At 36.4% G+C, this 72,089-nt stretch overlaps 2 protein-coding genes, 2 long non-coding RNA genes and 1 pseudogene across 5 annotated transcripts; 2 read left to right on the top strand and 3 right to left on the bottom strand.

Moving 5' to 3' along the window:
- Window positions 1-27,865: 27,865 nt before the first annotated feature.
- On the bottom strand, window positions 27,866-30,309 carry LOC128920286 (uncharacterized). Its single transcript, XR_008470398.1, has 3 exons — window positions 28,403-30,309; window positions 28,131-28,265; window positions 27,866-28,066 (listed from the first exon to the last, which is right to left on the bottom strand). It is a non-coding gene; the product is annotated as an uncharacterized LOC128920286 (long non-coding RNA).
- Window positions 30,310-40,761: 10,452 nt separating this feature from the next.
- Window positions 40,762-45,642, bottom strand: LOC105216906 (angiopoietin-related protein 1-like; annotated as a pseudogene).
- LOC105216905 (angiopoietin-related protein 7-like) lies at window positions 41,393-42,298 on the top strand. 2 transcript variants are annotated; one of them, XM_011191657.3, is made up of 3 exons: window positions 41,393-41,525; window positions 41,623-41,993; window positions 42,068-42,298. In XM_011191657.3, exons 1-3 carry the CDS (start codon window positions 41,461-41,463, stop codon window positions 42,115-42,117), a joined length of 486 nt encoding a protein of 161 aa, XP_011189959.1. In that variant the 5' UTR covers window positions 41,393-41,460; the 3' UTR covers window positions 42,118-42,298. The 2 variants fall into 2 exon arrangements, with proteins under 2 accessions (XP_011189959.1, XP_011189957.1); XM_011191655.3 differs by having other exon boundaries at window positions 41,623-42,298.
- A 23,247-nt stretch (window positions 45,643-68,889) lies between the features above and the next one.
- LOC105216904 (angiopoietin-related protein 1) lies at window positions 68,890-70,432 on the bottom strand. The gene is made up of 3 exons (XM_011191654.3): window positions 70,160-70,432; window positions 69,444-70,022; window positions 68,890-69,390 (listed from the first exon to the last, which is right to left on the bottom strand). Exons 1-3 carry the CDS (start codon window positions 70,369-70,371, stop codon window positions 69,261-69,263), a joined length of 921 nt encoding a protein of 306 aa, XP_011189956.1. The 5' UTR covers window positions 70,372-70,432; the 3' UTR covers window positions 68,890-69,260.
- Window positions 70,433-70,547: 115 nt separating this feature from the next.
- On the top strand, window positions 70,548-71,710 carry LOC128920399 (uncharacterized). Its single transcript, XR_008470446.1, has 3 exons — window positions 70,548-70,931; window positions 70,993-71,519; window positions 71,573-71,710. It is a non-coding gene; the product is annotated as an uncharacterized LOC128920399 (long non-coding RNA).
- Window positions 71,711-72,089: the final 379 nt, after the last annotated feature.

Raw genomic sequence — 72,089 nt, 5'->3', positions numbered from 1 at the left:
ATCAAGATATCTAATTTTTTACTTAAGTTATGGCTTGCATGGACAGGCATCCAGATTTCAACTTTACTCGCCATTCTGATCCTGTTGATATATATAACCCTATATCAAACTTTTTTAGTTTTAGGTGTCACAAACAACACAAAACTATTCTATTCTGTTCAACATGTTGCGATGGTATAAAAATACTGTAGTTTTGTTCTATTGATAGTTGCTTTAAAATTGACACAGATATGTAATGAATGGTTTTGAATGAATTTTTCCAAGCTCTGACGATTTTTGTCAATAGAAAACTTCTACAAATACTACACAATTATAAAGTCCAACCAGTTAGATTATCAAACCTTTCTTCGTTTTCAAAAAGAGCTTATTGTTGACAAACACTTCCCTTTGTAAGACTTGTTTGCAAATCGGAAGAATTCGACCGAAAGAACATATTTCACTCCATAAATCTGATATTAAAATTTCATCGCTTTGCTTAATATATTTCGGAAATATGCACTTTGAGATTATTGTCCTCGAAACACTTGTCTTAACTGCCATTACGAAGTCTGGCTAAGAAACCAAGTCACTTGCTCGAAGAAGCATCTCAACAGACGAATGGCATCAGTGAAGTTTTAAACCAAATATGTCGCAGATGGATCACTGAAGCTATCAATCTTTTTACTCTGAAGGAAGGTGCCATTGCCACAACTGGTATATGATTAGTTAGAGGTTTCTTAGTACTGTAAGTGCACTGTGTGCTTCTTACCTTCTTAGTAAATTGCTTTTGTCAACAAGATAATACTACATCTTTTTGGGGCAAAGAAATCTCCATTCATGGCAGCACTTATGGGCACATTGTCTGCCAATTCAATTATAATTAGATTACTTATTCACAAGATGACGCTCACCGTGAGAAATAATTTTAGCCTAAACAGCAACAGAAATTCGTTTACCTCCCGGCGACAATATTTTACATTTTCAATAACGTTTTTTTGCTTTTTTTTTTTTTGTAATTAGAAACGCGAAAATAATGCGAAATAAAATGGAAACTGGAAAACGAAAGAAATTGCTTAATTTGAATTTTATGAATTGCAATTAGATTGGCGATACAAATGGGAAACACATTGAGCATACATTTGGCTGTGTATTCTAATTCCTTAAAATTTATTTAAAAAAATAGAATAGAAATATGCGTTTGTGCTCTATACTTTGAATTTTAAGATTGCTTAAGAGATTTTCTCAATTGCTAAATATTTATTTAAAACTTTCTGAATATTTTTCTTTTATTAAACATTTGCAATATAAGTTGGTTTTAACGGAAAACTGCGCCTGCATAATCAGCTAACTAAGAATTCGATTGTTTATTTGAAGTGATTCTCACTCAAAGGGCATCCTACTCAAATGCGATTTACTTTTGTAACATTTGCACGCACAACGCATAAATAAACACGCCCAAAACAGTGAAATGAACCCACAAATGTATCTGCAAATACCGACCCGAAATATATTAAAAATCGCTATCAAACAAAGCATGCTACAGATAAAAATATAAAATATTAAGATACAATGGCAAATGGCGAATTGCAGATACTCACACTCCGGCGGCTGGTGTGGAGGTGAAAAATGAAAAAGAAAATCCATTTTCGAATATTCTTCGAGGCGAAAAAGTGTAAATTATACAGATGAAGCGAGGCCAATTGTCCAGAAGACCCGGCGTGAATGTATGCCTATAATTCTACAGAGTGTGTACGGCATTGCGTATGGCTACTTTATAGCGTTATAGGTATGAACCCAGCAAGAAATACGACAAGTCCAGTCCGCGATTACAACTAAAGGAGCATGTGGTGAACTGAATTGCTATTTTGCTCTCTTTTTTGACGAACTGCACCGTTTTTTCGAGCATGTTTTTTGAAGAGAAATAAATGTACATTTTGAGAGAGTATAAAAAAGGTACTAATCTAATTCAGAAACTAGTTACCGTTTTCTATTCTAATGGGCATACAATGATGTTAGAATAATAACACTATACAGCAAAATCGAATTTTCTGGAGGTTATTGGACCAAACCTGTTTTTTTCCGAGAGATTGAATTTAAAGTAACATAGTAAATTAACCGTTTTGACTGGTTAACCTTCTAAGTCGAATTATTTGTCTTCGTATTTCGAAATAGAAATTGTAATCGTCCTATAAGCTTGGCCGAACAATTTTATACACCATCGACATTAGATGAAAGGTAGATTAAATCCATATTTTTTTGAAATTTCAATAACCACATTCGGTAATTAATAATAATGCTTTTCAATAAGTCTATTTTCGAAATTCGAAGGTAAATATTTCGATTTTGGAGGCTATCTTTGAAAAAGATATTATGATTTAATCTTCCGGAAACAAATAATATCCCGAGTGTAGTGTGTTCTAAAATGTTCAACTAACCAATCTCTAACTACAAATATATTCTATTGGAACTAATTAATAACTAATTGGAGACCTATTTATTCCCAATTCCACCCTACAAGGAGTAGTTCGAGTGTATTCACTTCAGAGATTATTCGCCAAATTTTCTGCAGCGACAGCGAGTGTCCGTTGTAGTGTTGTGCGTGCGCGTGTCGGAATATGTGTCGAGGGCACATGGGTGCGCTACTGGTCATAGGTGGGGTGTCGCGTTGTAGGCCTTTGGGAAACAATGCGATGTAGAGTGTCCGCAATTCATATGCAAACAATGGTAAACAAATTCAGGGCATGTGCTACATTGCGTAAGGGCAAAGTTGGAAAGTATGTATATGTATGTAAGCTGGCCACCTTGAAGGAGTTGGGGCAATGTAGCGCCCGATACGGTACGAAAATTGTTATTGCTTTTGGATCGTTTTCGATGCACTTGCGGGCATTTGTTTACGAGCATATTTGTTCTACTCACACGAACATTTGCTTTTTTGTTTGTTTTGTGATATTGTTTACCGAATTTATCGATAGACGCCACTGTGGATATGGCAAAGTGTAAGGAAAATAGCAGTAATGACTGCTGGTTGGGCGTAACTCCGCTTGACGAAGTAATCAAATGAATAACTCTGAGTTTCGGGGCGGCTTCTGGTGGGCTTTCTTGCATACGAAGTGATTGCTAAGTAGATAGATAAGTGGAGTGCATAAAGTGGTTTTATCTCGTGGGAATGATGCAAATAATGAGTATGAGTGTTATACCCATAGTTGCATGTAAATTGATATTTCAAAATATAGATGACAAGCGGATTATCCTTTTATATTTGAGTAGTAATACTTTTTTAGTTAAGTAAAATTGTTGGTGTGCGCCTTAAATGAAACATTTAGTTAAAAATTCCTTAAAAAAATTTATTTATTTTGTATTTAGATTCATAAATTTTTTAGCTACCCAGCTGCGTCTCCACTCAAATCCACTCATTCAAAAAATATTTTTATTTTTTTACACATTTGTTTGCTGGTATTTGGTGCTTGTTTGCTCACACTTGGTTTACTCGACGTTTTTATGTTCTCGCATAAAAATTATTGCTAACAAATAATTCCAATCACGTCCGTTTGATTACATTAATGTCGCTGATAATGGCCGAAATAAATGGCGCACTCCAAGTCATTGAGTGTGAGTCGAGTGTTGCGCATACACAAATTCAAATTCTCTGAAAGAGTACTTAAAAGCTCCTCGTAGAAAGTGGAATTTGTAAATTGAAAATGCGCACCACTCTGAGTAAATAAAAATACATAAATGGTAAGTAAGGCATTTAATTTCATGCTCGTAGGTGTGAAATATTCAAATTGAAAGGACTTTCGAGTATGTAACTTAATTGGATGATACGACTAAGAATTATATGTAAAATTGTGCGTTCTCAAGAGTGTATGCAGAGAACAAGGTTATTGCAGAATATTATTAAATAACCAGTTTCTTGCTTCAATTAAGAGTAACTCTAGAGCTTACACAATATATCACTCAAGAAAAAACTGTTAAGTATTACTAACTGATAAAAAATAAAATCCGTTTTAATATAGCCTTTGTGAAGCTTAAGATTTCCAAAAATTATTTTATGGTCCATAATTTGGAAGCTTATCATTTTTTTTACCTTTCGTGACGAACAGTGCGACAGACTCTGAGTTCCATATATAACTTTGAACTGTTATAATATGGTACTGGGAGAGAGTACAGTGGACAATGGCCGTCTCGTTATCCCACTAGGAATTAAGTAATCATTTGAGAAATACATTTTGATTCCACGAATAAAAATCAGTCTAAGATCATCAGGGATCATCTTCATGCCTCTGTTAACTTGATTTTTGGACTCTCGAACAAACGCATCTCGAGTATTCGCCGAAAGATTTTCATTAACCTTTAATGAGGAATTTCAGAGAAGGTCGGAGAATAATATGCAAGAACAAGTGGGCAGAGCCAACCTTATAGTAAACAGATTCTTTGATACAACTTCTCTCGTTAAAAATTCGGTTAGCCTTACTGTTTTGATAACCTGGTATTACTGGAAAATAAAGGATTCCATCTTGGATCAACTATATAATAAAATCAGGACGTCACTTACGAAAAAATTACTTTTTTATAGTTTTAGTTCTTGCCTCCACTGTGAATTAAGCCTACGAATTGTCAATCAATACATAAAAAGTAACATATAGAAAATCAGAAAAGACACATTTTTCATACAAAAATATATTGTATTTTCAGTGGTCAATCAACTATGATTGTTGAATAGCTAATAAATGGAAAATTATACTCATACTCTCACTTACCACCCTAGTTCTTCTTGAATGAAATAAGCTAACCTACATATTCATATATGCGAGATATCCATACTTTGAAAGTCTCAACAAGCTTACGAAGAAATACGAGAAAATTAATTATCCCATATAAATCTTGCTTTGGAGATGACATAAAATCGCTCAAATGCGTTGATTTGCGCTAAAATGCAATAACTGCGGCTTCTGCTTGATGTAGGAACCCTAGCAGGGAAGGCGGTAAGGTGTTCATGAAAACTTGTTATACAAATTACACAACGAAGATTTGGTAAAAACGCACCTGCGATACTCTGCAGATTTTGTGAGGAAAAATTACGTGAATATACCCAGTAGTGAAATGAACTGGATATAAGCTTATGACTTTTAGCTGTCTTCGAATCGATTCGTCACTCAAAAGTGACTTCAAAGTCATTACAAAATTATCTAATTCAATTTAATGCAATAAAATATGCTAATGCAACATTAAAGTGGTGTAATCGCATGATATGCTGTAGCTCTTTAATTATACCAGTTTATCGCATTTATACAAGTTTATACTATATACTGCTGTCTAAGGTTTAGTGTAATAGAAAACTTAAATAATTGTTTTTAATTAACAATTTTCTATTGAAAAACACGAGTCATATTTTATAACTATACCAGTCTTTATTTATACCAGTTTTTTTTTCCATTGGCGTATAAAGATACATTGTAATTCTTATGTATGATTTGTCAAATTTCGATAATAAATATATGATTATCCTAACTATTTAATTTATACCAGTTGCTCTATTTGCAAGGTTCGACGTCAAATAACTAGTATAACCAGCAATCCATTACTAGTTCTTTAACATATGAATTTTTACATTTCGACTGGTCATACATCAGACTTATACCAATTCAAAATAGATTAAACACCAAAAACCCTTTCAGTGCTATTTAACTACTTAGAAACAATTTTAAATTCGATTTTATTCTGGTTCTTCGTGATTTGATTCGCCAGTACTAACTATGCTCTCGTGGCGAGCCAACTTTTCCTGAAAATTGTTATAACTCGCAAGTCTTTCTGACTAATTATTTTTAATTAATAATTTTCAAATGAACACTAGTATTTTTCTGACTAGATGGAGGTCTCATTGTATGTTCAAAAAAAACAGTATGAATTTGTATGTGCGTGCGCTAGAGCATGTGAGACACTGTGTTGAGTGAGTGCAGGATTGACGAGCACGCTATAATGAATGACTTCTTACCACACACATAGAGCGCAATGAAGCAGCTAAGCAGGTGTGTAGTGTAGACAGACAACACCATAATACAGTTACGCCAACTAACTGTGATTCTGTTGATGCCTATACACATACTCATACATCTATATGTATGTAAATATATGTCAATCTTAGTGGGCAAGGAAAAAGCAGGTGTATGAAAGCGGTGTCAAAATTACAAATGAGCTAACTATTTGCTTTATCAACAAACTGTGTAATTTACACATGCTCGACATATTTGCTGCACACGTCAATAAGACAAACAATAGACAAATAAACGTGCGGTGATGTATCACTTACTAAGACAACTATTGGTGCAAAACCAGCTACACAACGTTGATTTAGTCTTTGAATGGCATTGACTTTTATATGTCATTGACAAATGACCAACGGCAAAACCTGCAGCAGGATCAAGATTTATGCTGAGCCATTATTTAGATTTTGTGATTTTTCGCGGTTGCAAATTTGAAGTAAAAAATAAAAATGTTGTACAACAAATTTTGTATAATAACATGGATGGATTGCCGCGTTAAATGAAAAATGTGCAAAACATAACCATAAATGTTAAGTGTAAACAATATGTTAGAAAGCCATAAAAAATGGCTCTAATATACATGTTGATTTTTTACTTTTTATCTGCGATTATTCACATTGAGCCATTGGCACATGGCTGAGAAACGGTTTTATGTTAATAGCAATAAAACTTATAAGCCTCATTTTCAATGCCATAGAAAAATTGTGAATTTACGTGCCGTCAATAAAAATGTTTGCACTGATTGAATATCTGATTTTATAGCTTTGTGTGGAGTTGCAGCTGTGAAGCAGCCTTTGCTCGGCAATTAAATGTAGCGATAAAACGGGGGACCAATTGCACAGATTGGAATACGTGGATTACTAAGAGAATTATTTTTTAGTACAAATTGCTTTTCGGCAAAATATTTCTCGTTTAAATTGAAGTATTTTGACTGGGGTTTGAAAACCATTTTGGAAAATATCCCTCTCAAAGTATCTCTTAATAACTGAGGCATTGAACAAGTTATTAGCCGTGTTCGATTCGTAATTTTTTTGCTCGCTTTCGGAGTGTGCTGCTCTCTGTTCAAACAGTTTATATGTGAGAGCAACAACAAAGTCTCCACGAGAGAGAGAAGCGCAACACAATTGAGCATATGACAGAGGACATACAAGATTGCACGGCAAGCGCTGTTAGTCTGTTTATCAGCTAGTATATAGTATATCGTTCGATTAACTACTCACTAACGTAACTCAAAGGCCTCACAATACGTTTTACTCTTTAGACATCCAGGTAAGCGTTAATAATACCCCATTTTCACTATCACTACATAAAAAAAAAATAATAAAATCATCTTTTATTCATATTTTAAAGGTAATTTTCTATCCTCAGTTCATAATGTTTATTTTCTTTCGCAATGTATGAAAGTCCTTCGTCTTCACCAAGTTTCAAAATTTTCTACACTTTCTCTTTACTATTTACTTCCTTACGTAGTATTTGCTTTTAGTTAAATTTAGAATTTTTTGATAATTCAGCTTAACGATATTGTACTGCTTTCTTCAGTCATTCGCTGCAGCTGAGATTCTATTCTAAAATCACTCGTATACAAATTTTTAACTCTTTCTCAAAGTTCTGTGCAAATTTAGCAGCTTTTATTTGGCTGAGGAACAATGATAATTACTGAAATAAAACCGCATAAAAGGGCAGCTTGCTGATTTTGATAGAATTGTTTTCCTGCAACCGACACCCACTGCCTTTGTGTACAGTAGATATTAATGAATTGGTTAACTGCGTAAGTTTAAAGCCAAGTTCATTCATAAAACGTAGAAACTTTTAATGCTTTTGAAAAAGTTTCGAGCAAAACAAATGTTAGCATGTTTCGTACAGATAAGCACCAGTTTATGCTAGAAGAATGCAGCAGCATTTATCTAAATGCTAACAATTGCATGAAACAATAATACAGTTGTGTGTATGTTAATGGTCGGTGAGTAACCGAATATTTTATACTCGCGCAAATTATTTAATTTTATTAAGATAAAAATTCGGCATTCGGAAAGTTCACTAGAAGAACGGAATTCATTATAGTATAGTTGGGACCGATTTCACTCATTATATTCAATATCATCTTCAACATCTTACTACTACTTAATTTCGCTAATATACCTCACATATTAACTGATATATATATATATAATGGGTGTCACTATCGTGCTATATATAGATCACCACTCCACACTAATTATAATAATTTATCATAATAATTTATTTGTACTGTAAATAATTATTTATTCGTACTTTACTTCTTAAGTTCCCCATTACATGTATTTTCTCCTAAAACTTAACGAATGTAACAATATAAGGATGTAAAAGCATAAGCATTGAAATAAAGCACAGTTCGTCAGAGGTTAGCAAACCAATCGCACGCGTTCTTTAAACCGCTTTAAGCGATTATAGCCGAATCCACCAGAGCGCGCCACTCATTCCTCCTTTTTGCTTTCTGACGCCAAATGGAAACCCCAAGTGAAGCCAGGTCACTTTCCACTTGGTCTTTCCAATGGAGTGGAGGTCGTCCTGTTCCGCGACTTCATCCAGCGGGTAGTGCATCGAACACTTTCAGAGCTGGAGTGTTTTCATCCATTCGTACAACATAACCTAGCCAGCGTAGCCGCTGTCTTTTTATTCGCTGAACTATGTCAATGTCGACGTATAAATCGTACAGCTCATCGTTCCATCGTCTGCGGTATTCGCCGTTGCCAATGTACAGAGGACCATAAATCTTACGCAAAACCTTTCTCTCGAAAACCCCACGAGTTGTCATCGTCCACGCTTCGGCGCCATTCATCAGGACGGGAGTAATGAGCGACTTGTAGAGTTTGATTTTTGTTCGTCGAGAGAGGACTTTACTTTTCAATTGCCTACTCAGTCCAAAGTAGCACCTGTTGGCAAGAGTGATTCTGCGTTGGATTTCAAGGCTGACATTATTGGTGTTGTTAACGCTGGTTCCCAAGTAGACGAAACTATCTACTACTTCAAAGGTATGACTGTCAACAGTGACGTGGGAGCCAAGACACGAGTGCGCTGACTGTTTGTTTGATGACAGGAGATATTTCGTCTTGTCCTCATTCACCACCAGACCCATACGCTTCGCTTCTTTATCTAGTCTGGAAAAAGCAGAACAAACGGCGCGGTTGTTGCTTCCGATGATATCAATATCATCGGCATACGCCAGCAGCTGTAGACTTTTGTAGAAGATTGTACCCTCTCTATTTAGCTCTGCAGCTCGTATAATTTTTTCCAGTAATAGATAAAAGAAGTCGAACGATAGTGAGTCACCCTGTCTGAAGCCTCGTTTGGTATCGAACGGCTCGGAGAGGTTCTTCCCGATCCTGACGGAGCTTTTGGTGTTGCTCAACGCAGTTTACATAGCCGTATTAGTCTTGCAATGATACCAAATTCAGACATCGCGGCATAAAGGCAGCTCCTTTTCGTGCTATGGAAGGCAGCTTTAAAATCGATGAAAAGATGGTGAGTATCGATTCTTCTCTCTCGGGTCTTTTCCAAGATTTGGCGCATGGTGAATATCTGGTCCATTGTCAATTTTCCAGGTCTAAAGCCACACTGATAAGGTCCAATCAGTTCGTTGACGGTGGGCTTTAGTCTTTCACACAATACGCTCGACAAAACCTTATATGCGATATTGAGGAGACTTATACCACGGTAATTGGCGCAGATTGTGGGATCTCCCTTTTTATGGATTGGGCAGAGCACACTGAGATTCCAATCGTCGGGCATGCTTTCTTCCGACCATATTCTACAAAGAAGCTGATGCATGCACCTTATCTGTTCTTCGCCGCCGTATTTGAATAGCTCGGCCGGTAGTCCATCGGCCCCGCCGCTTTGTTGTTTTTCAAGCGGGTAATTGCTATTCGAATTTCTTCATGGTCGGGTAATGGAATATCTATTCCATCGTCATCGCTTGGGGAATCGGGTTCGCCAACTCCTGGTGTTGCACTTTCACTGCCATTCAGCAGGTCGGAGAAGTGTTGGACATCCGTTACCAGATTACCTCCTCGGTCCCTACATGATATAAATGGTATAAAATCCATCGGAAGTTTGAACATGCTTATTTTGGGTATATGGGAAGCAATTACTCGTTTTTATCCATCTTTGTCACAGAGACAAATTATCAGAATAAAAAATTCGTTCTAAATTTCCATAAAATATCTGAGAGATATACCAATATTTACCGGAAAAATTAGACACAGACAATTAGGTCCTCATATTCGCAATCTGGAGCCTTGAAAAATAATAATGCGAGTTCGAGAATTAGAAGAGCGATGTCACGCTTCCAATGCTGTATTTGTCCAAAGTTCTATTCAGATTTTTACACTGCTGCCTGATAACTATATTGTAAAGTGAACAAATCAGATGGAATCTAGAATTGTGTTATATGGAAAGTAGGCGTGGTTGCAAATCGATTTCGTCCATTATCAATATGTAATATCAGGATGTCAAAGAAATCAAATACAAAATCTGATTAAAATTGGTCGAGTAATTGCTGAAATATGTCAACATAACCTCTATATAGATGTTAAGGTTGATTATAGGGCGATATCATCCGGAAAGTTTGGTTAATATACATCTTTCTTTGAAATATGTGCATTAAACATAATCGAAGGAGTACTCACTTTTCTATTATACTATTTTGTGCCTTAGTTATGACAAAATGATGTAGGCGTGGAATCCAACTTCACTACCTTTATCATGACATCTCTTCGGAAATTTACTAGAAAAATGTGGCCTGAAAGTGTTGACAATCGAGCAAACCGAGCAATAATTTTTCGAATTATTTTAATGGCTGACAAACTCTCCAATAACGAAGAACTGGTTTAATCATAATATCAGTAGAAACACAATCAGAAGACATATGATGAGATATAATTATAAAATATATTATTGATCTGCTCAAATAGTATATCCCTAGAAGAGAGTATGCTTCATTTGTCTGTAATTTATTTGTTTAATATATTGCCTTGGTAAAAGAAATTCGTGCAAAATAATGCAAAAGAATTAAATAAATTAGTGAAATAAAAACCACGCCAAGTTTTTCAATGATTCATTAATTTCCACATGCATCACTTATTTATAAGTGGGTGTATTGCGTGTCAGTGCTTTTTTATTGCCTGTCATTGTGACATTGCATTAATGTATCAATTGTCCAACAAATCAACAGCGTCACTTACTTACATACATACTCTCATCACGAATATAGACACTAATGCATTATGTGTTTGTAAATTTGTACGTTTTAGCCACTTAATTTACGTAATTACACACAACAAATATACGCACATACAAAGCATTTGTTGATTTTTTTCTTCACACAAAAACCGACAGACATGTGAAAATATAATGAGCGCATTTATCACTTGAATTTTCAGGTAACACAATTAATTTGTTATCAATTCCTAATCCATGAAATGCCATCGTTAATTATGTCAAATCAATTAATTAGTGTTGAGTCATCTTGTCATTAAAATCGAATTAATGACAAGCAAAAACTACGCATTTAAATGGCAAATGCACGCACACGCGCACAAATAGTAAGTCGGTGAATATTTGAAACAAATCGGAAGTAAGGATGTAACAAGTTTTGTGTGAAACCAAACGTTAGATACCGCAAAATTTACTGTACTCTGTGACTGTTTTCCTTAAGAGAATATAGATTTTCCTTATATTTGAAAATTTGAAACTTTTGAAAGCAGTTTATAGTCTTCCAAATTAATGGAGATATTACATAAAAAACTGGGATAATTTGAACCTTCCACTAAATCAGCTCAAAGCGCTTGTAGATCTCTAGAACAGAAATTATAAAGATTACTATAACCTTTAACATTTTTTGGTTTGCATTTGACAGCAATGACGTCATTAATTTAAGAATATCGATGAAAACAAAATAAAATAATATGTGAACAAAACGATTCCACTCTGTGTCAACATGTTGCGAGAGTATAAAACGACGGTTTATACTATATGCATAACTGATTTGCATAAAATATAAGCCATAAATTAATATTTACTTAGTGCTCAAATTTCGTATAACTTTTATTCAGTCCCAGTCAGGGTATATAAATGAGCGTTGTTTAATTATTGATGATTTTTTTTATTTTAATATGGTATACAGCCTTATCGATAGTTCATTAACCTTATCGCTAGGTTTAAAGGTTATGCAATATCATAAGAAAAAGCTAATATAAATGTATTGCAAATTTAAACCAAATATATCACCGGTCTAGATATTTGAAATAGAACACTGAAATTATCTAAAAGCGTAGAAAATTTGTTAAAAACAATGAAAAATTAAACGTTGACATTTTCAGATTATTTACTTTGAATTCGAACCATGAAATTTGCAGCGCTACCATTAAAATTTATTCATCTATATACTTCGGCATGTAAAAGCGTTAATGCATGTAACGATCATATTCGCGCAACCATATTTACAAACTTCACCACAATTTCGATGTGCTGCATTGCGACTCTGATTGGATTCATGCGGTTTTGATAGTTGGTAAAACAATTTCGAAAATCAATGAACTCGCGTGAACTCTGTGCATTCAATATATTTACATTCGTATATATATAACCACGTCAAAAATTATTCAAGTTCATTTGGGCAAAAGTTATAAAATAATTTATTATATTTTCAAATAATATTCCATACATCTCTCTCGTATTAAGCAATATACTATATGGTATAAAGTCCACTTGAAATTTGAAAATCTTAATATTAGGTATATGGGAGCTAAGAGGCAAAAATTACCCGATTTCGATCATTTTTAATATAGTGATGCTACACATCCTTTTTTTTTCAATATATTCATTGGTTTCTGATTTTTATATTAGAAAGTGAATGAATCAAATATAATCCAGGATCCCTGTAATGGGAAATGCCTCGTTCTAATTTTGGGTGAATGAAATTTATTAGTAGCGGAGCCACGCCCACTTTTGGAACATTTTAAAAGAGAAGGTGACCCAAAGTACCGTAATCCTCTGTACCAAATTATAATTTAACTTTATCATTAAATCCAGAAACACGGGTATCAAATTTCTTGAGGATTTCTCAAATTGTACTCCAATCAGTTGAAATCAGAGCTTCCAGACGGACAATCATGTACAGCTTTATACCTGTAATATTGTTTTAAAGTCACTGCTGGGTGGATATTTTGCTGGAGCAAAAGAAGATTCAATGCTTTCCATCGAAGATAGTATTACTTAACTGCTTTATCACGCCTTCTAAAACACCCTGCTCATACAATTTTACCACCGTTTCAAGATCTTGTACACAGAAGTGTTAGAGACAATTCTGTAGCTCAATGGTAACCATGTTGAACGCTTGGAATTATATTTTTTGCGTCTATGGAAGTTTTTGCCTAGATTTTCTCGTTTTGTCTATCAAAAACTTTTTCAACATTGAACTTTTTGTCTGTTAAAATAATGCTTTCATGGCCATTGACCACGTGCCACTGAAGAAGCCACTTGCATGTGTTGAATCTAATTTACGCGTTATCAGAAGATGAACAGTTGACCAACGATAGGCTTTCATGTGTAGATCATCTCGAATATGTCTTGATAGTGATATGGTCGATATATATATTTTCCTTGACATAGTTTCCTCTTTTCTAAGCGGATTTCTGCATACGTGATAATTTGTATTGTTCGAATTGGTACGAACAAGGCGGTAAACAAATATTTTTTAAATTTTAAGTTTTTAAGAAGCACGTAATTTTCATCATCATATTTTAGCGCTACAGATCCCCTTGTCAGTTTTGGACTGCTGGAAATGTGACCTGAGAGGCCTATCTCGGTCATTTGAAGTTTCTTTCAAATTTTAATTCATGTCGATCGTGGTCCTCGCCTTGCTTTAGTGGCGAGTGCTGTAGCCTCTACATTTTTTTTCTGTACGCTCTTATTATCCATTCTCGTTACGTGGCCGAGCCATCTTATACCACGTTCGGACCGACATTGAAAACATGTTGTCATTGAAAAAATGGGTTTTCGTTCGAAAACTTGTGTTTTCATCCATGCAAAATTTGTCAAACGAAATCACAGTTTTCGCTGAAAACTTCTTGAAAACTTACATTCCACTTATTATAATCGATGTCTGCTCTAGTTTAGTCGATATTATTGGAAGATATATTTCACCAGCTCTAAATTGTCATTTGATATTGTAAACAAATTCCACTACTTTTTCAAAATAATGGAGAAACAGAAATAAATATAAGAAAGGAGGGGTTAAGTTCGCGTGTGACCGAACATATTATACTCTCGCAATTTATTTGTTTAATGTTATTAAGCGCGTTTTCTTTTCTTTTCTCGAATAGTAAGTTTTTATATTTCAACATTATACACATACTGTATTACCTTTTTCACCCTATTATGCTGGTGATCTCTCACTGACAATTTGATAACTAGGGTACAGGGCAGAATAAATTCAAAAATTTTTTGAGAAAAAAAAGCGCTTAAAATTACATGCCCAGACTCATATATTGCGCACAAAGTCCACTAGAAAACAAAAATCATTATATGAAAGATGGTGTAATTCCTGATGTTTCAACATGAGAACAAAACTTTGATACTTTCTTAGCAACACGTTGCGGGAGTATAAAAATGTTCAAATGTAAACAAACAAATAAATTTGTGAATTGTCAATGAAAACACATGGAAAACACAAAATTTCGGTCAGAACGACTTTGGTTCCACAATCCACAAATTGTGTTTTCAAGAGGTTTATCGTGGCGAAAAATACTATGCAAAATATTCCCTATTTCTAATTGGGGATGAGTCAGAGGACTACATTTTGAAGAGTGTGGGTGATTATAGCGGAACTGCAGGCGATTCCTTAAGCTCTCAATTGGGATACAAATTTTCAACGTACGATCGTGATAATGATATTTGGGGTGCTGGAAGTTGTGCAAAGTTATATGAAGGCGGTTGGTGGTATCACAGTTGCTATAGAAGGTAAACAAGTTTTCATTATTAAAGTTTTTAATAAACTATCCTTTATTTCGCAGTCATTTAAATGGACTCTATGGAGATGATAAGGCCGGTGTAAACTGGTGTGCTATAAAAAACTACGAATCTTTACCATTTGCCCAAATGATGATACGACCAACGCAAAATTGCTGGAGACAATTGTTGTTGAGCAATTTAAATCGATGTGCCTAAAGAATTTTTTTCAATTTAACGGCTTGTATTTTAAAGCGTATACTCATGCTCATGTATTTTAAAGAGCACCTTTAATTTTTTTTCAAATATACCTATATTTAAATGCAAACATGCAGTAATAAACTTTCTAATTTTTCAATTATCTATGTAAGAAGTGTTAATACAATTGCTATATGCTGTAGTGTGTTGGCCCACAGAATGGTTTTCGTTTTTCTAGTCCATATAAAAATGTCATTTCGGTTGTTAAGCCTAACAATTTATTTCTTTGATGGCGAAATTTGATGAAAACTACTTTCCACAGCCACGTCTAACCGCACCTTTAAGCAAGTGCGCATATGCAAATGCATGAATTTATTAATTGCCTGCATTTTTGCACACGCCTTTTATTTATATAACATTGTGTTATCTGCAAATATTTATACAACACCACAAATAATATAGTAGAATTGTATTGCTATATACAAAAACAGTTTGACAGCTGAAGTCATTTTAAATTCCGTTTATGCCATTGATTCTATTGATTATTACATGTTAAAACAACAAAAAGTCATAAACTCAAACCAACCATTGATTGTTTAAAACAATAAAACAATTACAGCAATTACATAAATGCAAATCAATTAATTGCATGCGAATGCAGACACCACACATAGCAATCACATAATTATATAAGCTGTGTGGACGACGCTTCTTTTGTGCGCATTAATATAAGTGTATGTATGTATGTGGATATGTAGATAAGTATGGCAAATTGATTCAGAATATACAAATAACAGAAATATGCAGTTTGTATTGCCGCGCGGTTACTAATACTGATATGAGTACTCGCACACAATCAGTTGCCATTCAATTGTTGTGCTGTAAAAATATGCATTCATATAATTTACAAAAACAAAGTCAAATTTCAACAATTTATATGCTAAGAATACACACTAATATAGTATAATATTTGTATAAATCAATACAAATACAAATGCAATTTTAAGTGCTTACAAATTAAATTGGGTTCATGAATAACTGTTAGAGACGGCTTTATCCTTTCATGCCCAATGTAGACTATAGGCAACATTTCCACTTATTTACATTTTTTTGACCAGTGCAAGCTTACAGTTAAATTTTTTGTTATGAGCTGTGCACGTATCATTCAGTAGGCGTTCTCCGCAGAGTGGAATTGTGAAAATCGGTTTCGCGAAAAAAGTTATATAAAAGCGGTTATACAAAAAGTGTTCAAAAAAATAAAAAATAATTGTTTTATTTTAAAACAAAACTATATAAATAAACAAAGATAAGAAAGTTATTTCAAACAAATCAGCAATGAGAAAAGTGTTTAGTTTATTTATAAATAATTTAATTGTTACCTATAGGCAACATCCTGTAACCAGGGTACAAAGGACTTTGTAATTTTTATCACTTCATATTTGAGTTAAGACTAATATAAATATGTACTAAAAAATTGTTAGCTCCGCCCATTTTTATTCGAACATGAGAGGGTTAAGTGCTAATGGAACCGTTAATTTAAGGTGTTACATGGGTTTCGTGGGTTTTATGGATTGATTTTTTTTTTTTGTTTTTTGTTTATTAATTTCTACGACATCTCAAGAATATTATCGTAAATTTTCAAGTCGATCCGAATTATAGTTTTGAAGATACAGCTTTGGAAGGTGTGCGCTCCAAGTCAGGTATTATTGTTACTCAAAACTTTAAACGCGTTTTTCTCGGAACCGTGTTTTCAAAGCCTGTGTCAAATATTCTCGAAAACTACGCAACCGATGTTGATGAAATTTTGCACAGGTGTTCGTGATACAATTTACTCGTGCTTGAACGAAGGATTTTTATTCTTTTCAATTACAACTATCAAAAAAAAAACAAAATATCAAGCAAATTTGACTGAATTTTTTATTTTTTTGGAAAAATGTCTGCCAAAATTCCAATTTTTATTATACTCTCGCAACAAAAGCTGCTAAGAGAGTATTATTGTTTTATTCACATAACGGTTGTTGTACATCATAAAATTAAACGACACCGCAAAATGGCGAAGACCGAAAACACATAAAGTGTCATAACTAAGCCATAAATAAAGTTATACAAGTAGAATTTGGAATAAAGGATCGCACTAGTAAGGGCCATATTTTGATGTAATTTTTTATTGGGTAAGTGGGCGTGGCCCCGTCCACAAATCGGCTGTTTGTATATACGAAGGCTGCTATATATATGTGGCAACCTCCTACAATTACTACGGCGCTAACTTTACACTACACGCAACACTCTAAATTACAACCCTAGCTTTTAATCCTTTATTCCTTTTATCCTTAATATCTTATCATGTTTGTACTTAAGCAAGAATTAGCAATAAACTCACTCTCTCCAATTTTGGACGTCAAGCAGTAAGCATCTTTTATTTATTCTCGCGCCTACTCGTACCTGCGTACTCATATTGGTACATACTGACATACCGCTATACACGTCTACCGATCCCCACGCCTGGTGAACTCTACATCTGGTGACCCGTCAGGTAAAGTGAACGCAACAACAAAGCTGAAGCAATAAGCTTAAGCTACACATTCGAATGGCTTTAAACGACAGCCATGTGGTTTCTGGAAACCGCTACTCCGATGACAGTATTTTGGATAATCCAAACTCTACTCCACGATTGCCATTACCAACGATGACAGAGGACAATATCGAAGCATATTTTTATTCCCTGGATTTTTGGTTTAGCGCTTCTTCGATAAACAGCGACAATAAGAAATACGACATCGTTCTCGCTAGTGTGCCGCCTAAGAAGCTGATGGAGCTTCGCTGCATAGTGGACGCAGCACCGACTAATTTTAAAAACAAGTACATCCAGGAGAAAATAATCGAATATTTTTCGGACAGTCAACAGCGTCGGCTGCAACGAGTTCTTAAGGACATGGTTCTGGGCGATCGACGCCCCAGCGAATTATTCAATGAGATGAAAAGCGCGGCCGGGACGACTCTGAGTGACAGCATTCTGCACGATCTGTGGGTAAGCCGACTTCCTCCATACGTACAAGCAGCAATAATAGCCACAAACGTCGCTATGGTGGAAAAGCTCAAAATCGCCGATTCCATCATCGAAAGCATCGGGATTCGCAACAACAACGCTCAAGAGGTACTTACGCTTAGTGAAGTTTCCAACCTCAAACTCGAAATAGTGGAACTAACCAGGCAAGTACATAGACTTTTTAGTAGAAAGGGATCAAGCATTCGTTCGCGATCACGGTCTAGGTCACGTGAACCCCATACTCTGTTAAATAAACCGGATAAATCGTTATGTTGGTACCACAACAAATTCGGCGCGAAAGCAACTAAATGCAGAGAGCCCTGCAATTTTTTGTCATCAAAAAAATCATCGTAGGCCAGCTCGGCTGCTACAGTTTTAGATTTAGGCAAGCAATCTAAAACTGCTCAAACATACCGTTTACGCATATACGACACGTCAACAAAAATGCATTTTTTAATAGATACCGGTGCGGACGTCTCCGTTTTACCAAAGTGCGCTAACATAGCCCGCGCTTCACCTAACGGTATGAAACTGTTTGCTGCAGACGGTTCGCCCATCTCTATATACGGTGAGGCGATCCTCAAACTTAACCTCAATTTACGACGCGAATTTTTATGGAATTTCCTAATTGCTGATGTTTCTCAAGCAATTATTGGTGCTGATTTTCTAGCACACTTCGAACTTTTAGTTGACCTAAAAAATAGATGTCTACTCGATCGCAAAACCGAATTAAAGACGGTTTGCGAAATAGACAAAACTCGTATACCCGGCATTAAATCATTTAACGCAAATTCAACTTTTTCAAATATTCTCGAGGAATACGGTGATATCACACGTTTCAAATCCGAACTCGGCGTCTCGGAACTACGATTTCTCGGACACTCTATTACGAAAGATGGTATTCGACCATTACCAGAACGCGTTAAGGCCCTACGAAATTTTTAACAATCGAAAATTGTCAAGGAATTGAAGCGTTTTCTAGCAATGCTCAATTTTTATCGTCGCTTCATACCGAACGCACTGAAGAATCAAGGCCCTCTTTTCGACATGGTACGGAGTAATCGTCGAAACGATACCACACCGCTTACATGGTCAGCAAAAACGTTGGACAGCTTCACAGCATGTAAGGAGCAACTATCCAACTGTACATTACTCGCTCATCCACTACACAATACGGAACTTTCCTATGGGTAGACGCGTCAGATTTCGCCGCTGGCGCTGTATTAAATCAAATCGTGGATGGTGCCCTACAACCTTTAGGATTTTTTTCTCGTAAATTCACTAGTGCTGAAAAAAGATATAGCACATACGACATTTAGCACCTAGCATTACGACATTTTAGATACATGGTCGATGGTCGCCGATGTCATATTTATACCGATCACAAGCCGCTTATTTACGCTTTTCAACAGAAGCTTGACCGAGCTTCTAATCGACAGATCCGTCAACTCGACTTCATAGCACAGATCACCACCGACATTCGTCATGTAAGTGAAGATAACGTTACAGCCGACCTGCTTTCACGCATAAATGCTCTTTCCGCCGAATCTTTAAATGGCACCGTACTTTAAAAGCAGCACTCCTATGTCACAACACTAATCAATGGACTTCGTATTTACCTCTAATATTATTGGAATTACGATCCACGTACAAAAACGACTTAGATGCATCACCAGCCGTTCTAGTTTATGGAGAGAATCTCCGATTACCCTCGGAATTTTTTACGGATACAAAACCAACGATCAACGAAACAGACATGGTCAAAGAACTACGCAAATGTATGAGAGATCTACGACCAGTGGACACCACTTGGCATACAAAGCAAAAAGTATTCGTTCACTCAGGACTGAAAACCTGAGAACAAGTTTTTATTCGAGATGATGCTAATACGACCATCGCTATCGCCACCATACAAAGGACCATACAAGGTCATTCAACGATTTCCTAAATATTTTTCAATAGGCGAGAACGGCAGCATAGTTAAAGTTTCAATCGATCGATTGAAACCAGCCTTTATCGCCACTTCCCAAAGTGTCTAGGAGGGGAGTACTGTGGCAACCTCCTACAATTACTACCGCGCTAACTTTACACTACAGCGCAACACTCTAAATTACAACCTTAGCTTCCTTTATTCTTATATTGTTAGGAACTGATTAAAAGCGCAGTTAATGGGTTAACTCTGCCGTCTGTCTAGGCTATTAGCCAAATGATATGCTCATCTCTCTCTACTCTCAGATATAATGTATGTTAGTGATGAAAATGAGTGGAATCGGTTCAGGAATTCAACCTATATATTATATCCTCAGGCTATATACTATATATGATGATTTTCGTTTTTCTATTGGACTTTATGCCGATTATATTGGTCAAATTGTGTGTGATTTTAAAAATATAGCAATAAATTTCGAGAGTATAAAATGTTCGGTTGCACCCGAACTTAGCTTTTCCTTATTTGTTTTTTTTTGTGTTTTCATCGTTCAAGCACGAGGTCTTAACTAAAACACATTTTTTCCTCATTTTTTTTTTTTGTCATTTAGGATGATCCTGTCCTGAAGTTCTGCTGACCTGAAGTTATGCTGACAACGCGGGGTCACCGGAAATGGCGTCAAAATGAAGGAGTATTCATTTTTTTTGAAAATTTCAAAACAGCCAGAAAATAATAAATAACTATAACTTTCATCAAATATCGCAAATGCGGTAAATTTTTTTTACTTGCTTACTTATGTATGTAATATGAATATATATGCAAGTAAATTCACACTCAGTTACATAATATTGGTTTGCCAAATTTGATTTCAAGTCCAATTGATTGCTTTGCGGCAATTATTTGCCTAAATATTAAAAGTGCAATTTAAATGCATGCTGTTTATTTACCACAAGCTCTGCATTCAACGGAAAAATAACCGAAACCGATGTAATGCGCCTATAAGTATGCACAAATCACTTCAGTAGCTATTTGAATTGGCTAAGTGTGTAATTTGAAATTTGTGCATCAGTGCGTTAAATAAGCACACACACACACACGTGCATACATTTAGATGTGTGCATTTGTGCTTAGAAATTTTTGTGGCGTTAATTGAATTTTTAAAAGCCAACATTTTGTTCATTAAGTGTTTGATTTTGTATTTTTTATTTTTTTTATATTTTGACATCGTGGCGCTCATGGATGCTTTCTAGGCGCTCATAAAAAGTATCATTGGTCACATCGGCCTTCTCTTCTGTTGGGGCGTGGGCGCAAATAAGCGATATGTTGAAGAGCCTCGCTTTAAAGTGGATTCTGGCTAGAAATTCATCCACCTGAATGCCAGGACTCGACGACGGAGTCTCTCTCCCACCACGAATTCCACACCGAATTTGCGCTCCTTTATATGGCCGCTGTAGTAGATGTCACAAGGACACACCTTCTTCCGTCCTTGTCTTGTCCATCGCATTTCTTGAATGGCGGTTATGTCAGCCTTTACTCTTACGGGGACATCAACCTGCTGGGCAGAGGCACCTTCCCAATTAAGGGTCCGGACATTCCAGGTGCATGCCCTCAAACAGTGATCCTTAAAACGTTTGCAGGGGTCGTCATCAAAAGTGGGGTTTCGCACCCGAGGCTCTGTTCGGTCTTTCATTACGGAGGTTTTTTTAAGTGGTGGGTCCTAAACCCTACGCACAATCGCAGAAGCGGCTTCGCCTTCTCACTTTAGCTCACCTTCAAACGGATGTCTGTTGGCTACCCAGAAGATACTTGGTCTGTTCACCTAATGGTGAATTGTAAGTTCTAAAACTAAAAGAGTTAAATATGGGCTTAGGTACATATATCAAAGTGATCGGATGAAGAGTAGAGTTGAAATCTGTATGTCTGTTTGTACGTCCTTATAGATATACTCAAACATAGGCGGCTTATACTAACTAGAGTAGCTTTCTAGCTATAGGTAAGCTAAGAGACTTATAGTCGCATAATTACATCGATCAAAACCATCACAATTGAAAAATAATAAATACTTAATTGATTACAATAAAATTTGTAATAACAAATGTTAATTATTTATTCATTTCAGTAAATAATTTAATTCTATAGTTACAATGATACCAGTCAAAGCTAATACTATAGTGTTAACAACTTCCAGCGTTGAACTATATTTTTAGATTGTTCCATTTGCAATTTGGTTCATGCCACCTCAGTATTCACCAGGTGGTATAATATGCAGATGCCTCAGAACAAATAACATACTAGTACGTTCGCCAGCTCTGTAACTGTACACTTCGCTGGTATTATGGAAGAAATATAGTACACGATCCAGATGGGTTACAGGTCTCGCATGGGTATTAATAGGTGTTGGCTGCTGTCTGCAAACCATATATTTGGGAATATTAGCGCACATTTTTAATAATTTGATATTCTGTAAAAGCTTGCCTCGACACAAGGAAACTTCAATACTAAAACACACATTCACACATGTTAGGTTTTGTACTAAGAATAGCAGGTATAACTGTTATTATAGGAAAATCCCTTTGTTTAAATTGATAACAAAGATCAACCGGATTGCGAAATATATCTACCTGCTTTTTTATAGCCAAATCATTTATATTCAGCGTAATAAATTTGACCTTCAACAAAGCAGGTAAAAAACTAAACAATTTAGTTTTCAGAATAGAAAGAAAGAAAAGAAAGTTATTAATGCTAAAATTCCTACGTGGGTTAATTGTTCCTTGTATACCCGAAGACCCCATTACGATCTGTATCATTACTTTTAAGAGTAATACTAACGAAATAATATACGAGTCAGTTGTGTGAGAGCTTTTGCCCACTTTTGGTATGTATATTACCTTCACTTTTCTCCACAATGAAGGAATGTAATTTAACCGAAGGGTTCCTTCGAGAATGTTTGTTAACCAGCTCGTTACGTAACTGATCGATTTCTGCAATTGAGCCGGGAATATAATTTTTAGTAATTTTCAACCTTACCTTTGTATAGGAGGTGGGCGTGGTTTTATCCGATTTCAACTATTTTCAGGGTGTGTGGTGGGTAGCGTAAGAGAACTGACTGCAGAAAGTTTGGTTTATATAGCCTTATTGGTTTTAGAGATATATACAAATAACCGATATGGGGGCGGGGCTACGCCCACTTTCCCAAAAAAATTACATCCAAATACGCTTCTTCTCAGTGCGATCCTTTATTCTAAATTTTACTTTTATAACTTTAGTAATGGCTTAGTTATGACACTTTATGATGTTTTCAGATTTCGCATTTGGTGGGCGTGGCAGTAATCCGATTTTGCCCATTTTCGAAAGCAACCCTCTCAAGGTCGCAAGGAACATGTGCTTCAAGTTTCATTAGGTTAGGTTAGGTTATGTGGTTGTCAAAACGACGCACCTAGGCCTTTTGGAGGCCCATTGTGACACAACTGGGACTAAGATCCCTCACACTTTAGGGTCATCTTTGAACCACCCTGTGGTCTTAATAAAGTGAAAAAGTTCACATAATTTGATATGAGCAACTTCACCCACATCCTCGAGAAAACCGCGTCCAATAGTCGCAATTCTTTTTCTATACAGAGCCTTACATCCACATAGAAGGTGTGTAATCGTTTCTTCCTCTTCTTCTTCCTGGCAGCTTCTGCAGTAATCGTTACTAAGTAACCCCAACCTGCTGGTATGTCTACCAATCAGACAGTATCCTGTTAACACCCGTACAAGGAAGGGTTCTTGTGTCATTCCTACTAAATTTCAGTAAACGACAAGTGCGGCTCTTACTCCATTCAGGCCATGATTGTCTACTTACGGAACAAGTCGTTAATTGTTTCCATTGTGATTCAGCCATATCAACAGCATGTTTATCTATTAGGTAACTGCACGTTGCCAGAGGTATATAAATTCCCTCTTTATTAATTCATCTGCTACACAGTTTCCAGGAATGTCACTATGTCCCGGGACCCATTGCAGGTGTATCGTGAAATATGATGTCATTGCTATTAGTAAATCCAAACACTCTTTCACTATAGCAGGTAGTAGCGTAAGAATTTCTAGCAAAGTAATCCCCACTTATACTCATGCAACTCAGTGGAAAAATTATAACTGTTATTCTAGGAAAATCCCTTTGTTTAAATTGATAACAAAGATCAACCGGATTGCGCAATATATCTACCTGCTTTTTTATAGCCAAATCATTTATATTCAACGTAATAAATTTGACCTTCAACAAAGCAGGTAAAAAACTAAACAATTTAGTTTGCGGAATATATAAAAGAAAGTTATTAATGCTAAAATTCCTACGTGAGTTAATTGTTCCTTGTATACCCGAAGACCCCATTACGATCTGTATCATTACTTTTAAGAGTAATACTAACGAAATAATATACGAGTCAGTTGATAGCTGTGGTAATTTCTCTGTCCACTAACATAAGGGAATAACTGATAGTATCCCCATAAGAGGAAATTCACCCACCTGTAACCAGCCTTCAGTGAGATGGCTTCAATTCCGAAAGGTAGGGCAAGTTATTGATTAATTTTATTAAGATAACACAAAAATGTACTCATAAATTCGGCATAAAGTTTAATAGAATAACGAAAATCAGCATATATACATACATAGATATGAGGGCTGAGGTAATTACTGTACCGATTTCATTAATTTTCACCACCAAGGTATACAACATTCAGGACTATATGCTCACTTAATTTTGCTAAGATATCTCACATATTAACCGATATATGCGGAATAAAGCCCACTGTATTTTTGAAAAACCCATAATTAGGTATAAGGGAGGCCCATTGTGACACCACTGGGACTAAGATCCCTCACACTTTAGGGTCATCTTTGAACCACCCTGTGGTCTTAATAAAGTGAAAAAGTTCACATAATTTGATATGAGCAACTTCACCCACATCCTCGAGAAAACCGCGTCCAATAGTCGCAATTCTTTTCCTATACAGAGCCTTACATCCACATAGAAGGTGTGTAATCGTTTCTTCCTCTTCTTCTTCTTGGCAGCTTCTGCAGTAATCATTAAAAGGTAATCATTAAAAGGTAACTGCTGGCGTGTCTACCAATCAGACAATATCCCGTTAACACCCCTACAAGGGTTCTTGTGTCATTCCTACTAAATTTCAGTAAACGACAAGTGCGGCTCTTACTCCATTCAGGCCATGATTGTTTACTTACGGAACAAGTCCTTAATTGTTTCCATTGTGATTCAGCCATATCAACAGCATGTTTATCTATTAGGTAACTGCACGTTGCCAGAGGTATATAAATTCCCTCTTTATTAGCATCTAACTGCAATGTTGTGCCCAATCTGGCTAATTCATCTGCTACACAGTTTCCAGGAATGTCACTATGTCCCGGGACCCATTGCAGGTGTATCGTGAAATATGATGTCATTGCTATTAGTAAATCCAAACACTCTTTCACTATCTTCGATGATATTCTATGCGACTTTAGTGATTTTAAAGCCGCTTGACTATCCGAAAATATGTGCTTAGTCGTTAGCACTCTTTTTGACAAAACGAGAAGGCTTTCTTTAATTGCAAAGATCTCTGCTTGGAAAACACTGCAGTGATCCGGTAATCGGAAAGCGATTCTGGTATCCAGTTTCTCTGAAAATACCCCGCCTCCTACTCGTTTGTCCAGTTTTGAACCATCAAGGGAAGGATATGTGTTGGTCCGAGTTTAGATTCATTTCTATAGGATTTCGAAAGTCCGTACTATTCGGTAGAAATGGGAACTTGCCGAGTATACTGGAATGTCCCCTATTGCAGTTTTGCAGTAGCGACGATTCTCTCAGCCTTAGTGCCGATTTCGCCGCCTGTTGTTTGCAAAATAGATCTATAGGCAGTAAATACAGAATCGCATCTAATGCCTGGCTCGGCGTAGTTCTGAGAGCTCCACTGATACATATACATGCAGCTCTTTGTAAACTTACCATACGCTTTACTGCGTACTTCTTGACAATTATTGGCCACCAGACCAGTATCCCATATGTCATTATCGGTCTAACTACAGCTGTGTAGAGCCAATGTGATACGCGGGGAGTTAGTCCCCATTTTGGTCCAACCATTCTTTTGCAAGTGTATAGTGCCAAAGCTGCCTTCTTTACCCTGGCCTCCAAGTTTGGTTTCCATAACAGCTTCCTGTATAAAATAAGTCCCAGGTAGCTTGTCTTTTCATTTATTGGTAGCGAGGTGCCGTTTATTGAAGGTGGTGTGAACTCTGGAATCTTGTGTTTCCTTGTAAACATCACTAATTCAGTGTTCGTTGCATTTAGGCTTAACCCACATGATTTTGCCCAACGATTTATCTCATTTAGCCTTGTTTGCATAAGGTCCGAGAGTATATGTGGGAATTTTCCCCTAATTGATACCGCCTCATCGTCAGCGTAGGCCACCACATGTACTCCCCCTTTCTCTAGATCTAACAACATACTATTCATTGTTAGGATCCATAGAAGTGGGGATAGCACGCCTCCTAAAGGTGTACCCCTTTGGACAGATCTGCACATCGTCGAAACCCCCAGCGTTGAAGTTATGAACCTGCCTAGAAGCATATGTTCAATAAGTTTCATGAGTGATTCCGAGACGTTCAGATCTTTAAGCGCGTTGATAATGGCCTTCGGCTGGATGTTGTTAACGCGCCTTCTATGTCTAAGAAGGCTATGATAGCGTATTCCTTTACCACTAGAGCCCTTTCAATCTCTGTTACCACCGAGTTTAAGGCGGTTTCCGTGGATTTTCCTTTGGAGTACGCGTGCTGTGAAACTGCTAACTTTTCCGGAGCTAGCTTACTTCTTATGTTAATTTGTATTAATCTTTCCAGTGTTTTTAGTAGAAATGAGGAAAGACTGATTGGTCTAAAATCTTTAGGACTTGTGTGAGAGCTTTTGCCCGCTTTTGGTATGTATATTACCTTCACTTTTCTCCACAATGAAGGAATGTAATTTAACCGAAGGGTTCCTTTGAGAATGTTTGTTAACCAGCTCGTTACGTAACTGATCGATTTCTGCAATTGAGCCGGGAATATACCGCCAGGTCCCGGAGATTTAAAAGTCTTGAAGCTGTTAATTGCCCACCTTATTTTGTCTATTGATATTAAGTCTCCAATATTAGGATCTGTGTCCACTACTCTGTCTAGAGTATACTCAGCGGTGGAGCTCTCTGAGCTGCCCGGGAAGTGAGTATCCATCAGCAATTTTAAGGTTTCTTCACTGGATTTCGTCCAGCTCTGATCTGGCTTCTGTAGGTACCCAACGTTATGTGTAGCCTTTGCTATTACTTTTCTTAACCTAGACGCTTCTGTCGTCGTCTCGATTTCTTCACAGAAGGATTTCCACGATTTAGGGATATACCTCTTTAGCTCCTGCATATGCACTAGCCAGTTTGTTTTCCTATAGTTCCTATATTTATTATCTTGACCTACTTTGTCACTCAGTACACATTCAATATACCGATGATCGGAAAAGGAGTGTTCTTCTAGAACCCTCCATCGTATTACTCTGTCTACCAGTTCTTCCGACACAAGTGTTATATCTAATACTTCTTGTCGGTCTCTGGTAATAAAAGTTGGCGTGTTTTCTCTATTACACAGCAATAGCTTAGTGCTTAACAAATAACTAAAAAGCAGCTCACCTCTTGTGTTGATATCTGAGCTGCCCCATAGTGAGTGATGTGCATTGGAGTCGCATCCAAGTATTAACACACTCCTGGACGCCTCGCTTTCTTGCACCAGTCTTTTTATCAGCAGAGATGGTACCTGCTCCATACGGCATGTAGCAAGAGACAAGCCGGTAGTTACCTCTGCTCGTCTCCCAGCTTACTGCCGTTGTGTCCAAGTCACTATATTTGTACAATATAAAAACATTAAGATCCGTTTTAGCCAATATACATGTCCTGTTCTTACCTTCACAATGTGACATGTAAATTTTATAGTTTGGCGCCGCAAATCCGCCCTCCATTAACCCGTGGCTCTTGAATGAGGACAAAGTCAGGCTGATCTATTGTCATGCGGTTAATTAGGGCTACTGACGCTACTTTGCTGTGGTGAAGATTAATTTGTAAGAGATGCATTAGTTAAAGTTACATTTACATCGTCTGGAGAATCGCTTAAAAGCTCTTTCTCGGTATATTATTTAGAGAGCCTGTCCGCCAGTTCAGACCCTGAGGAACACTCACCTTGTTCGAGGCTATCGACATCGCTCGAGGACTAAATAGGATCTTCCTCCACTTCACCCATCTCTTTATCCGAGGTAAGATGGTCGATAGCACCGGCATCTGCTTTAAATGTCTTCACCTTGACCTTAGTGAAGCCATAATTGATTTCACCGCCACTTTTGTTCAGCGGTTCGATTGCGTCATTCGTTAGCAACAACAAAATCTGCATTGTGGGCCTTTTGGTCTCCACGCCCGATTCGGTTGTCGCTTCGTCGAATGCCTTAACGAACTTCCAACCCTCCGTTGGTAGGTTAGGGTTGCAAGCCCTGATCAGCTGCATAATTGGATCCGGCTGAAATGGTGTAGCCGGTATCCACACTCGTGCCCTTGGTCTAGACGGTATATCTTTCCTGTCTACCGCTATTAGTTTGGCCCCAGGATATACCTCTCCCACTTTCGCTAAGGCGGCTTTATAGAGCTGGACCGATCGTTCGTCGTCACATGCTACTATTTTATTTTGGCCCTGGTACCAACCGGCATCTGTGCATGACGGCGGTGGACCTGGATTGCTTAGTAGCACTTCCAGGGCCACGTTAGCCAGCGCAGCTTGCACCCATATCCATTGGGTTCCGGGAATTCTGTCTTCGGGATCTCCCTCATGCGGTTCCGGGCCACATCCGCAAACGATTTATTAGGCGTCTCCTTTATTTTCGGTCGTTTAGCCGACGTCTTAGCCTCTTCAGCTGACCTCTGTCTTTTTGTTGCTCCTGCTGGCGGTTCTATGCTAAAATTGGGAAGAACCGCTTTTGCACACTCTATGGTTTCTTCGAGCCCCTTAGTGAGCTCCTCCTTGGTTGGTGGATGCAGGTGAGCTCTTCTTAGAATGTATGCAGCGCGTTTCCTCTCTGCATACTTCGCCTTCGATGATTCTTCCACCTTGAGGGTAGGCCATTCTTTCGGCACTGCACCAGCAACTAAACTTTTGGCTTCTCCCTTTGCCTTCTGCCTCTGGTTGGTAGGCTTGGCTCCGGGTGCCGCGGTTGTTGTTGCCTTGCTGGAACCTGGCTTAACTGTAGTTCCAGTACTGGTGCCAGCCTTAACATTCAGACGAGGCATAGCCACTGCCTTCGTGCTGACTGTCTTAGAGCTCGTTGCAAACGCTGCTCTTCTCTCGGAACAATCCGCTCCTTCCCTCTTTATTAAGCGAGGACCGGACTCCCCTGATTTTCCATTTTTGTTAATTGATGTGTTCATATTTTGGACCCACGAGTGTAGGGGAATAAATGCTCACTTGCGCATAGCTCCCGATACGCAAGCAAGGCTATCTTATTACGGAGGGCGCCAGGTATCCGTAAGCTCCGTTCGAGACTGGGATATTAATGGGCCCCCAGCCAGGTTGATCCTCGGCACGGGTCGCATGACACCTTGATCCAGCACTTTGTTGTACCCCCTACTATGATACGACTGCGTCACCGAATGCTGTGCTATTGAAGAGCAACAAACACTCAACAACGGAGTCGCACCTTAGCTAGATACCTCGCGACTGTGGTGGGGACAGACCGTTACCGGACAGTTCCCTCCACAGTTGCGACACTGTGGTAACTATTACCAGGCGGTACCCTCGCGGAGGATTCAGCGGGGGATTTTTGCCGACCTCAAGTTTCATTAAGATATCTCAATTTTTACTCAAGTTATCCGTTGCACGGACAGACGGACGGCCAGACAGACATCCGGATTTGAACTCCACTCTTCACCCTGATCATTTTTATACTCTCGCGACAAAAGTTGCTAAGAGAGTATTATAGTTTTGTCCACATAACGGTTGTTTGTAAGTCCTACAACTAAACGAGTTCGATATAGGGTTATATATACCAAAGTGATCAGGGTGACGAGTAAAGTTCAAATCCGGATGTCTGTCTGTCCGTCCGTGCAAGCTGTAGCTTGAGTAAAAATTTAGATATCTTAATGAAACTTGAAACACAGGTTCCTTGGCACCATAAGAAGGTTAAGTTCGAAGATGGGTGGAATCCGACCCCTGGCACGCCCACAAAATGGCGATAACCAAAAACACATATAGAGATATAACTAAGCCGTAAATAAAGTTATGAAAATAAAATATGGAACATAGGATCACATTAGGGAGGGGCACATTTGAATGCATTTTTTTGGAAAAGTGGGCGTGACCCTGCCCCCAAATAACTTTTTTGTATATATCTTGCAAACCAATAAAGCTATATAAACCAAACTTTCTGCAGTCGTTTCTTTTAGCCATTTCCTTATACAGTGCAAAAATGAAAGAAATCGGATAATAACCACGCCCACCTCCCATACAAAGGTTAGGTTGAAAATGACTAAAAGTGCGTTAACTCACTAACTGTATACATAAGGAACCGATAAGGATAGCGAAATAAAACTTTACAAAAATGCTGTATGTGAGCTGAAAAAATTGTCAAAATCGAATCATGACTTTTCAAGGCCCCTGATATCAAACATGAAGAACTCAGTGCCTAAAGGTAATTTTTCACCGAAAATATGGGTAAATCTCTAAATAAATTGCGAGAGTATAAAATGTTCGGTTGCACACGAACTTAGCCTTTCCTTAGTTGTTATATATAACCCTATATCTAACTCGTTTAGTTTTATGATTTACAAACAATCGTTATGTGAACAAAACTATAATACTCTCTTAGCAACTTTGGTTGCGAGAGTATAATGAATGTATTGATTTAGAAAATGGATAAATTTTAGGTAAACAATGAACACACTTGAAATGAATGAAAAGGCATGTGCTTAACGTAAAATCTGTCTCCTAAATCAATTGAAAACGATGCGAAAAGTCCCCATTCACTAAACGCATCACTTCACACCATTTGCGAAACAAATCAATTCACCCATCAAATGCAAAATCAACAACTTTTAATTTTCTCAACCTTAATCACCGCAAAGTGTCGGTTCGTCCGCACACCGAATTACTTGCGCTTTGCCCCCAATCGAAAGCCAACTTTACCAAAGTGTGCGCTGAGTGTTTTAAAACGCCGCAGCCGTGCAGAAAGAACTCATGAATTGACTTTACGTGACTGAACTGTTTATTGGCGCACGATCGATGTACCAGGCCAAGCCGACACGCCTCACTTACCACCCGGGCAGGCGTCGCAAAATTAGCAACTTGTTTAGCGTTTGTGCAATTAGACGGCTGTGGTGATTATACTTGGACGAACAAGAGCAACAAGCGCTATTGCCACAATCGGCAAACAGTGCAACATGAACATTATAGCAATAACAACAGCTGAAAGGTCATAGAGACTTTTGAGCGGCGGCAGTCCGGGAGGTGTAGCGTTGTTGTTGCAAACAAATCTCGATGTCTAACGTTTCACACGCTCGAATTGGCGGTTAAGCGGCTGCAACGTACACTAGATTTACACCCATCATTGACCACTAAAGCAGCACACCACGACTAGCGTATGACAAAAAATTGCGGGCTCACGCCAACTAAATATCCATAAATATTTGCGCGCACAGATGCCAGAAGTGGTTTAATTAATCGACTTCCATGTACTCGTATATTTATTATTGTGTGGAAGAAGTGTTCGATTGAAGTAGTAAATTTTAGATTTAAAGCTGCTGAAGGCTAGATTTAGAATATTATCATTTATACTTGTGTTTATAAGTTCAGTTTTCATCAGTCTAACTGTTTATATAAAGGCAAACATTTTGCAATTATTTTATCAATATTTACCTTAGCTTTGTATCATTGCTTAATGGGGAATGTTTATTATCATTGGAAAGAACATTCTTTGGCATTTATTGTGGCCTCTCTCTGTAAATGATCTTTCAATAAATCTATTGATTGATGCGATGTATGGAAGTGACGCCTTGTTGAAACACGAGCTGCAATTTCAGGCATCAAATAGCCAGGCGCGATAACGGTCGCCGGATGATTCCACCGTCCCACAAACCACACCAAACCGTTGTATTTTCTGGACCAAATGACATCTCTTTAATCTCTTCAAGTTGTTCTTCGTCCCAAACGTCTTAAGATGGATAATGATGTTGCGAATAGTACGGTCAGTAGACCGATTATGTTGACCATAAGTTGATCGGAGAGCGCGGAATACATTCTTTAGAGAACGTGAATTTTCGTAATAAAGTTGAACAATTTGTAAACGTTGTTCAGGCATAAGTCTATCCATGATGAAACAATACGAAACAAACGACTCACGCGTGATCTGTCAAAAATAGGCTATTGAAAAAAACTACCTGTCATAAGATCGCATTGACCATAAGTAAGTAACAAGCTCAAACTAGGTCCACTTCACAGCAGTGTTTAACACTACTCTACCACTAAACCTCCTACCCGAAACCAAGAGACAGTCAAAACAGTGAATTTTACCCGACGAACCCAGCGAATATAAAAACTGTCTTATTGACCGATACGACAAGAAACACATAAAACCCACTCCTATTTGACAGAGAAACGGGATATTCCATTAATTATGACACTCCTTTCAATAAGCCACGATGGTAGTCTACTCTTCGAAATTCCACAAAACATACTTTTCAGAAGAGTTAAAAATCTGGAGCATCGGCTAGGTCAAGTTAAACAAGATCTTGTTGAAGAATAATCGAATATTTTTCGCTAAGTACTCATCAGTGGACATATGTACATATACATTTTTTATACTCTCGCAACAAATGTTGCTAAAGAGAGTATTATAGTTTTGTTCACATAACGGTTGTTTGTAACACCCAAAACTAAACGAGTTAGATATAGGGTTATATATACCAAAGTGACCAGGGTGAAGAGTGGAGTTCAAATCCGAATGTCTGTCTGTCCGTCCGTCCGTCCGTCCGTCCGTCCGTCCGTCTGTGCAAGCTGTAACTTGAGTAAAAATTAAGATATCTTGATGAAACTTGGCACACTTATTTCTTGGCACCATAGGAAGGTTGCTTTCGAAAATGAGCAAAATCGGACCACTGCCACGCCCACAAAATGGCTAAAACCGAAAACACATAAAGTGCCATAACTAAGCCATAAATAAAGCTATGGAAATAAAATTTGGTATGAAGGATCACACTATGAAGGGGCATATTTGGATGTAATTTTTTTGGGGAAGAGGGCGTGGCCCCGCCCCCTACTAAGTTTTTTGTACATATCTCGCAAACCAATAGAGCTATATAAACCAAACTTTCTGCAGTCGTTTTTTTTAGCCACTTCCTAATACATTCCAAAAATGAAAGAAATCGGATAATAACCACGCCCACCTCCCATACAAAAGTTAGGTTGAAAATTACAAAAAGTGGGTTAACTCACTAGCGAAAAACGTCAGAAACACTAAATTTCACATAAGAAATGGCAGATGAAAGCTGCACTCAGATTTTTTTACAAAATGGAAAATAGGTGTGGCGTCGCCCACTTATGGGTCAAAAACCATATCTCAGGAACTACTCGACAGGTTTCAATGAAACTTGGTTTGTAATAGTTTCCTTACATCTCAATGATATGTTGTGAAAATAGGCCAAATCGCTTCACAACCACGCCTACTTCTTATATACCAGAACTTTGAAGACGATCTGATTCGTTTACATTACAATATATAAAGTAAGCACTAGTGAAGATATGGGTGCAGAACTTTGCACAAATACTATGTTAATAGTGTGGCAGCCCCATTCTAAAAATCGCCGAAACCGCACCATAGGTTTTTAAGGCCCCATATATCGAACACGAGGACCTCGGTGCTTCTAACCTAATATTATGGTTTCCAACTTTCAATGGACTTTATACAATATATATGACGAATATGTGGGTCAAATTGTGTATTATATAGTATAAATAAAGTTAAATAAATAAATTGCGAGAGTATAAAATGTTCGGTTACACCCGAACTTAGCCCTTCCTTACTTGTTTATATTAAAGGTTCTCCTACTCTTCTCCGAATAAAAATAGCTCTGATTTTTTAGCATTAATTGTGAACGCGAAACCAGCCTATAGACGCTGCATTGGTAACAATTGCATTCAAAGATGTATGTAAACCAAATCTAAGACGAGATTGTGGCAATATTGGCTATTGTTCGCCAATATATTTATTTTGGATCGAAATTTATTCATTTGGTTAGGTTAGACCTCAATGCTGGCCACAGGAGATTCAACTTTGACTGTTAAAATTGATTTGTGATGTCGGGTTCACCAAGCGCTTAGAATCCACTAAGGATTTTTCGAAGCAGTTAATATCAATTTGTATTAGTTTTTAATTACAGCCTGAGGAACTCTTGTGAGATCCACAGAACACATGCTGGTAGTACACAAGAGGACAGTAGAGCAGTAGCTCGTTCCCAAACTGATGGGATTGGACTAGGTATGCCCTCATTGGCTCTGTAATTTAAGTTAAACATTCCTTAACTAGTCTTGAGCGTTCTGTTAGAGGCCAGCTCTGCCGCTCTGATATCAGAGTGAATGCTCCCCGCTATGAAAGTGACAGCTTAATGACACATCTGCTTGAAAGACACTGCCGTAAACTGGTAACCTTATAGTGTCATTAACGGCGGCAATATTGCACAATAGTCTGGCAAATTCTTTAAACCTTATTTGAAGTTGAAGAAAAATTTATAGATTTTTTGCTGTTAGTATTATTTAACTGTAACTTAATATATATATTTCATATGTCATAAGTCTACAAAATAGGACTTAATTTAGGCATTCAAATTAGTTATTTGGCAGAGTGAAGTTTAACATATGAGAGTGGAGCAAAACATTTCCTCCTTTGCCTGCATGGCCACGAGAAGTGTTGTATATCTCAACTTTTAATTCAATTAAACTTAATTCTTGAGTAGTATATGCAATTGCACACAATTTATTCAGCCACAATGCATGTTTGTGTTTTCATACTCTTACGTATGCCCCGAAATGACAACAAACAAACAAGTTAGCTACTGAATTTATTTAAAATGCTGATGAATGCGCTAGCATGAAGGCAATGATTTTCACTCAAGACGCTGATGACTGGCAGGCAGCCTGCACACCGACAACAAACGTAGCAGCAGACAGCCACTCAGCCAGCTACGGCGCTGCAAGAGTCTTTCAAGGAGTACTATACCGAAAGTCCTTTGTTATTTGGTGCGCCTCGGTAAACTCAAACAAGCAAATGTGCAAACAACAAAAACTGCAAATTGACGCACACATAAATGAGAGTACAAAAAAAAAAAGAGCAACAACAAATTGTCTGACTTGCCGTTGTGGAGAGTGATGCAGCTGTTGTTGTTGCCCGTAAATGCTAAAAGCAACCACAAGGCAAACAGAAAGTGCAAAATTGCTAGTGAATGCAGCAACATGCTTGCAACAAGCTGCAAATACAACACTAATGCAAACAGCACACGCACTCGCATATATATATATATATATATATATATATATATATAAGTGTATGTGTGTCTGTATATAAATATAATAAACTCGTAAGTGCGTTGCATTAGTGTTTGTATTTGATCGCATTCGCATTTGTATTTGTATTTGTAATTGTTGTTGTATTTGTATTTTAGTTGCCATTGCAGTCATTGCTTTAGCCATTTTGACATTTTCCAGTTCTCTACAACATCTTCTTCTTGTTCTTATACTGCTTACTGCTTTAGTTGTGTTGTCATTCGGTTGCTGCTCTATTTAAGTTGTCAACATTTGCTCCTTGACACGAGTGCATGAGTGCGCCGCCACACAATAAATGGCACAGCAGCCACTGAAAATCAACTCAGTTGAAGAATCTGTCAGGCATCTTGTCAAATAGCCCGACAGCCAAGTGGCCAGCAAGATGCTCGTAGTATTAGTACATTAGTATTTGTTCCCTCTGGTGAAGTTGACTAGCCCGAAGTGGTATTTTAGGGGAGCACAAAACTAGTTCGGGGCTAAGTTTTTTTGAGTTCAAGTAACGGACGAGTTGGAGAGTGTGATGCCCTTTTGTCACGCGCTTTGAAAAAATCTTTATTATTCAATATCTAGATCTATCACATCGTGACTCGAACTAGCAGAACGAAATCTTCTCTCGGCACTTAGTCAATAAGAGAGACTAAAGATATTTCTTATCTCAGCAAATCACTTTTAGAGTATTGGAGAAAAAGAAACAGACGCTGCGTACGAAACCTTGCGAATACTAATTCTCCAATTCATAATTTAATATGGTATATGTTTAAACGTCCACTAACTGTTACCAATGCTAGTTGAAATTGTACCAGTACCAGAACCAGTACGCATGCCACTGCAGTGCACTGATGCGCCTGAATATTTCGAGTGTGTGTGGATTGCATGTTGCTGCAATTTGCAATTGTACTAGAATGAGATTTTGTTGCAACAGCTGGTCCACTCAATGCGAAGGACAATCAGTTATGCCACAAAGCACATGCAAATACACAGACACACGTTCCATAGCGAGACGACAGCTTTGGCTCATTTGAAAAGCAAATAATTATAATTAATAGCTTTCGTGAGTCATCCTTATAATTAATTTCTGTCAGTTGGCAGCTGACTGTCCAAATTGTAGAAACTGTTACGAGTTGAGAAATGAAATACATATTTTTGTAATACAACAGTAAGAATATACTTATAGCTACAAGTAAAATACATGCTGATGCGTACTCTATACTTAGATGCAACTAGACGTCGACATTTTCTCTGGTTATTAAATATAATATCGTTCAGAAGTGCATATTTTATCTCTTTTTCGCTCGCGTTCTCATTCTCCCTCTCTCTCTCTCTCTGAATATCTCTGGAATATTAATGACCTCAAACTTTAGCAATCTGTATTAACTAATATTCTACAATCAACCTATGTTTTCATGTTTGATCCACAATTAGTTCTTTCAAAGGCTTTAACCGGTAAGATGTAACGAGAAAGATCCAAGGCATGTCATTGTGATTTCCGAAGTTACACCATATATGAATCAAGAACAACTAGACGGATTTTAATGATAACTGATTTGCTGAACTCTTCTCTTCGGAAATAAAAAATAAAAATGAAGAACTCGACAAATTGATTAAAAAGAAGGGCATAAAAATTTAGTCAATAACATATTGTTTTTACTGTTTCATAATGATATATTAAATGCTTTCCAAACTGAGTTCTTAACTACATTCTTACCAATAAGAAATTGATGGTTAATTAAAGCTTATATAAAATTTTGATCTAACATTGCGGTCCAGAGTGACGACCGGAATTTAAGAAACCTTAGATTATTGTTATTGTTCATGTCAATGAGGGTTTACTTCTAAGAAACAAAATTAAATCTAAAGTAATACATGAAGGCAAGGAATTCTCAGCTCAATATCAATATTGTCATTGCCATATATGACGCTTATAAGTTCGCATGCAGTCTTCGGACTCGGCTAAAGTAGACGGAATTTTGATGCATCACCTACAAAGACGTCTGACAGCGGGAGTTCGTCTTTGAAATGTTTTGAGTTACGAATTTGAATGGAAGACACTTGCCAAACATCAGTGCGAGGAATCTCGAACAGCATCTAAGTCTCAGGTAAAGAAATTATCGGTAAATAATTTATATATTTTGAATTCTAGTGTTATATAGGCCACCAACACTTGTCTTGTCGACAAGCAGAGTCAAGCCTTGACTTAATTTAACTACAACATACTGCTTACAGCCAAAACATGGTAGCATAGCTATAATAAACAACATATTTTCCTAAAGACATAATCTCATGCTTTCGGCAGAAAGTAAGCAACTTAAGGTTGCGCGCACACCACTCTTCAAAGCAATCTACTGAATGGAGGGAAACAATTTCGTTGAAAAAAGCTCGACCCTTCAGTCGAGTGCTTGTCAAATATGTAACAACATCAACAACGGCAACAACAGCTATAAGAGCCAGTCAACAACAATGAACAAACAGCCAAACAAGAAACAACAGCAACAACAACAATAGCAAGGTATGTACTTCAATTACGAAGGCACACAGACAGTGAATTGTTACGGGACGCAGGTGGCGGAGGGGGAGGGGAGGCAGCGGCAGCGTCAACAGTTGCGTGCACACACCATGAATAAATAATTTTGTGCGAAATTGCTGCTGTTATATTTTCATAATAAATTCATAAATTCGATTTATCTTTCAATCAAAATAAGAAAGTTACATTTTGTCCCTGAACTTCCGAAAGACACTTGAACAAGTACTTACCTTCACACACCCCCTCCGCACAAGCCATAACGTGTCGGTTGCAAGCAGCAAAGTTTAGGCCATGAATAAAGCTAGCATTTTGTTTTCTTTCTTTGCTTTCTTTGCTTACTTCTTCATTCGAATTCGCATGCGTACATACATTTTTACACACGAATTTTTATTGCACATTTTCTCACATTCACCAACTTCCATATTTTCGTTTTTCGCTTTGCTCGTTGTTGATTTATAAAATTGTTATTTATTGTTATAAGCGTCAAGTGACAGTAAAATGGCAATGCAATGTGTTACGCCCCATTAAATTTGGAACAAACGTTTTCGAAACACGTTTCAATGATTGTTTTCGCCAGCAAATATGTACAATTGCACATTTGTATTGGTATAAATTTTCAAATTTCGCAATAAAATAACTTACGCAGGTGTTGCTGCCCAAAAAGAATGCTTGATGCCTATGGCAGCTTTAAGGGATCGTATTTATTTGGGTTCGCTCTAACTTTTGATCTATAATTCATAGTACGCTTAAGTGAAGTTACACAGAGCTTTCATTCAAATTTGGGTACTCTCTCTATTTTATTTTTACAGTAAGCACTCAGAGCTAAAGCTCGTAAAGGTATGACTAATTATGTTGTTAAACTCGTCTGTTTTCCTTAAACACTATAACTGTTACTTCAAATACCAATATATGCAAAACTAGCGTAATAAAAGATGCCTCCCTTAAGAGATATACACTTCTATTACACACAAAAAAGGCAAATTTTGTCACAATATTGTATAAACAGAATTCTGATAGTTACAATTTTGCGTAGCTTTCTTCAGTATAGCTAGACTGGTCGTGTCAATAAGTTGCTGAAGATTGTTTTATAATTAATTCTTGGCTATCTTTATCATTAATAATTAATTTGTCGTGGCACCAAACAAGCATTATAACGGTGTGAAATACGTGTTCATAGTTGGTCATACCTATTTCTCATTATGGTTTTGTCACCAAAAGCTCACTTTCCAGAATACTTTACTCTCCATATATGGCAATTCGCTTATTCACGTATCGGTTAAGACAGAAATATTCCTCAGTCCTAATGTTAATTTAACAGAGTTTTTTGCAGAACGAACGCAGTTGCGTGATCTCGTATCTTTTTCAAAGTATACTGGGCATAAATGTCAAACACGGGTGTTTATTTGACAAGTGGGTTGAGAGTTGACAGCTATCCGTCTAAATGTTTCTATTCCACTTTAATATCATCCAATATATTGTTAAAGATATTGTAACGGATTTCCAAAATCTGTCGTTTACGCTGAAACTCTACCCTGAGTTCGATCAGTGGATTGTCAAATAAAAGTCACACTTTAATGGCTATACACTAATCTTTATTTCTAAATCCTTATAACTTACCTTACAACTCTCTCTTTAGAATTGTCCTTACTCGGCAACTCTCTTATTAGAACTGTGTGTTGATGCCAGTCCGACAGCCCTTATATAGTCGATTGTTGGCAATACATCGTCACTCGAACATTCTACGAATATCGTTGTCTGGGTAAATCTGGAAAGTTATCGATTTCGACTGTCAATTCTAGTTTGTTCTGGTGCAATTTTCGTTACAATATTGGGAGTTATTGAACGCAAAATTCGTTACAAACAATAATGAAACATGAACATGTTCTTATGAAACTTATGTACTTATTTATGAAGTAATATGTAAAAAATTGTTTTCACATTTATTAGATACAATTGTTCTCACTATATAGTATACTAGCAGACCGCTCCGGCTTCGCACGGGTTTAAACAAACAGCTGCGAGCGCTCTTTACTCGACTCTCTGGCACGTGATTGCGATGCGAAGAGAATGACTTGCAAGCGATTTTCAGATTCTACATCACGGAGTTTTTTTGATACCCTCAACTGGGAACCATTTCCAGAAAGTTGAGATTCTAGCAAATATATAGCCCTTGTTACTTGAGGTGAATGTAGCTTTCCAATGGTGAAAGAATTTTTGAAATCGGCACAGTAGTTTTTGAGTTTATGCATTACAAACATACATACAAATCTTTTCCCTTTATAATAGTCGTATAGATTATCAATATGGTATGAGCTGCTCCAATATCACATCAAATATATATATGTAATGGTATTTTACCATAAATACATTAGTTTAACAAAAGATTTCTTTGAACAAATATGCGTGGCACAAGATTCTATGAGGGACATACATATGTATCTAATAAAGGCTATTTTTTTGAACGTGCCGTTGAAGACAATACTTTTTCGGAGTTGCTCTCTTTTATGAGTTGGTTTGGTTTTTTTTTTTAATTTTGGTTTGTCATTTCATAATGAATAGACTGATTCCGCGTATAAAATGTTCGATTGCACCTGAACTTAGCCTTTCCTTACTTGTTATTAAAGAATTCTTGCTGGTACCACAAAGTACAAGTGTGTATACAGGGTTCGCTGTCTTTGAATACATTGAAAATATTTGAAAAAAAATTCCCTTTTTAATGTGAGATATTTTTATTTAATTGAATGCACTTCTTTGAGAAAAGCTTTCGACGATGTACATACGTATATCTACGGGATGTCACAGAACTCATGAATCTTAGTCAGCACATAATATTGAAATGCTTATCGTAACATTCCACAAATTCTTTTTTATAAAAAACTGCTTGTGAGTGCAAGTATAAATAAGAAGATATATAAAGAAGTATACAGCTTATTTCACTTTAATCCATACTTAAAATTTGTTATTTTCAATTCAACATCGAAAGAGTTCGCATACCTCGATCAAAAAATATCTCGCTTTGTTTTCTTTATTTTGGTGAATTATTTTATAATTTTGCAAATTATATTTGGATTTGGTCAGAGTAATGATACAAGTACAGTGTGTGATTACCACTATGATGTGCAACTAGATGCCGTTAAAAAAATCATGACAGCTCTAGCAGATGTGAAAAAGAGCACGGATAACATCGAACAGCAGTTAACTGCAATTCGGTAAATTCGGTTAACTATTTGCTATATGTTAAAGTTTATTAATCGCCTATACATAGTTATGTAGTATAGACTCACAGTTATTAACTGTTTATTTTAGGGCAACAAACCGATCGGGTTGTATGGAAGCAACTTTTAACGGCTTGAAGAGTGGCGTCTATAAAATCAAACTCGAAAAGATGAATATCATCGACTTGGAGGTATTTTGTGACGAAGACGTCGATTTTGGGAGATGGTTAGTTATTCAACGGCGTCAAAGTGGCTTAGTGAATTTTACTAGAGATTGGAATGACTATAAGCAGGGATTTGGTGATTTAAGCGGAAACTATTGGATCGGTTTGGAAAAACTACACGCGCTAACCAGGAGCTGGGAACAGGAGTTGTTTATTCAACTGGAAAGGCGTAATGGCGAAAAATATGCAGAGTTCCTTATAGGGGCTGAATCACAGAGCTACACTTTGAAGAAATTGGGTAATAATAGCGGAAATGTTGGTGATTCCTTAAAACATCATTTCAATCAATTCCTATGTTCTGCTCCCCTACAGCCAAAGTCTTAATTCGGACCAGCCAACAAGTAGCAAGTGTTCCATCATGACAACGTCAGGTTACACAAACCTATAGTGATCCGCCACAAGCTACGAGCGAGGATTTCAATAAGTTTTGCGTTATAAATCTTCACACTGACAATAAGTTATCGAACAACACAGTGCTTATTTGAACTAATTCGATGTATTCTAAATGTGCTAAATAAATCCTTCATTATTTGGCCATTAAAAGTGTAATATATTTATTAGAAAACAAGTAAGGAAGGGCTTAGTTCGGGTGAAAGCGAACATTTTATACTCTCGCAATTTATTTATTTAACTTTATTTATATTATATAATACACAATTTGACCCACATATTCGTCATATATATTGTATAAAGTCCATTGAAAGTTGGAAACCATAATATTAGGTTAGAAGCACCGAGGTCCTCGTGTTCGCTATATGGGGCCTTAAAACCTATGGTCCGATTTCGGCGATTTTTAGAATGGGGCTGTCACACTATTAACATAGAATTTGTGCAAAGTTCTGCACCGATATCTTCACTAGTACTTACTTTATATATTGTAAAGTAAACGATTCAGATTGTTTTCAAAGTTCTGGTAAATAGGAAGTAGGCGTGGATGTAAAGCGATTTGGCCTATTTTCACAACATACCATTGGGATGTAAGGAAACTATTACAAACCAAGTTTCATTGAAATCGGTCTAGTAGTTCCTGAGATATGGTTTTTGACCCATAAGTGGGCGACGCCACGCCCATTTTCCATTTTGTAAAAAAAACTGAGTGCAGCTTCCATCTGCCATTTCTTGTGTAAATTTTAGTGTTTCTGGCATTTTTCGTTAGTGAGTTAACCCACTTTTAGTAATTTTCAACCTAACTTTTGTATGAGAGGTGGGCGTGGTTATTATCCGATTTCTTTCATTTATGGACTGTTTTAGGAAATGGCTAAAAAAAACGACTGCAGAAAGTTTGGTTTATATAGCTCTATTGGTTTGCGATATATGTACAAAAAACTTAGTAGGGGGCGGGGCCACGCCCACTTCCCCAAAAAAATTACATCCAAATATGCCCCTTCATAGTGCGATCCTTCATACCAAATTTTATTTCCATAGCTTTATTTATGGCTTAGTTATGGCACTTTATGTGTTTTCGGTTTTCGCCATATTGTGGGCGTGGCAGTGGTCCGCTTTTGCTCATTTTCGAAAGCAACCTTCCTATGGTGCCAAGAAATAAGTGTGCCAAGTTTCATCAAGATATCTTAATTTTTACTCAAGTTACAGCTTGCACAGACGGACGGACGGACGGACGGACAGACAGACATTCGGATTTGAACTCCACTCTTCACCCTGATCACTTTGGTATATATAACCCTATATCTAACTCGTTTAGTTTTGGGTGTTACAAACAACCGTTATGTGAACAAAACTATAATACTCTCTTTAGCAACATTTGTTGCGAGAGTATAAAAAATATCTTTGATTCTGTAAATAACAACATTAAAGTCTGATCGAAGTCAGATAGTTTTAGCATAAAGATTTAAAATATAACTTTTTCTTATTCATTTGGATTTAAATTGCTCAACGCCAGCCATCTAAAACCGTTTAAAGTTGGTCGAATCATCATCTGCGTAAAAACTAAAGATTCATTTCTTCCTATTTTTATCCAAATCACGCCGAAATGATCACCATTGTAGACCCCATTTAGGTGACTGAAAATAAAAAATATAGATCGCAAACGCTGTATTTTTATCAAACGGAAAATGTTTTTATCTGTGATAACAACTGTCAAACCACCAAGCGCCTTCAAATTCCGCTGCACAATTGCTTTCCGCATTTTCATTATCACGATCATATGTTCAAAACTTCTTTCCCAAATGTTGTGTTAAGGAATCACCAGCATTTCCGCTATAATTACCCAATTTCTTTAATGTGTAGCTCTCTGATTCAGCATCTATAAGGAACACTGAATATTTTGCATAGTATTTTTCGCCATTACGCCTTTTCAGTTGAATATACAACTCATGTTCACGCTGCTGGTGAGCGCATGCAGTTTTTCCAAACCGATCCAATAGTTTCCCGTTAAATCACCAAATCCCTTCTTATAGTCATGCCAATTTCTAGTAAAATTCACGGAGCCACTTTCACGACGTTGAATAACTGTCCAGCCTCCGTCTCCCACATCTTCGCAAAATACCTCCAATTCGATGATATTCATCATTTCGAGCTTAATTTTATAGACGCCACTCTTCAAACTGTTAGCGGCTGCTTCCATACAACTCGATGGATTTATTGCTCTGAAATAAGCAGTTATTAACTATGAGTACTACACCGTAACTATGTATATGCAACTAATAAACTATAGCACTTTTAAGAGTTTCAGGAGTAGTTAGTAATTTTTACCGATTTGCAGTTAACTGCTGTTCCACATTCGAAGTTTTTGTGTCGATTATATTTTCGCTAAACTTCGTCGAGATCATCATTAACGGCTTCTATTTGCACAAAACAGTTGCAATCGCACACTGTAGTCGTATCATTACTATGGCCAAATCCAAATTTAATTTGCAAAATTAAAAAATAATTCACCAAAATAAAGAAAACAAAGCGAGACATTTTCCCCCGAATTGCGCGAACTCTTTGGACGTCGAAATGAAACTAACTAGCTTTAAGTATGGATTAAAGTGAATTAAGCTGAATACTTCTTTATATAATATATCTTCTTATTTATACATATAGCACTCACAAGCATTTTTTTATAAAAAAGAATTTGTGGAATGTTACGATAAGCATTTAAATATTATATACTGACTCAGTTTCATGAGTTCAGTGGCATACCCGTAGATATATGTACCCGATTTCCGTTATTTTTAGACTGTATGAGAAAGCAGCCGATAACTTTACAGTTTGGGTGATATAGTTGTAGTAGTTTACGAGATATGTACAAAAAACTTAGTAGGAGCGGGGCCACGCCCACTTTCCCACAAAAATTTCATCATATATGCCCCTCTATAGTGTGATCTTCTGTACCAAATTTTATTTTCCTAACTTTGTATATGGCTTAGTTGTGGGCGTGGCAGTGGTCCGATTTCGCCCATCTACAAAATCAGCTTCTTCTTATGGTGCCAAGGAACACGTGTATCAAATTTACTCAAGTTACACCTTGCACAGACGGACGGACAGATAGATATCCTAATTTCAACTCTACACGTCACCCTGATCACTTTTGGATATATATGTAAGTCTAGGTAGTTTTAGTTTTATGACTGACAAACAACCGTTATGTGAACAAAACTATAATACGCTTTAGCAACTTAGTTGCGAGAATATAAAAGGACATTTTCTTCTTTCAAATCAAACGGCCACCATCAAAAAGAAAACAACAACGAAGTTTGTAAAAGTTAATAGTTTATTAATTTATGGAGCCTGCAATAGAATCATTCTAGAAAATGGTATAATACCTATGAGGCATATATATATACGAGTATTTATACACATATTTCTGTGCTCAACTACTTCTGGAAATTCAGTTTCCCTGAGGTTATTATATTACCGAAATTTCGGGAAAGATTACTATTAGTAATATCAAACGTCATCTTCTGGAATTATTAAAATCATAAAAGAGCTGAATCCAAAAAAGTCGGCAGGACACGATAAAATTACTCCAAAAATGCTAATTGAGTTACCAAATATTGCTTTAACAGTGCTCTCCTTGCTCTTTAACGCTATTCTCAGTTTCGGTTACTATCCAATTTCATGGAAAAGTCGCAGATCATCATGATAGACAAACCAGGGAAAGACTTGACACAGCCGTCTTCATACAGACCAATCAGTCTTCTACCCTGGCTTTCTAAAATATTTGAAAAAGTGTTACTATCAAAGATGGCTCCTTGTTACTATCAAAGATGTCTCCTTTCCTCCATGAAAATAATGTAATACCAACGCACCAATTCGGTTTTCGTGCAAAACATGGCACTGTAGAACAAGTAAATAGAATTACTAACGAAATCAGAAGGGCGTTCGAGTATAGAGAGTACTGTTCTGCTATATTTCTAGATGTGGCTCAGGCGTTCGATAAAGTGTGGCATGACAGGCTTTTATATAAGATTAAAAAAAGCTTACCACTCGAAATGCATAAAACCTTGGAGTCTTATTTAAAAAATATAAAATTTACTGTCAAAGTAGGAGACTTCATATCTGAAGAACGACCAATAAGAGCTGGTGTACAGCAGGGCAGTGTTTTGGGGCCAACTCTATACATAATATATACAGCAGACCTTCAACAGCTAGTAATATTTTGACATCAACTTTTGCGGATGACACAGCTCTAGTGAGCCGAAACAAATGCCCAATTATAGCATCAAGAGTATTAGAAGATCATTTGATTTTTATCGAAGAATGGCTAGCCAACTGGCGTATAAATGTAAATGAACAAAAGTGCAAGCAAGTTACATTTTCCCTAAGACCAAAAACGTGCCCGGCAGTAAAAATGAACAATATTCTAGTGCCTCAATCGAATGAAGTAACATATCTTGGTATTCACTTAGATAGAAGGCTCACGTGGAGAAAACACATATCGAGCAAAATAACCTGCATGAAGATAAAAGCAGCACATTTAAATTGGCTTCTAAACAAAAAATCAAAACTTAGCCTAGACAACAAAGATCTGTTATATAACACGATCATAAAACCGATTTGGATGTACGGCATTCAACTGTGGGGTACGACCTGTGAAACCAACATTCATATAATTCAGAGATGTCAATCAAAAATGCTTCGAACAATCACGTGCTCACCATGGTGCATGCGTAATGAAAATATCCATAAAGATCTTGGTATTCTCATGGTAAAGAAAGAAGTAGAGAACAGCAGACACAAATATATATCCAAACTCCAAGATCATCCAAACCCATTGGCTAACGCTTTAGTACATTCTTGCAATCAATCACGTCTAAAACGAACAGATATGCCAGCACACTGATGAGCAACGTTTCACCAAAACAACTCAATCACTTGGTTGAGCTTGTCTAGTTTTAATTAGAATTAAGATTTGATAACTTTTTGTTAGGCTCCAAAGAGCAGATTCAATAAATAAACAAATATTGAAGAAATATCTTAATTTGATATAGTCAAATTAACTCTCTTACCCAATGTAAATCAAACTAGAAACGTATAATGAAATCAAGATACATTAGCAAGATGTTATACAAATTTATGAGGTTATAAATATATCCAAGTTTTTCATTTTTTCTGTCATAGAGAGGAGTATTGTATTTAACTAGATAACCCTTTGTTGCAATCACATACATACATATTCATTGGCAGGAGAGCGGTGTTCAAACAGAGTTGATTTTGAAAGCCCTTTAAGCAAATTATTTTCTTTAACTATTTGCTATTTCAGTTTGGAAATTTTAAAATTAATTTTATCATTTCAGGTATATGTATACATAGATATATGTTTCTATATTATAAACTGCGCTTCGTAATATCATGTTCTCTTTACGGAAAACCGATTGTGGCAGCAATCACACGTATCCGTAAGGATAGCGCTAAATATTTCTTCGCGGTAAGCTTCGACAAAGTACACAAAGGCGAACAAACATTCACAAAGAGAAATTTGTGCTACCCAGCAGAGAAGCGACAACTGATCACAATTCAGGAACTATAACAAATTCGTTCAAAATTTGGCCGCTGTTCAACTGAACTGAACACTAAATCACTTTTTGAAACATTTTAACCACAAATTCGCCAACTGCTGGCGGAGAAAAGAACGGGAAAGGGTTCAAGTAGTGATCACTGGAGTCGTACTAGTACACATCTCTGTAGGGCACTCAAGAATTCGTTGTATATATACATATATATTACGAGTATACATACATCTACACTGGTGGTGCGTAGTGATGCATATAGTTTGCAATAATGCAGCTGCAGCGAACAGGAACAAGGGAAGATACAGTGGCGTACTACCGGTGTAACGTTACGCTTCGCACACACCACGGATCAATGCTTGTTTTATTGCTTTCATTAATTTCAGTCGCTTACAACGCCACCAAAAGGGCATAGAGAGACCAGCGGGGAGAGTGAGAAAGACAGTGACAGCGTACGGTTGCGAATGTAGCGCCGCATTGCGCGTTGCCTCGTGTTTTATTTACCACTTGGATTTACAAGTGCAACCAACAGCCAAGCGCAGCTTGAAGGATTTGATGTACGCTCGAGTACGATGCTATTATCCTTACATGGCTCTCACTGTGCAGTGGACAGCCCGCGGCTAGCTGTTTGCTCTTTGCCATTCGCTGGCTCTGGCAACAAAAGTGCGGAATATTTTTGTGAATATTGTTCTTCGCAAACCGTGCATATGTCCATGTTAGTGTGTATGTGTGTGTATTCATGACCGTTGCTACTGTTGCACTGTTGTTTGTTTATAGTGCATATCACTTACCTTTCCAGTGTTTGAGTATCAGTGGCAGCGCCAGAGTTCACCGGAAGTTTATTTAAGCTGAAAAGATTTTATTGTACCAAACATTTTATGTTCCGCATCAAGCGTCTTGAACTGTTGGTCTGCAATTTATATTTAATGTCCGTCAGTATAAATATGTGGCAATGAAAACAAGCACGTAAGCGCCAAATATGGTTTTCACTTTTGTAGAGGTGAACAAAGTACGAAGTCCATGAAAAAATAGTGAAAAAGTCATTGCGAGAATTTAATTAAAATGTATTTGATTATAATTTTGAATAACGAAGTCAATATACCAATGCTAAAGGAGAGAATTGAAGTTACTATTTAAGGTTTCGAAAATGTATGTCGGTTACAAGACCGTTCTTTGAAGAGCAAAACACATATTATTCTGAAAATTAACGAAATATTAGATTTCTTAGATGGATCATGGTCATATTTATTACACAAAAACAAAATTGACCTACCTGAATATAAAAAAGTAAGATTTCTAAACATGGGATCAATTTAATCGGATATGGATAACTAATAGCTTTTTTGAGGTTTTTTTATGAAAATAGTATACTCAGAATCATAGCATTGCCTGCACGATGTCCAGGAAATATGCAGCAATTCATCGGAAAGGAATTAAAAATGTTTCGGAAAACATGATTAAAGAATAAATATTCTCGAGAGAAATTTTATTCACCGGTTTTAGAGATCCTACTAATAATAAGACACCCTACATTGATAATAGAAACAAATCTATCTCGAAGATGTCTTGTTCCAAACGCCAAGTAGAAGGACTGAACTTGTTGTTGCTTTTCAATTGTTAAAAAAATACTTATTATGAAATGAACGTACCAAAATTGCATCGCCATTTAACTTCTCGAAGAAGAAGATATAAAGATGGAATTTCCGAACTTTTTTCGCACAAAAGCATTCTTCAAATATACAATTTTTTCTCGATCAGTATTTCACGAAAATTTCGAGTGCTTCATAGTAAAAGGGAAGGCATTTAAATACGCAATCCGCACATGCGAAGACGAAATAAGGAGAGTGGTCTCACGTAACAGAGATTGACAAAGCGAGCGCCGACGATCATAGACGATTAAGGGTCCTGAAGGTGTACCCCACCAGTATAGGATAAAGGAAAAAAGGTTTCGAGAATTATCATTGGCATACAAACAAAAACGATCGATAAAATCAGGTACAAGCGATCTACATAAATTCAATTGTGTTGGTACAAGTAAAACAAAATGAATGTTTAAGCTGCTCAGTTGAAAGTCACTTCATTCTGCGTCCATTTGTTTTCCGGTATTTTCGTAACTGCTTCTATTATGCCGGTCCAACGAACCTATATTTCCTACAGGGACCATTCGATTACTTCAAAACTCTTTGGAGCTCGAAACCATAATTATTTTAGTATGGTTAGTAGCTAAACCATACACTCCCGCTGGTGGGCGCTAAAGGAACTCAAGAAAACTAGTGAAAGTAGTAAACGTATCAACTATGCTTTTGATATTGAAGGATATAAGTGGGGTTCAATATTTATTTATTTTTTTCTTTTTATCAAATCAAGTATTCTTTCTTGCTTTGTGGTCGAAAGGTTGCTATTGATGATTCTCTCCATTTTTATTTCATTTACTTATTTATTAAGACTATGGTTACAATCACTTTCAAATCCTTAGTATATAGTACTAGTTTCTTAAATTGTACTTACTCAGACCAAACCTATATACCTTGCAGTTGAAATGATTAAGTTAACGAGGTTCAAACAATAGCGTACGTCTGTTTTTTTAATTAAGTTCCCAACTTTCAACGCGTCCATTTGCCACCCATAAGCTTAAGCTTTCACGCAAACAGTAAGCGACTCACTCACCACTAAGCAACCATGTAAATGTAACTCGACTGCATTTGACACCTTGAATTATTGCTGTAAGTGCCCCAATTACACAAACTAAAACACAAAACAAAAAAAAAACAGTTGAGAAGCGGGAGTAGTGTTTAAAAATCCCATAAATTACAAAAGGATAACGGTGTTCGCTAAAAGCATTGCAAATCAAATTCGAAAAAATTCTAAACGCACAAAAAATGTAAATTTGCGTGAGAATTGCCGTTGCATGTATAGGTGTAACCGCTAGGCCTGATTTTTATTGCGGTTTCATTTACACATTGGAGCTGTGGCACTGCGGGATAGCTGTCTGGCAGAAGTTTCTGCGCTGCAAAAGCAGAAAATTTAAATTTTCCTATAATAGCTTTGGTGAGGTGAAGTACCCTGTATGTTATAATATCGAAAGTTATTTAATGCATAAAACATTTTCCGGCATAATAACACAAGTAATTAAGAGACTCCGAATGACTAGTGCAGTGAAAATTTTAAAGTTACGTATACGCCATGGTACAATAAGTTTTTCTGTGAATTAGTTATATATATATATATATATTCATTTTTTTGTGTATATTTGAAGAAGAACAACTCAGATTTTATTAACGCTTAAAGGTTTTATCTAAATATGTTTCGTACAAACTTCAGGCGTATTAATTAATAAATAAATTACTGTGGAACTTGATTTTGGCAAAATTGAATTCGAAAAATCATTATAAAATTTTATTTATGATAATAAGAAAGAATTTTAAACCTAATATTAACACGGTCCTTCAGCGATTATTCTCTAAAAATCTTTCATTACCACCGAAATTGAAGATTATCGTAAGATCTCTATTTAAATGTCGCTCCAAAGATTCCATTAACCCTAAATTATTCCCAATCCGGTTTGCGCTTTGTTTTTGTAGGACAAACTAAGCTGAATAAGATAGCTACTCTAGTTATAAAATATGTAATTTATTTCAAATATTTTTTCAAAATATTTCGTACGACTTGTCATTCAATCCCCCCTATTGCGAGTTTCGACTGGCAGTAGAATAGACTCCAGTCGTTTATATTTTGTAACTTGACCCACAAAATTCATAAATGTTCTAACGATTGAAAAATGGCTGTCTCAAAATGAGCGGTTGAAAAGCATTCACAATCGATGGTTGAGCGGTTGATCGACACTTACAATAGTCAATTATCTAATGCCAGTCGACACTCGCAATCGAGGAGACCAGCTTTACTTCACAGCATTAATTTCCTTCCAGATTGAGTGTTTTCGTTTAGACTGTGGTGGGCAATCTATTTCACCAGGTCCTGTCGGCTCATTTTTTAGTCTTTAAATATAATACAAAACTAAAGGCATAGAAGACACTCTTATCAGTGTAATCCAGTTGACTCCTTTTGTAAAATAATAAACCAGATGGCCGCAGTTCTAACCTCAGTTCTGTTGACTGAATATTAAGACAAGAAAATAAAAACGGAACTCAAGAGGTTACGTTTCATGAGGGATTACTGAAATTTTTCAAGAAAAATATTAAAAGCTTTGTCATTATGACATCATTTCGGGTAAATATACTTCAACGTTGACAGCATAACTCCAGCAGCTGTATATCTGAAGTGAATATAAAAAATCGGTGTTTAATTATGAATTTAAACTAAAACTTGGATAAAGGAGAAAAAAATGGAAATTTAATTTTTGTCAAAGGTTTTATGAAAAAATTGCCAAAAATTAGCGTAATTTTTGTTTTTTAAATAGTTCTAAGTTCCTTCGTCCAAGTTGTTGTAAATTTTAAACCGAATAAATGTGACAACAATAAAGCTACCATGAAGTGCGCAACTTCTTCAATCTGTATCTCCAAAACTATTACTCGAATTTATGGGACAATAATCTAGATACATATATTGTCGAATTTTATTAATCGATTCTTTGAAGCCGTGAAGCCCTTAAAATGTAAGTTAGAATCCTGAAATGAAACCAAGTGGGTCGTGAATACAATTTCAATGAAAGCACATCTCCAAAATGATTCACATCAGTAAATGTCAAGACATACTTGTGTAATGCAAAATTTGGAACAAATGGGTTTTCATAAAATCCATCAAGTACTCAGAGGTAGCTTATAGTTATCAAGCACTCTATTTGCCAAATAACACCTAGACATACTTAAACGGTACCCGACAAAACTACGAATACCCCAACACATTTATCTAACTATTATTTGAATATTTCTTCCAAGAGTTCAACTAAAATAAAATTGAACATACTACTTTACTTTTTGGAAAATACTAAATAATATGAAAGGCAGTCAAAAAGTTTGACAAAATAGTTATGAGAGGCTTTATAGAAGGTACATCCAAGGCATCATTAAGATCGGAGGAGGAAATGTTTCACTTTGGGGTTGCTGTAGCTACAGTGGTCTATCAAATCGAAGGCAAATGACGGGAGAGTCCTACGGACCGATATTCTTGTAGCCCCAATAAATGAGACATTTTAAAATGATTGAAGGTCTCCTGTGAAAACATACCACAATCACTTTTTCTGAACCCGGTAGACAGCATGTCTCAAAGTCTTTTGACTGTAACTAACACTGAACAATAAATATTGCAGCTCTATTTAGAAGCTAACTTGATAATATATATGGGTATCCATAATTTTTTCGTTATTAAATATTTGTCTTTTTCAGAAAAAAGAAAAACAATCAAAGCGATAAATTTCACTGCTTCAAGGATATAATAATTTTGGTGTTTACATTCATAGGGTATGCATAATTTTGTCGTAAACTGTATACGTACATATTCATATTACTTATTCAGCTTGTCATCACCCGTTGACTTCCTATGTATTTAAATATGATAAACATTCGTTTAAATGGAAACATAGTTAGACTCATAGGTATGTATATATACGGGTGTGCGGAAGTATATTTTTGCAAACACACCGCCAAACTCGCGTACACGCAGAGTAGCTGCTACTTGGAGCCTCTATCTCAGCAGCGCAAAACGTCATTGTTAATTTGCCACAAAAATATGCTGGTGTCTGTTTCATAATGTAATTAAAACTTCAACTTATTACAAGCGCTGGCGCTCAACAACACACACACACACGCACACATACAAATTAAGCAAAGGGATACGTCAACACATATGCAAATATGCGAATATGCACACACATGAACAAAATATATACATATATACATACAACAACAAACCTAACATGTATGTATGTAAGTGGGTTGTATGTAAGCGACGCTCACATGTTTACTTGCCCATATCCATTTCAGCATACACACATACATATGTACATACATACTCGTATGTATCACCCCCAGCTTGTATGACACAAAGTAAAATATTTATTTTCTTTTGGCACCCCTATGGCTTTCATTTGCATTTGCACAGTGCGTTTTTACGCTTTTTATTCAGTGTTTGTTTGCGCCTCTTTTTTTGCTGTCATGCCTTTATTACGCATTGTTGTTGTTGTTGTCGTTGTTTCTTGCGCTTTTAACGCAGCATGCACAGATTGTTTACCGAGTTTAATGTAAAGTTTCACGCATAAATTTTGACTTTCAGCGAGTACTCATGTTGGGGTGTGTATGTGTGTGTACATCGTATTTGCGAAAAGTAGATGTCACTTGGAGTTGTGGTGGTCTTTATTGGCTTGACACGCAAATATGAAGTAGTATACGTCACTTGAGCGACTTACTAGCGGGTCTTAAAGTGGCTTAAACTACTTACGTAAATTGTATGTGAAGCGTGTTAATTACTAGTATGGGTTTCTGAAAGTATTATACACTCATGAGGGGGGATATTAAAATACTTTTTTGGTGTAGATGTACTTGGTAAAAATCATTAGTAAAGCCAACTACAATTTTTTAAAAGTTTCTCATTATTGAATTGAAAAATACCAGTAATAACCAAACCTAAAAGAGGCAACATATTTATGTACTTTATTTTCTAGTGAAGACCAGCACCTTTCGAATTATCGCACTAACACAAGCTTTTCAAATATTTTTTGTTATGACTTCCGCTTTTTTGCTCTTTATTCATTGCTTTATAAAAAGTGTTACAGTGCTCGGTTTTAGTTTAGTTGAAATATGCGCCGTTTAGTTCGATAATCTGTTTCCATCTAGACGCCAACATCATAATACTCCCACGTAGAAGGGGGCTTCCTTATTTGCGAAGAACTCGGACAGCCATTTTTCACACCACCAAGGGCGTTCGCCATATATGGTGGATGCGATAAAACCTCCCATTCGAGCTCCCGTAGTTTCTGACGAGTCATCAACGAAGTGTGTGGTCCGGCGCTGTTCTGGTGGAACACTACACCCTTCCTGTTGGCCAATTCTGGACGCTTCTGGTCGGTCGCCTGCTTCAAGCGGTCCAGTTGATTGCATTAGATGGTGCAATTAAGCGTCTGGCCATATGGTAGCAGCTCATAGTGGCTGATTCCCTTCAAATCCCACCAAACACACAGTTTGGGACGATTCACCGGCCTTCGACCACGACCGTTTTTTCTTCGCGAATCACCATCCGCTTCAAAAATGGGTAGAGTTCGTTCCGTCAGCAGCATATCACAGGCGTTGATTCGGTCCAGAAGGTTTTTTGCGTCAAATCATGCGGCACCCAAACATCAAGCTTTTTTGTGTATCCAGCTTCTGCAGATGGTTTAAAATGGTTTATTGACTAAATCCCATTTCCTGGGAGATGTCACGAGATCCACATGGCGGTCTAACTCGATGTTTTCCATGATTTGATCGGTATTCGTCGTCACAGGTCTTCCGCCAGCTGGCTTATCCATGGTGTCGTTTTCACCCGCCCTGAATCGTCGAAACCATTCCTCCGCAGTTCGAAGTGATAGAGTACCATCCCCATTGCGCTAATGAATTTTACTAAGAAAGCTGATGGATTGTTAAAATCACATTAGATAATTATTTTCAGAGTATCATACATATTCTGAGGTCAATATCTATTTTCAAAACTTATAAAGAGTTGAATATGTTGAATTATGGATCATTTTCGAAGCAGCATTAATCTAGCACGCTGAGGATGTGAAGCCACACTGATATGGATTTGTTTAAATTGTGGAAGATGGTAGTCGAACCAGTTGCGTCAAACCGGTTAAGCTCTTCAGAGCAGAATTCCATTATATTAGATTCATCAAGTAGAAGAGGTATCTTTACTGGATAGAGGGGTTCATTACCGTAGGTGATGGTAAATAATTCTGTAATAGAAAACATTCAGAAAGCGAGTGACCTGAAGAAAATTTCACTATCATGGTATGAAAAAATACTATTTACAAAAGTTGAAATTAAAGATGTCTGTCTGTCCGTGAAAGCTATAACAATAAAAATTAAGATATATTAATGAACTTTAAAATCCTTGAATCATTAACATATATTATATTTCCCTGAGAATGTTGGAAATGTAGATATATGAAATGAAGATCTGTAAATTTAAAATTATTATATATAAATTAAGTGCTCAAGAGCAAATGTCTTCTACCGAGCTATATCGATTTTGAAATCAAACCAGCTGAAGATCGACGATAGGATTAGTTCTATTAGGACGTTAACGAAAGTCGTGACAAAAGGTCAGCTGTTCCGTTGACATGCTCCCACCATTGTCTATGACCGCATAGTTAAAGGGATGCGTAGGACCTATTATTACATTGGAGTTGGTGCTCCTTTTGTTGGTCCCTGAACTTGAGGGTTCATTGTAGTTCCGCTTGGGTAGTCTCTTGAAAGGAACTTGATGATTTGACTCCTCAGGAGTTCGAAATATTTTTCCTGACTCAGGAGGGTTAAAATTCATATAGAGGGCTCCCGCTGTCCTGAAAGCTGGTTTCGGGAACCAGTAACTGCTGTTTGGCCGCTGCGTGTTTAGCGGCACCGGAACGTTTCCCATAGTGAATAAGCCAACGAATTCTTCTGCAGAACGAACTAATTACTATATAGGACCGGTCTAATACACATATTTTTGATAGGTGTAAACTCTATTTAAAATTATGAAATTTCCATTATATGTTTCTTCTGAATTATATATTCTATGTCTATAATGTTTGATGGAAAATTTAAGGAAACATATTTATTCGGCTCCACTAATCTCCATTTACCCCATATAAGAGTATTAGTCAATCCTTTGATACTACGTAAAAATATCGGTCGCTACATTAGAACTCTGAACAAAATGTATGTTAATTTTCATATTTTCTTAAGCACCGAATTAGTACAAACCTTTCCTGAGCTCCAATATATCCGCAATATTAATATGTTCCAACTGTTCTCACGAAGAACATGCTTATGACAGCACACCAGAAACTTATGTTTCGTATCTTAGTATACAATCGATGCAGCTACGAATTGTTAGAAACTCTTTACAACTCTTTAATATTGATTTAACCATACCTTTCCCGTAACTGGCAGGCTTGTAAATATTTTGCTTACTGGGTCTACATTTTATACATGTCAAAAGTCATAACAACTTCCAGGGTACGACCGACCGACCCACACTTGCCGATGAGCATGTTTAATTAATTATTAAACAAGATGGAATTTTGATGCATAGAAAATTGATTGAGCCCCAAGGCTAAGTACTTCAATACAAACTCGCCATAGCGGTTGATGGGAGATTGGCGTTCCTCGCCTTGGCGCAACGAGCGAACATCAAACAAAAGTGTTTAACTAAAGAGACGATAAAAGCGCAATAGTTACTACCATGCATGCGGCAAGTAAAGAAGCTGAGGGCAGCTGCGGTACGAGCGCACTTAAATACTGACTCAGGGCACTTTTTGTTGGCAAAGTAAAAAAGCAAAAAAGCAGGGCAACACAAGCTTAATGGCAACATCCATGCAATTTCAGTTATTTCGTCAATGGTAGACAACAAATACTGCGTCATACAGCTGCGCTACATTCCGCTATACATACATACAAAAACACATAAAATACCAATACACTTACGTATACATAAGTACAGTCACAAACACTCACTCACATATATAAAGGGTGATTTTTTAAGAGCTTGATAACTTTTTAAAAAAAAAACATTTACTTTTTGAAGATAATTTCATTTAAATGTTGACCGCGGCTGCGTCTTAGGTGGTCCATTCGGAAAGTCCAATTTTGGGCAACTTTTTCGAGCATTTCGGCCGGAATAGCCCGAATTTCTTCGGAAATGTTGTCTTAAAAAGCTGGAATAGTTGCTGGCTTATTTCTGTAGACTTTAGACTTGACGTAGCCCCACAAAAAATAGTCTAAAGGCGTTAAATCGCATGATCTTGGTGGCCAACTTACGGGTCCATTTCTTGAGATGAATTGTTCTCCGAAGTTTTCCCTCAAAATGGCCATAGAATCGCGAGCTGTGTGGCATGTAGCGCCATCTTGTTGAAACCACATGTCAACCAAGTTCAGTTCTTCCATTTTTGGCAACAAAAAGTTTGTTAGCATCGAACGATAGCGATCGCCATTCACCGTAACGTTGCGTCCAACAGCATCTTTGAAAAAATACGGTCCAATGATTCCACCAGCGTACAAACCACACCAAACAGTGCATTTTTCGGGATGCATGGGCAGTTCTTGAACGGCTTCTGGTTGCACTTCACCCCAAATGCGGCAATTTTGCTTATTTACGTAGCCATGCAACCAGAAATGAGCCTCATCATAAATCGGACGTAAAGCGCGAAACACATTTCGAACCGAACACTGATTTTGGTAATAAAATTCAATGATTTGCAAGCGTTGCTCGTTAGTAAGTCTATTCATGATGAAATGTCAAAGCATACTGAGCATCTTTCTCTTTGACACCATGTCTGAAATCCCACGTGATCTGTCAAATACTAATGCATGAAAATCCTAACCTCAAAAAAATCACCCGTTAGTTACACGCTTAGCGGTTGAAGTGGCTTCATCATCGTTAGCTAATGCAGATATGGCAGATGACTTCTCTCATCAGTTTTTATTGCAACGAGGTTGCATGCTTTCATCCAACCAGCCATCCATCCACCAGCATCCATTCGCTTAGTATCTAATAAGCCATCAATACAAATCGGTTTATGACTTGCGGCCATAATTTCAAGATATTTTTTATCGTCTCTAGTTTCGCTGCCTCTGCTATGCAACCATATTTTGTGTGTGTGTGTGTGTGTTTTTTCTCCCTCTGACCTTGGTCGGCGTTTGTTTGCGGGTTGCAATTTAGTTGAATGCTTCAATCAAATCATGCCGTAAATGTGGAAACGAATTTCTAAAGCGTACTTGGAAAACTGCAATAAGGTGGTCGATATGTGGGGTTTCAATATACTGTGCTCTCGTATTTGCTTTTGAGACAGCCAGAAGGTAAAAAGTATGTATGCTAGTATTTTCGTCAGTTAAATACTCGAAAAGCGCTAAATCGATTGAGCAACAATCTCATAATATACAATATGGGTATGTTAGTTGGTGGACCTACTTCACTATCTACTTTGTCGAAGTAATTACACCTAATTTGGTTCAAATATCTCCAAAGACCAAGATATACGGTATAAAATTGGGATAAGGGAAATCGATACATGACGTGCATATAGTATATAAGAAAGAGTTTTGAAATACAATATGACACCTTACCTTATCAGAAAAATCATCCTCTTTATTTTATGAAGATAATTCACAAATTTTCCGATACTTTCATCTTAAAGTCAATTAGAATAACGAAAATCGTTATATATAGTATATGGGACCTGCCGTAATTCATGGACCAATATCACCCGATTCCGACATTAAACCATGGCATGTCCAAGCGTATACTTTTAATTAATTTTGATATAATATCTCACGTCAGTATCAATATACATATATATGTATGTTATTGAGTCAGCCAGGAGTTCAAAAGTCCTAATATTAGGTATATGAGAGCTAGCTACCGAATCAATGTCATTCACTTTTAGTACCACCTCATTTTTATCAGAGAAAGATGGCAAAATTTTCCCATTATTTTAGATAAAACATAATTGGTATACGTACGGACCCTGAAAAGACGTAATACTATTTCAATAGTTTTTTTCAAAATTTTTCTTGAGGTTGATGCAACAAATTCTAATCAAGTTATTACTTACTTTAGAAGATATCCGGAGTCTACGACCTTAGAAATCACTGTTTGTTGCACAAAACTCCAAAATTGGACTTTCTTTAAAGCTCTTTTATGAGAAAAAATCATTTCTTTATTCCTCGAGTTCTCATGATCCAGAACAGATATATAGTTCAGCTTCAAAATACTGCAATTCTTCATTAAAGTGGCATTCAAAATCAATCAACAAAACTCAAGATTTAGAGCAAGTTTTCATCCATATATGTATTATATTAACGTATTAATTTGCACAATATTCCATGAAGGAGCTCCGAGCTCTGATCAACATATTGCGAAGCATTATATGTATTTGTGCTCTAAAGAGATAGTTTCCAATTGAATGATCCTCACATCTGGCAAGACACCCTAAGTTATAGTTAAAATTACTTTTATCAGCAAAATAAGGAAGATGGATCCTTTGCAAAGACAGTTTTTACTCTTTTTTACTTTTTCTTCACATAGATAAATAGACTGTTATGCTCAAGGTTTTGTTGGATGTTAGTTGTTTCAAGGATATGCATTTTGATTCTGAGCAGAGTCACCGAAAGAAGAAACTGGCAAACTTGGACATGGATTTCTCGAGGCTTTTGTTGTTCATTGATAACAATATTAAAAAATAAAACTTTTTTTACCTTTTCAGTTTCATGACTATAGACCAACGCAAGCTGCTATGAGGTAACGCGGTCTCATTTAAAAGTCTTTTATCCGTAAAATATGGATGATGGAACCTATGTTAAGTTAGTTTTTACTCTCGTTTGTACACTGTCCTGATATATATATATATATATATATATGTATATTGTTATTGGATTAGAATATTTTTAGTTGTTTCAAGATAGTGAACAATGTCGCCGAAAGCAGTAACGGGCCCTAGAAAAACATGAATTTCTCGAGACTTAAGTTTTTGATACATAACTATATATTATAAACTAGATTAATAAAATTTTAAATAAACACTATTTTTTTTAACTTTCCAGAAGCCAGACTCTAGACCAACCGGAGTTGCTCGAAATAAATCGATCTCTCTTGCCAGGTCTGAGCATGAGAACAATGTAAATTGACTGCGAAGGTTGTGTTTGCTTCAATTATGAAAGCAAATAGCATTAAGGGTCAAATTCACCTTTATAATGTAAATAAATTATAAATAATAAGTACATATTACATAATAATATTAACATTTCCATAATAATATGTAATTTACTAAATTCTTTTTGAAAGCTGAATGGTTATCATAAACTTGACCTGTCATATATTATGGCACATTACCAGCGCTTCAAACAACTTTACCGTAAAGGAACACTGCCTAAATTTACAACAAATGCGAATACTTTTATTAAACACTCAATTAGAAGACGAAATTCAGTAACTAACAATTAGAAGTATTTACTTGTAATGAACTTGCTTTCATTACTCGTGCATACATAACAATTCGTAAGTTGCACACACCCACCAAACCCCAGTTACATAAGTACTTTACGGTGGGCGAGGCAGTAAAGTGCGAATATTTGTTCTTTGGCAAACAGCTCAAATAGACTTTTATTTGTAAGCACTGCCACAATTACAACTTTGTTAAAATATTGTTTGCGTTAGTATGTAGCAGCACTACCCACGAAAGCTGGTGTGTGGACCAGAGTCGGCTGTCTGAGGCTATCTATGGCAAGTACGAACTGCTCGAGTTGGCTGCTTTAATAACTTTGCACAAACTGTTAGTGGAAATTTCGTATGAAAATCACTTGCCAAAGATATCAAGACAAACGGAAGGGCGGCATAGTTAGGCAGAAAACGTCACACATATGTATATTTGTATACCCTGAATGAAATGTCGATAGAGAAATCCTATTGCGTAATCATTGATATTTTTCGTGATATTCATCATAGTACAAAATTATTTCGGTACATGTGTGCTTTGAGTTGGAAATCCGCTAGTCGGAAGACATGAAGGATACAGTTTTGGAGTCATATGACTCAGGGATCGGAAATTGATTTTAGTACTGCGGTCTACACATTCCGGCAGCCCTTATGTAGTCGATTGTTAGCAATACATCGCCACTCGAACATTCTGGCAACTACGAATATCAATATCTGGATAAATCAGGCAAGTTATCGATTTCGATTGTCGTTTCTGGTTTCTTCTGGTATCAATTTTCGTTACAATATTATACCATATATGTATAAGTGGAATAGGGTATAGGGTATTCATATACCAATATTCTGCCTGCCAGCTAGATTATGGAGAACAACAACAAAACAGGAAATGAAGTTCGAGTAATAGTTGTAACAATGACGGCAGCTGTAGTATCATAGTCCTAGGGCAAAGGACACAAAATACAATATGTGAGGGTGCGTGTATTTGTGTGAGTGCAGCAATTTTCTCATTTTTCTAATAGCAGGCGTTCCATGCCCTTGCAATGTTTGCTGCGCAGTAAAATTGCATTATTTAAGTGAAGAATAAAGCGAATGCAAGAACCTATTCAAATTGAACACACTGACACGAATTCCTCCATTCTCCTTGTGTACTTGTATGGTTGTTTATGTGTGCCTGCCACAGCAGCACATGTTGTAATTTGCTGCAAGGCGAATAGAACACACACTCGCTAACTAACTAAAGCACACATATGCAAATTACTAACGCACATAAATCTACAGAGCCACACTCCGTTTGCTCGTGTGCTTGGTATGTGTTTATGTGGGCGTGACCGTGACTTGTAGCTCAATATTTAATGTGTTGCAATTTTATTTGATATTTTTTATTACAATTTCCCTTCTATTGCAACAACATTAATTTCCATAAAATTTTGTACCAGAAAATACTAATTTCTTTGCAATTTATTTCCGGCAATCGCACTATCTGTCGCCTTTGAAAGTATTTTGTTCATATGTAATTTGTACACTCTCCCAACATGTTGCACAGAGTATAATAGTTTTATTCGTATAACGGTTGTATGTCTCAAAACTAAAAGAGTTACATAGATATAGAGTTATATATACTGTCTGTCTGCCCGTCTTGACGAAACTTAGTACACGTGTTTCTTTGTTTCTTTCCCCATTGGAAGGTTGCTTTCGTAGATGGGCGATATCGGACCACTGCAATGCCTATAAATTTGATACAAAAGATCGGGCTAGGGAGGAAATAAGCAATTGGATTTAATTTTTTTTTTTTGAAAGCCGGCGCAGCCTCCCCCCTTACTCGTAAATCAACAAAACTCTTCTACTACTTTTCTGGGATTCCAATGGTATGTTATTAAAATAGGCCAAATCGGTTTACAACCACGCCTACTTCCCATATACCACAATTTTGAAATCGATCTGAATCGTTTTCTTTACAATATATAAAGAAAGCACTAGTGAAGATATGGAAACAGAACATTAATTGTGTGACATTGCCCTTCTAAAAATCGACGAAATCAGACCTTAAATTTTCAAGGCCACTTCTACCGAACATGAAGACCTCAATGCTTCTAATAATTTTTTTACCGGAAACATGGGTAAGTCTCTCAGATATTTTGAAGAACTTCAGTTCTTCTTCCGTTAGCATTCAAGAAGTACGTCTGTGGTCCAAGATTTTCTATTTTTGAACTGAACTATAGCGATAAAAGAAATTGTACTGTAGAGTTTGTGAAATGTGAAATTTGCACCGAAAAATTATATGTAGAAATTTCCCATTACCCTTGACATCATATATGACTTTTTCAACTACTTAGAGAGACCATTATAAACAAAACCTAGTCTACAAGATAGTGAACTTCAAAGCTCACTTTGACTAAGGTATGTAGATCAAGAAGACCTTTTTATATATCTAAGAATTGGCATGAGCTTCTCTCTTCTTTAACCATAGGATACTAAATAAAAGACTTTCTCCACTTTTGTTTTAAGGTATAAATATTTCCCCTCCAGTTAATGTTTATATGGATATCCAAACCTGTGTATGGTAAAACAGTTAAGCCGTCTTGTAAATAGCAAATAACGTCCTTCAAAAGTATATATGTACATTCATGGAACCAATTGATTAAATTCTGATCAAATAAACTAAGGACTTGAGCAGCATTAGTGGATAGCTTTTCACTATGAAAGGCTTTGGCAAAATAAAAAAATAGTTCCACCTTAACTGGATTTCCTTTATAGAGATAGAAATGTAATTATGTGTCAGCTATTAAGTAACTGCTAGAATCATTCAAATTTTTTGCAAAGGAATGTCAAAAGTTAATTATGGTTTGTTTTGAGGTCATAAAAATAAATTCACGAACGGAGATCGATAATAATTTCATAGTCCAATATAACCTTAAATTTACTTCTTATGACCTTAAAGGCGACTTTAAAGACTATTTATAAGATGATAATAAAAGATGAAAGTATATGTTTTTACTCGTCTCGGGAATAACGATCAGATTTGTTCTTATGTCAAGATAATCTCATATTTTCTTGAAAACTGAATATGCTCTACACACACCATCTCTTTGTCGATTTTAAAGCTGCTTTCGACAGCACGAAAAGGTTTCAGACAGGGCAACTCACTATCGTGCGACTTCTTTAACTTGATGTTGGAGAAAATAATACGAGCTGCAGAGCTAAATAGAGAAGGTACAATCTTCTATAGGAGTGTACAGCTGCTGGCATATGCCGATGATATTGATAACAATCGGTAGCAACAACCGCGCCGTTTGTTTTGAATTTTCCAGACTAGATAAAGAAGCGAAGCGTATGGGTCTGGAGGTGAATGAGGACAAGACGAAATATATCCTGTGATCAAACAAAGAGTCAACGCAATCGAGTCTTGGCTCCCATGTCACTGTTGCAGGTCATAACTTTGAAGTCGTAGATAGTTTAGTCTACTTGGGAACCAGCGTTAACAACACCAACAATGTCAGACTCGAAATTCAACGCAAAATCAGTCTTGCCAACAGGTGCTACTTTGGACTGAGTAAGCAATTGAAAAGGAAAGTCCTCTCTCGACGTACAAAAACCGAACTCTGCAAGTCTCTCATCATTCCCGTCCTACTTTATGGTGCAGAAGCGTAGATGATGTCAACATCCGATGAGACGACACTAGGAGTTTTTGAAAGAAAGGTTTCGTGGAAGATTTATGGTGAATACCGCAGACGATGGAATGATGACCTGTATGTGTTATTCGACGATAAAGACATAGTTCAGCGGCTACGCTGGCTTGGTCATGTTGTTCGAATGGACGAAAATGCTCCAGCTCTAAAAGTGTTCAATGCATTACCCGCTGGTGGAAGCCGAGGAAGAGGAAGACCTCCACTCCGCTGGAAGAACCAAGTGGGAAGGACCTGTCTTCACATGGTATTACCAATTGGCGTCAAACTGCCAAAAGGAGAGATGCGTGGCGCGTTGTTGTGGTCTCGGCTATAACCGCGTAAGCGGTGCCTACCTCAGTCGAGAAGAAGAGTATAAGCTCTACATTTAAGACCCCTCCGAACGGAGGGAAGATTTTATGAAAAACTTTTACATTTCAGAAACTAGTCAGTGGAAAGAAAAGCTTCTTATAGAATTTTAGAATTTGCATTGACCTAGATTTAACTAAGAAGACAGCATTCGATATAAACGGTACTAGCCACCTTTCTAGTTCATTTGTAATAGCTAAACAATTTCCTTATATGAGATTAAAAACTCATTAAAAACCTTTGATAAATCTTAAACAACATTTCAAATTTAGTTAGAAGATGTGGCTGCTATTTGTATCTATATTGCCCAACTAAAGTAGCATATATGCAAGATGTTGTTGTAAAACAGCAACCTTAGCTTAAGCATGCTTATAATGAATTTAAATTTTCCACTTCAAACCTTTGTTGGCGACCGTAGGCAAAACACACATGCAAACAACAACAAGCAGCAACTCGAACTTTAATGAAAAGTAGAAACAGAATGGAATAAAAAAAAACCAAGAATCCTCAAAGTTGAGACCACAACCAACCGAATGGTGGCAAATTATTATGAGATTATGGTGATTATGATTTGGGGAATTGTTTTTGTTGTTGCTGCCAGCGCTTATGTGGCTTGTTGCGTTCGGGCCTAACTTCTATGGAAGTTTTAGCTAAAAGTCAACAGCGAAATGCAGCCACCACTCAACGCTTAGACACGTGGGTATGCTCAAGCTCATAACGGCACTTACACATTTATACTCGTATACGAGGATATGGTACATGTGCATGAACATGTTTGCTTTTACTTGAGCACATTAGCAGCGATTTGAAACATAAATCCAACATTTCATAAGCCGTTAAACTGCAGTGTGTTGTTGTGGCTTCGCGCACACACACACGCCTAATAATTGCGCTAGTTGAAAACTACAGACATAGTACATTTAACTCATATTTACATATTCTCATACACATGCATACATACATACAAGCATACTTATGTACAAATGATTATGTTTCATTTGAAAACGTGTTTGAGGGTATGGCAGCTCTGAATAAAAGTTTTGCTAACCACAATGAAGTTACGGCAATTGTGGTAATTTGACTTGACATCCGGAGGGTGGCAGGTGATGCACTATGCTGTTGTTAGCGGTCTATACATACGGAGTTCAGTTTGTGGCAAATACACAGGCAAGGGCCAGAAACCTCATAAGCGATTACAACTATAAATTTGTAATATTCATAATGAAGTCGTAAAATTGATGTGGCACTTGAGGTTGCGTGCAACTTGATGTATTGCGAAAAAAAGATGATATAATTAAAATTAAATTATGAAATTATATTTTATATATACTATTATATTAGTATTGAGATTATTATAGAATTTATCTATATCTATATCTATATCTATATCTATATCTATATCTATATCTATATCTATATCTATATCTATATCTATATCTATATCTATATCTATATCTATATCTATATCTATATTTATCTAAATCTCCACAAACTATTTACATCGAACGATTTAATGGCTTAATACTTTACATTAGAGATCGTTCCCTTTAAAAGACATTCACCAAATAAGTTTCAGCTTCTCTCTCGTCATTTTATCTTCAAATATTATGGACACAAATCGTAATGTATTATATTAATTCATAGTAATAAATAGAGTAAACCTAAAAGAGACTTTTTTTCAATATTACTTTAATATTGAATCTGCATTTTATTTAAACCTAACAATAAGTTATAAAATCTTAAATCTATTTAAAAAACTAGACAAGCTCAAACAAGTGATTGAGCTGTATTGGTGAAACGTTGCTCTTTAGTATGCAGGCATATCCCTTCTTTTTAGGCGTGTTTGATCGCAGGAATGTACTAAAGCATTAGCCAAAGGGTTTGGGTGATCACGGAGTTTAGATATATATTTCAATCTGCTGTCCTGTACTGCTTTCTTTGCCATAGGGATACCAAGATCTTTATGGATATTTTCATTGCGAATGTACCATAAAAGAGACTTGAGCGTGAAAGCCCTGTAACCTAACTTCGGAATCAATTAGTAGATCTTCAAGTATGAGATGTTTCCGATTTGGTCTCCTAAGTTAATTGAATTTAACTTATAATCAGCTCTGCTTCAACACTGAATTGTGTCGTGTATATCACAATTTTTTTGCTAATTGGTGATTATTCTATGGCAGAACGATGAGATAAAAAAATAATTTTAAGGTATAAATAAATAAATTTCCTTCATATTTATTAGCAGAGTATTCCATCAATTATTTTTTGCGTTCAATTTGTTATTAATGCCATCTCAATTTCAGCTCATCGAATGAGAGATTAGCGTGTATTTTAATTACTTTTCCCTTACATATGCGCATACAACACATTTACATCCCCTCTATCAAGTAAATAAAGTAGAAGAAGAACGAAACGAAAAAATAACGGCACATTTTATTATAAAACAACGCTGGCATGTAAACATATTAGGGTGTTGCAATGAAGTTAATGATGAAATAATCGTTGACATTTTGACTAATATTGCGGCAATTACAATTAATCACAACATAAGTACACACGAAAGCGGATAAACAATGGCACGCGCCGGGAGTCGTGCACACAAAGCACACTGTACAACGTCAAATTCACACCTCCTACATACTACGTACTACATATGTACATACTAAAGCGATATTTCTATTTTATGCGGCTGCTAAATGGCACACACACACTCTCTCACATACATTAATAAGAAAATACATGTTTTATTCACATTTAAATACAACAGAATTGCTGGCGTGTGTTTGTGTGTAAACAAACATGGAACACACACACAACACACTGATATACACATATGATTGTTGGCATGTATGTCGACCGCAATAAATTGCCAACACTGCGTATACGTAACATATCATTTATGCAGCATGTGAGTGGGCAGCAAATATTAATAGAAACATACAAGCGCACAAACACACATGTATGTACTTAAACCGCCTCAGAACGCTTCATTTGATTGATTATCCAAATAATACGGTGAAATTAATTTAGTCGATGTTGTGGGTACTTACGTGTACAAGCTTACATTAAACACATCTGTATAGCACTTACATATACATATATGTTTGCTTTAGTTGGCATTTGAGTCTGTGTACAAGTTTATGTGTCTGTGTGTGTACCATAGTAATGAAGAACATGAGCGAAATTAATTTTCTTACCGAGAAATTAATTGCACATTTGACATCTGAGCAATTCTGACACCTCATTGACGTTATTACACTAATTCAATTCGAAATTAATTAATGCTTTCAAAGATAATTTAAATAAAACAAGAAAAAATTTAGCTAGTACATCATCAGCAACAGCAGGCGTCATTTGTCAACGAGTAGCTACATACTTACATATGTAAGTGTGCAAAATTTTACATACTAAATTAGCATTCAGTAGATTAGACGGTAGTCGATTCAATCAGTTTAGCTTATGCTATAGATATTCGAAATATTCGAATCAAGCTTTAAAGTCATGCAGCCTAAGGAAAATCATAAATTCAAGATAGCCAATCTATGGTGTGGTACCGATCGAAGTAAATAATTTTGACTTATAAATATTCCAGACTTGATACTTAATTGTGGTACACGATTCGCACAGCCAAATTAATTGATCAATAAAAATTTTATTGAGAAACCAGTTTTTGTTCTTCACACTGCCAGCTACTCGATAATCAATCAACTGTTACAGATTTTTGTTTTAGCTTTTCATAAGAAGTTGATAAGTTTCAACACTTGATTGTTATTTTCACAATTACCACAGTCATTATTTCCGAAAGCGACATCTACCGTCGAGTACCGTAGAAAAGTAAGATCTTTATTTTGTATGGTAAATTGATCAATCAAAGGCCGTTTATTTGATCAATTAGCTCCTGTGCGAAAAGACTATTAAATTCAATACTTGCTTAATAAAAAAAGCTATGTACATTAGACCAATTAGAGATGAGGCCAAGCTTCAACAGTTTTTAACCTCAAATTACAACTCTTAAAAATTTAAAATTTTATTTTTAATAAAGTTTATGCGATCATTATAATATATTTGATATAAAATTGTCATAATTCTGTACATAAGAGTATTAATAAAAGCATATTTTAAGGGAATACATGGGTCTTATAACAGTTAACAGTTATCAATACATGTATTCAATAATATTGTGCTAAAATTTCAAGTCGAGCCGAGTATTAGTTTTGGAGAAAGTAGTCGTCGTAACTCTCATATCGCGCATTAAAGTGTAGCTTTACGACAATAAAAAGTTTGAACTAAATATTTAACAAAAATTATTGAAATTATACCGTTAATCATGACCAAAATAATATAACCTCTTAAATACAAACAATTAAGTTAGTGAAGCATATTGATTTAAGTGTAAATAATTCATCTCCAACGCCGCCAACAATTTGCTGTTGGTCGTATCATCATTTGTACAAATGTCAAAGATTCATATTCTCTTATGCCACACCAATTAACACCGGCATTATCATCTCCATAGAGTCCATTTAAGTGACTGCGAAATAAAAGATAGTTTATAAAAAGCTTTGATAATGAAAACTTGTTTACCTTCTATAGCAACTGTGATACCACCAACCGCCTTCATATAACTTTGCACAACTTCCACCACCCCAAATATCATTATCACGATCGTACGTTGAAAATTTGTATCCCGATTGAGGGCTTAAGGAATCGCCTGCATTTCCGCTATAATCACCCACACTCTTCAAAATGTAGTCCTCTGACTCATCCCCAATAAGAAATAGGGAATATTTTGCATAGCGTTTTTCGCCACTACGCCTGTCCAGTTGAACATACAACTCCTGTTCACAGCTGTTGGTGAGCGCATGTAGTTTTTCCAAACCGATCCAATAGTTTCCGGTTAGATCACCAAATCCCTCCTTATAGTCATTCCAATCTCTATTAAAATTCACGGAGCCACTTTGCCGTCGTTGTATAACTAACCATCCTCCAAAATAGATGTCTTGTTCACAAAACACCTCAAAGTCGGTGATATTCAACTTTTCGAGCTTAATTTTATAGACGCCACTATTTAAGCTGTTAGCGGCTGCTTCCATACAACTCGATGGATTCGTTGCCATATAACTAGGTGGTTTTACTTCCATATAACTAGAAGGTTTTGATACTCTGTAAGGTTAAAGGATAAATAAGTAAAATCTACGCGCACAACTATAACTATTCATTAGTGCCACGAATGTATATGTAAATAGTTTATAAAAGCTTAAACATTTTCAAGAGGAGCAGAAATAATTTATAATATTTACCGATTCACTGCCAACTGCTTTTCGATGTCTGAAATCTTATCTGTATTCTTTCGCACTTCATCCAAGTCTTCCAATAATTTTTTCACGACATTTATTTGCACATCACAATTGCAATCACACAGTGCACTTTCATCGTTATTCTGACTGAGGCCATATTTTATCTGCAGAATTAAAATAAAACTCAGCAACACAAAGAAAAGAAAGCGAAACATTTTGCCGCGAATCGTTTGAACCGTATGGGCGTCGAATTAGAACTGACCCTCTCTGATAAACGAATATGAAGTTATATACTCGTACATACATATATATTGAAGAATTATATATAATTACGATATCTCTACACAAATGCAGTTATTTATAAAACAAATTCGCGGAAAGTGATAATAAATAATAAGTATATACTGCCTCAACTTCGCGAGTTCGACGTTTATTTTATACCGTATCTATATATGTAGTTAACAAATCATTAAAATTAAAGAATAAATCGAATACAATGTATGTATTATTTTAGAATCGTTCATTTCCCTGAGTTAGTTCTGTTTCGCGGAAAAATGTTTCGCTTTGTTTCCATTATTTTGCTGCATTATATTTTAATTTTTCAAAATGGATTTGGTTTTATTCAAGCTAACAATACATGTACGGTGTGCGAAGACAAATTGCAAATTGTTGTGCAATTAGTCGTAAATGATGATATCGTCGAAGATGTGGGAATGGATCAAGATACAATCGATGCTAAACCTTCGTACGACGAAACGCAGTTAATTGCGATTCGGTAAAACTTACTATTTATTGCTCCAATTCTTGAAGGTGTTTATATTAAGAATTTATTTCAGAATATCAGAACCTAGTCTAGTTGTATGGAAGCAGCAGCTAAAATCTGCAAGAGCGGTGTTTATAAAATTAAGCACGAAAAGATTAATATCAACGAATTGAAGGTGTTTTGTGAAGAAGATATGGATTTGGGCGGCGGGACAGTTATTCAAAGTCGTGAAAGTGGCTCCGTAAATTCTACTCGCGATTGGAATGTCTATAAGGAGGGATTTGTTAACATAACGGGAAACTATTGGATCGGTTTGGAAAAATACACGCGCTCACCAGCATCTGTAAACAAGAGTTGTATATTCCAATGAAAAGAAATAATGGCACAATATACTATGCAAAATATACAGATTTGCTCATTGGGAATAAGTTAGAAAGCTATATTTTGAAGAGTGTGGGTGGTTATACCGGAAATGCTGGCGAGTCATCAAGACCTCAATCGGGATACAAATTTTCAACGTACGTTCGTGATAGATATTTGGAGGGGTAGTTGTGCAAAAACTCAGGAAGGCGGTTGGTGGTTTGGCAGTTGCTAAAGAAGGTAAAAATATTCTACTTAACAAAGGTTGTGATAATGTATCTTTTATTTCGCAGTAACTTAAATAGAGACTACATACAGGTTATGTCAAAATGATGATACGGCCAACAAAAAGTTGCGTTACGCGCTTGATGTTGCGTAATTTAAATCGATGTGTCTAAAGAAATGTTAAAAAGGAGCATGTAAATATTAAAAATGTAAATATTAGGAAATGTGTTCAAAATATAACCGAAATTTACGTTTTATGAAAATAATATTTATTTATACATTCTTTAATTTTTGTAATAGGAAAGTCACACGGCATCATGACTGGCGTATATTGAGGCGACTTTCCTGTAGTCTTTGAATTGATGATCATAATCAAAATATTCATTACTTTAAAGCTAAATTTAACTGAAATTAAAATGTTTATTTTGCAACATAGTTATAGTCCTTGATGACTTTCGCCTTACCGGTAAAATTAACAATTTAACGAAATTTTTGCTACTGTATACCAATTACACCAATAAAAAAATAAAGGGATATGGTCATTTAACCATTTAAGGAATAATTTTGAGGCCTATGTATAAATCG

This window comes from Zeugodacus cucurbitae, chromosome 3 (assembly GCF_028554725.1).
Source record: "Zeugodacus cucurbitae isolate PBARC_wt_2022May chromosome 3, idZeuCucr1.2, whole genome shotgun sequence".
Lineage (NCBI taxonomy): Eukaryota > Metazoa > Arthropoda > Insecta > Diptera > Tephritidae > Zeugodacus > Zeugodacus cucurbitae.
The sequence above is the reverse complement of the archived record's forward strand: the minus strand, read 5'-3'. Positions and strand labels throughout refer to the sequence as shown.

Excerpts from the sequence above, each read along its gene's own strand:
- LOC105216904 (XM_011191654.3), bottom strand. The coding sequence starts at position 70,371 with ATGTTTCGCTTTCTTTTCTTTGTGTTGCTGAGTTTTATTTTAATTCTG. Across the intron at positions 70,023-70,159 it reads AAGCAGTTGGCAGTGAATCG|AGTATCAAAACCTTCTAGTT; the intron begins GTAAATATTATA and ends TTAACCTTACAG. Across the intron at positions 69,391-69,443 it reads TATCACAGTTGCTATAGAAG|TCACTTAAATGGACTCTATG; the intron begins GTAAACAAGTTT and ends TTTATTTCGCAG.
- LOC105216905 (XM_011191655.3), top strand. The coding sequence starts at position 41,461 with ATGACAGCTCTAGCAGATGTGAAAAAGAGCACGGATAACATCGAACAG. Across the intron at positions 41,526-41,622 it reads CAGCAGTTAACTGCAATTCG|GGCAACAAACCGATCGGGTT; the intron begins GTAAATTCGGTT and ends TGTTTATTTTAG.